This window comes from Mustela erminea, chromosome 5 (genome assembly GCF_009829155.1).
Source record: "Mustela erminea isolate mMusErm1 chromosome 5, mMusErm1.Pri, whole genome shotgun sequence".
NCBI lineage: Eukaryota > Metazoa > Chordata > Mammalia > Carnivora > Mustelidae > Mustela > Mustela erminea.
The window spans coordinates 1,223,862-1,284,809 of record NC_045618.1 but is presented as its reverse complement, the minus strand read 5'-3'; the positions used below and the strand labels follow the sequence as shown (position 1 = coordinate 1,284,809).

The following is a 60,948-nucleotide window of genomic DNA, read 5'->3' as shown; positions in this document are numbered from 1 at the left end:
CCGGGCGGCCTTTCATCTTCTGTTTCGCTGGCTATGCCTGAATGCTTGTTTTCCCACAGGAACGTCAGTAAACGGTAAAACTGATCACCACAAAACTCACTAAATTTTCTCAACTTCTAATTATTGTACAGTTCAGGCTCCTCATCTACTAAATGACGAACCCCCTCACCTTTCCATGGGATCACTGCTGCCAACACGCGAGGGGTCAATCTAGAGTGTACGAGCCTTTCCCCAACGGAGTCCCTGGGATTACAGTCTTCCTTCCTCCCAGTCTAGGTAAACACCTGCAGACGAGGAAACTCGGGGTCTCCATCTGCTCATTGCTCTGGAGGCCCCAGGGCCCGGCACCCAACCACGAGCACTCGCTGGACCTTGACCCTGTAACCCACTGGGCACTGACTCCGAGTCCCGAATTCTCCAGAGGTGAGCACAAAAGGCACCGGCCGCTTCAACGGTCTGTCCTGTTCAGAGGTCTGTCCTGTCGCTCAGTTACAAACCGGCTCCCTCTCACCCGCTGGGAAAGAAAAAGAGAGGAAAGTGTTTTTGCCAAAAAACCAAAACCCAACAACAATCATGTTCCCTTTAACCCGCAGGTCTGGGCACCCTGTGTACTTCTCTTCGCCGGCCCCTGCGCGCTGGTCAGGCCCCAAGGCTCACTCACAGCAACCTAGGCCAGCGCGGGTGCCGGCCGCGCCCCCTCCCCGAACCCAGGACGGGCCACAGGCAGTCGCTTGCTCTCTGCCCCCGCAGGACACAGTCCCCCTCCACCGACCCTCCCTCTTCCCTGGGGACGCACGGAGCCCAGACCCTCCCCGGGGCGGCCCTGAGGCCTCTCTCCCAGGGTCTCCCGCCCACTTCGGGCCCTCCCCCGGGGCCTCACTGCGCCCGGACCCTCCCCCTTCCCCGGGGCCGCCACTCCCCCAGACCCTCCCCCGGACCCACCCACTGGGGGGGTCCCCCGCCCACCTCGGAACCCCCCCCCCGCCCGGGGCCTCACTGCGCCCGGACCCTCCCCCTTCCCCGGGGCCACCCCTCCCCCGGACCCTCCCCCAGACCCTCCCCCCGGACCCACCCACTGGGGGGTCCCCCGCCCACCTCGGACCCCCCCACCCGGGGCCTCACTGGGCCCAGAACCTCTCCCTTTCCCGGGGCCGCCCCTTCCCCGGCCCCTCCCCCAGACCCTCCCCCGGACCCACCCACTGGGGGGTCCCCCGCCCACCTCGGACCCCCCCCCCGTCCCCCCCCGCCCGGGGCCTCACTGAGCCCGGACCCTCCCCCTTCCCCGGGGCCGCCCCTCCCCCGGACCCTCCCCCAGACCCTCCCCCGGACCCTCCCCCGGACCCGGCTGACCTCAGACCCTGCCCTGGCCGCGTGGAGTCCCCGGCGGGAGGCGTGCTGGGGGCGGGCGCCCGCGACCCGGAAGCGGGGACGAACACGGGGCGCCCGGGAGATGGCGGCGGCGGCGGCTGTGAGCAGCGCCAAGCGGAGCCTGCGGGCCGAGCTGAAGCAGCGTCTGCGGGCGATGAGCGCCGAGGAGCGGCTGCGCCAGTCCCGCCTCCTGGCCCAGGAGGTACGAGACCGCGAGGGCGACCGCCGCAGCGGACAGCCATGCTCGCCGGATCGCCGGGCGGCTCTGGGTCGACGGCCCGCGCAGGCGCAGCTGGCCGGCGCGCGCACGTCCCTCCGCAGGCTCGAGAGGACCCCTCGGGGGCGCGCACGTCCCTCCGCAGGCGCCGGGAGGACCCTCCGGGCGCGCGCACGTTTCTCCGCGGGCGGTTCGGGGGCGCGCACATCCTTCAGCCGGGGGGAGCGTGCGGCGAGGGGGTCCCGGGCTGAGGAGGGCTGAGGAGGGTGGAGGCGGATGACACCCGGCCGAGGTGAGAGCGGGGTGGGGGCAGGGAGCTCCGGCGCGCTGAGCGCGGGCCCTGAGCCCCGAGGGGCCCCCGAGTGCCGGGCAGCGCGGACGCGCGGCGCAGAGTCCAGTCGCCTCGGGGACGCGGGCGGAGAAGTGCGCGGACGGCCCGGGGGTGCCGTGCGCGCGCGTGCACCTGTGCGCTCGCGCGCCGCCGGGAGGGGAGCCCGCGGGGGGCGGGGCAGGGGCGGGGCAGGGGGCGGGGCCGCGCCCCCCCCCCCCCCCCCGGCGCGGACTTCCCCGCGGTCCCTACACGAGCTGCTGCCCGCGCCCTGCCTCGGCCTTCCCGCCCCGTCCCCGACCGGTTCCCGGGGGCGAGGTCCCCGCGGGTCCCCGCGCCGGCGCCCGCAGGGAGAAGGAACGCAGGGTCACCCGTGTGCTGCGCCCCGAGCGAGGGAGCACCCCAGGGAGACGCGCCGGGCACCGTAGCTGATGGGTTCTGTCGGTGAGGGCGGGGCGTGGGCGGCGCGGGGACCGTCTGGCCCAGGTGCAGGGGACGCGGCCTCCGCAGCGCCACGGTCCGCGTCTAACCTGGCTCCGACGCGTTTTATTTTATTTATTTACTTTTAAAGATTTTATTTATTTATTTGGCAGAGATCACAAGTAGGCAGAGAAGGGGGAGGCAGGCTCCCCTCTGAGCAGAGAGCCCAATGCGGGGCTTGATCCCAGGACCCTGAGATCATGACCTGAGCCGAAGGCAGCGGCTTAACCCACCGAGCCACCCAGGCATCCCCACATTTTTTTTTTAATTTTTTTAAGATTTTGTTTTTAATTAATCTCCACACCCAAAGTGGTACTTGAGTTCACACCCCGGAGATCAGGAGTCAGGTGCTTCAGGGACTGAGCCAGTCCGGCGCCCTGCACGCGCTTTCCAGGCAGCCTTTAGGAGAAGCCTATGCGAGCATTTCGGGAAACGGGAGTCTGCGCAGTTGAGAAGCCGTGCAGCCTGGCAACAGGTGGGATGGAGCTCAGAGGGTCCCGCAGAGGAGAGCAGTCCTGTGCTTGCAGAATGGGGGTTTGACCTCACTAGGCAGGAGGCGCACAAGGCCTGGAGCAGACGTGGGAAAGGCGCGGGGAAGACGAGGATGAGTTGTTTCTCTGTCTGCGGAAGATGAGAGTTTATAAGTTCCGTGCGGAAGTAGTAGCTGTGCAGATGCAGAACCAGTGACAGAACAGGGGACAAGTCAGAGCTGGCATCAGAGTAGAGAGAAACGTTGAAAAGCAGACCCAGGACCCCCCTACAGATACACATACCGAAGAAATGTTTCACAGCCCAGGGTTTCACAATTCTTACTATATACAGTAAACTTCAATATGTTCTGTTTTATTTAAAAAGCTGCTTGTAACCTACTGTTGATTTCATGACCAACCAGGGGGTCATGGCTGGAGACATCCAGGTGCTGGGATTAGAACACTATTTTGCTGTAGTGCACAGTCAACAAAGGTGTTAGGTGATGCCATTCTCTCAATAACGTATTTCACAATGCACATTTATTCTTCATGACGCAGCACCTTTTTTTTATAATTTAGAAATTTATCGGAAAAGCAATGTATGGTGAAGAAATTCAACTTTGTGTCATATCTTGACTCCCCAACTAAATAAGGACATTAGTGCCCTATACCTGTCTTCTGTTCCATCTGCCAGCTTCTGACCCTTATATCATCATTCTTAAATTGTCAAGTTTTATAATATTTCTATTGTTTTGTAATTAGAATTAGTCTATGGAGCATTTTCAGTGGCTGATTTCCAAATTTGGAGTTTCAGGGAATAGTATTTACAGTGTATTGATTACATAGATAGTATTCACTGTAGAACCAAGTTGTATGGTTATCAGAAAAGGATGTATGATTCTGTGTCACTAGCTGTGTGTGGCTAGGCAGAGAATGTTTCCAGTGTCACTCTGAGAACTCTGTCTTTCGTTACACTCTAAAATTGCTCAAAATCGTAACAGGCTTTAGTCTGCTCCTGTTTGGAGTCTACGTTTGTAATGCAGCTCTATGGTTTTCAAGGAGTTTCTGATCACTTTTATTTTTCCTTTTTGGCAAAACAAGAATATGCCTTTATTTTACCAGTAGATTCTTTTTCATTTTGTCTGTTTAAATAAATCAGTTTTCTTCCTGAGAGCACTCCAGGCCCCTGCTCCCTCTGCTGTGGCCCAGTGCACAGCCTAGACTTCCTCCCACCCTGCTTCTCTGTTGGGCTGCCCGAACCCAGTGTCTTCTTGGTTGGATTTCTTTCTCTCCATCTTACTAGAGTATATTATCAAGGAATTTTTTTTGTTCTTAGAAATATCTATGGGGGTAAGTTTTTTAAGACTTTATATATTAGAAAAAGTCTTTACCCTCATATTTCACTGCTGGTTTGAATTTCAAGTTTAAAAATATATTGCTTGTTCTCCTTAGCACCCATGACCTCCGTTCAATGTGAAGACTGGTATCTTTATCTGTTATATCTTCGATTACTTCTTTTCCTTTGTGCCTTTCTGCAATTCCTATGAATCAGCTAGTGAAAATCCTACAGGCTTTCTGTGTCTTTTAAGAGTCTTTCTTTCTTTCTTTCTTTTTTACTTTCCCCATTTCTTTGTCTTTTTCTCCTACTTTAAGGCTTTCTCCTGAACTTTAAAATGTTGGTATTCTTAATTTTAATTTTCAATGATCATTTCTCAATTTTCGGATTGCTTTCTTTCCATAGCATGTTGTTACCTTATAGATGCAACTGTCTTGAATTTGTCTGAGAAAACTAATTAGAATTTAAAAATTTCCCATTCTCTCAATTATCTCCGTTTCCCCCTTTTATTCCTTCTCTTTTGTGTTTTGACGTTCTAAAATGTTTGCTGAACCTTCCTTGTGGACTTGTGTTTATGAATGAAGGTATGACAGCTCCCGGGATCTCCTTTGTCTTTTGCAGTCACTCTGGGGGAAGGGGTTCTGCCAGCCCCACAGCCACATCGTCTGCCTATTGTGTCTACTGCTGCTGGTCTGGAAATACCGCCCCATCTCCTCTCTGTCTCACAGAAATTAGTCAAGTGTCTGTTCTCCTGTTCTCGGTGCCATAATGGTTTTCTCTTTTTGTGCTTCTTTATTGTCACATAAATGAGATGTCAGGAACAAGGAAGATAAATGCATATGCACAGTCTCGCACTGAATTTTAACTGATTTCTGTTTCTGCTTATTCAGCTCTTGGTGCTTCATATTCTCTTTAAAGAGAACAGACAGGACAGATACGTAACTTTCTCAGAAAGCACCTGGGTGCCAGGAGCCGCAGGTCTTCCCAGGGTCTGGGGGTCGCATTTCTTTTCATTTCGCCTTTTATCAGGCCTCGTAGCAGCGATGTGACTTCCCGGGAGGATGGAGCTCGCTTCCCCGGCCGCAGTCTGGTGCGCTCTGTCTGCTGAACGCTCGTGCTCCTTTCCTTTAGGACTGACCTGGCTCTCTGTGTTGGTCTTTCTGCCAGACCTGTTTTTCGGCCAGGGTTGCTGTATCTGTCTTCTTAGCTCAGAGGAAAAGGAAAGGAAGGGTTGCTGAGAGCCGACTCGTGAGTCTGGGGCAGTTCAGAGATTAACTGCTCTGAGGCCTGATGAAACTGAGCATGATGGCGTTTCCCCACTTGGGGGCCTTCTCGCAACCTGGTACTTGTCTCTAGAAGGACTGCACCTCTCCAAGAGCCCCTCCTCCCATCTCGGCAAACTCTTTAACATCTGGACAGGAGAGTTGTAGGAGGTGGGGACAGAGGTCGTCAGAGCTGAAGAAGGACAGGCTTGTCCCCTGCTCCTGGGAGCTTACCTCCTGGTCACAATACTGCCGTTGGGACTCGTGAGACAGTTAGTGATCAGCCAGATAATACATAATTAAGTGTTCCGCGCACTCTTAAGTGTTGTAAGTGTTCTGCCGAAGTCAGGGGAAGCGAGCGCCCGAGTTGGCTAAAACGGGCAGAATTTAAGGGGATGCGAGCCTGACGATCCAGGGAGTGAGGAAGCTCGTGGGAGCCGAGGTGCAGAGTGGAAGCCAGGCGGGGACGCTCAGGGCGGTGTACGGGGTGACCGGAGGTGGCTGGACTGAAGGTGGCTGGACGGCAGGCTTGGGATTCTGTAAGGTGACGGTGACTTTTTAACGAGTTGTCACTCCTGCTGGAGCAGGCGTGTGAGAAAGATGGCAAGGGGTCAGAGAGGTCATTGCTGGGCTCAGAACCAAGCCCTGGGCTTCAGGACGCAGGCCCGCCCGGCCCCCTCAGCTGCTCTGCTCTCCGTTGGTGACTTGTATTTCAAGAAGCTGGAGAAGGCGGAGGGAGAAGGGAGAAGGGGTAAAAACCGCAAAGGGGTAGCCACCGGTGTTCGGAAGTGTCACCTTGGGGAATCAATGTGACTGCCGTTTCCCATTTAGGTGATGGCCCACAGTCAGTATCAGAAGTCCAAGAGAATTTCCATCTTCCTGAGCATGCCGGACGAGATCGAGACAGAGGAGATCATCAAGGACATTTTCCGGCGAGGCAAAACCTGCTTCATCCCGCGGTACCGGTTCCAGAGCAATCACATGGATATGGTAAGGTTGGCCTCGCCCGAGGAAATCTCCGCGCTTCCCAAAACGTCCTGGAACATTCATCAGCCCAGAGAAGACGAGGTTCGGGAGGAAGCCTTGTCGACAGGTGAGTGCTTGCGGTATTGGAACCGGCATCCCAGGGTGCTGGCAGACGGTGACCCGATGGTGATGTGCGGGTCGTAGGGGCCGCTTTCCCTATGGGGACGGACGGTGTGGCACTTCCGTTTCGAGATGCCCTGATCATGCGGCTCAGGGCGAGATGCCCCCGGTAAGCTGAGAATAAGGCATCTGGGTACGGGTGTCTGTGTACCCACTCTGGCCCTTACCCGGGGTCAGACTGGACATTTCCCCCGGAGAATGTCATCACTTCCCATGACCTCCCTTATGTTCTGTATATTAATGAGCACATTAACATTAGTGCTAATGGGCTTTTCTGATGCAACTTCAGACCAACCAGTTGCCTTCTGGACGACATCTCCTCTTGGATGTCACCTGGCTTTAGGCTGCTCCAGGCTGACTCCTGTCCCCCTTGGCCCATCGCGTGTCCCTCTTAGTGCCTGGTGCCGTCAGCCCCGTGCCCGGCCGTGCCAGGAGTCTCAGGATCGTCCTTGACTCCCCCGTGCCGACCTCTCTCATGTCCCTCACGTGGTCTGTGGCCAAGTCCTCCTGGTGTCCCTACTAAGTGTTTGTTGAGGGTGTCCGCTCCTTGGAATGGCAGTCTGAGCTGCCGGTGCTGTGCACACAGCCTCCTCGTGGCTGCTCCTGTCTCTTCTCGTACCGCTCCTCCCTGTCGGTCCACTGTCCACACAGTATACGAGACGAGATTTCCGAGACACATATCTGATTGCTTCTCCGTCCTGTTTCAAGCATCTCAGTGACCTCCTGCTGTCCCGGGGCGGGGCGGGGGGGCGCGCGAACCCTCCTTATGAGGCTCTTCCCAACTTGGCGCTGCGCGTCCATCCGTTTTCACCTGTTTCCAGCCCCGCTCTGTGTAACCCAGGTTCTGGCCACTCTGAGTCTGTCTCCCAGCCCTGCCGGCTTTCCTTACCGCTGGACCTTTGCACATGCTCTCCCCTCGCCAGTAGCCACATGGGAGATTTAATGGCTAACCAGCAGTTGGAGAGCTGAAAGCAAAACAAGCCGGGAATACTAGCTTGTCGGATGCTGGCTCAGACCTTCTTGAAAGTGTGTGTTTGACTAAGACTTACACGGCTGCAAGGAACCACAGGGCAGCGCTGTGAGGTCGTCTCCCTAGTTCTGGTCCCTTCCGGCCAACACCGTGACCCACCAGAGCAACAGGTTGGGATGGGAGGGCACTGAGTCAGGGCTCATCGTGGTGGGGGTGTCATCTGCTTGGCGACCTTAGCTCCCCCTCTATCACCCAGCCCTGCCGTCTGCTTGGAACCCCGACATCGCGGGACGGCCGTGTGTCTGCGCGGGGAGAGCCCACAGACACTGAGGACAAGGAGACAATAAGGGGGTGGTAACGAGCCAGGCTCGGAGCTGAGGCTGGGACGTCGCTCAGACCGAGTGCAGCTGCTGCTGTGCACTCGCAGGCTGACGGGGGACCCCGGACGTCCAGCTCTGTCTACTCCATGGTGGCCGCCCCTCCCGTGCCCACACTGCCTCATGGAGGTGTCCCTGCTGAAACGCCCTTTGCCGGGTCTGCCCGGGGCCCAGCCCTTGGCCCACTCTGGAGCGCCCTCCCTAGGTTGAGTCCAGGCGTGTCGCCCTGAACCTGTACGCCGTTGTTCTGTTTCTGTTCAGGTTCGGCAGTGGGAAGAGTTAGGAGGAGACGTGATCTTCCCTCTCAATGTGGTTGCATTTCCCGTCACGATGAACTCAGTCCAAGTCAATGACTAAATCATTTACGTGTGGTTTTGAGCACATGACTTGGCACAGAAGAGCTATTTGGTAAATAGTCAACTTTTTTTTTTTTTTTTAATTTGAAAGAGAGAACACAAGTGCACAGCGTGGCGGTGGGGTGCAGGGGGAGGAGAGAGCGAGAGAGAATCTCGAACAGCTCCGCACTCAGCGCAGAGCCCGACACGGGACTCGATCCCAGGAGATCACGACCGGAGCCAAAGGCAGAGGTTCTCCTGACCGAGCCACCGGGGCGTCCCAGGTAGTAACTGCTCTTAATTGTGAGCGAGGAAGATGGACTTACTCGTCGTACTATCAGTTCATTGCTAGCCAAGGGCATTACATTTTGAGAACTTCCAAGGGACATTTCCGGAGGATCTTCATCGTGTTAGACACTGTTAGGTGTGGAAGGATGAGGTCCTGGGCTCCAGGGGGTCACCCTCTAACTGGGGAGACGTACGCGAACGGAGAAGTATCCCAGCCGGCAGTGTCTGTCGGATGCAGGTACCGCAGGAAACGGGAGAGCGCGCTGAGAATATGGAAGTTCAGGGCTTGGCCTGGAGCAGACAGACATCCCCCCGGGAGGCGGTTCGTTTCCTGCCTTCCTCCGCTGCGCTTATCCACGCTGTAGTTACGGGACCGGTTGCTTCCCCGTGTGTTCTTCTCGGCGGATGCTTGTGGTCTGGGTTGTAAAGGTAGAGGGGCTGCGATCTGGTTTTGTGCCCCTCCAGTCTGAGGGGTGAGGCTCTTTGCCGCTGTTGGTAGAAATGTTTGAGCAGGCGCGTGGGTTTCCTCGGCATCAGCAGCGTAGCATGAGGCAGCTTTGGGGCCGAGCTGCGAATCTCGCTTCACGGTGTCTGGGACGAGCTGACTAGTGCGCAGACCATCCGTCCTGGCGTGGCTTTCGTGGCCTTTTCCTTCTGGTTTGCCCGTGTTATCACGGCTTGGAAAGACTGAGCTGTTGTGTCTTTCGTTACCCACGTAAGTTCTTAAAAATGTCCCATTGGGTTTGCTGGCATCGTGTGTCCAGCAACACAAAGAGATCACCAGGTGGAAGGGAGGGGCTGCCTCCTTCCCGAACTTGCGCTCAGAGGGAGAGCTGCTCGGGCAATGAGGTGAGCCAGGAGTCTTTCCAGGGAAAGTGCATTATCTGATTCAACCTGACGTAATCGAAAATGGGATTTTTTTGGCTCAGAGACTGAAAAATCCCCAAAAGGGCTAGCTTTGATATGGCTCAGTCAGGGCTCTCAGGATCTACTCCAACTCGGCCTTCACCTGGGTTGGCTTCCGTTCCAGGTATCCGTGGTGTCCCATGGTGGCCCGTGGCGGCTTCCGGTTCCACAGCAGCCTTGCCATTCGTGTTCCTGGCAGAAGGGAGCAAGTCTACCAGTAAAATCCTGCTCTTCTCACTGACCTAAATTGGGTCAAGTGGCCATCCCCCAAATTGGTCCCTGCAGCCCTGCACGTGGACGAGGCCAGCTCCTGGGCCGCTCACTGGGAGCAGGAAGGAGGGTGCGTGTTCGCGCCTGCTGCGCTGCTCCAACCACTGGTCCTGGTGTCCGGTGGTGACTTCGCATGGGAGAAACAGGCTCTGCGTTGGAACGTGCGGAATGGACACTGGACAGTCCCAAGTCTGCACTCGCCTGTACTGTCGTGACCAGCTTCCGCTCATTTCGGACATTTCTGAAATTCTTTTTTTTTTTGTTTAAGATTTATTTATTGTTTTGGTGGGGGCAGTGAGGAGCAGAGGGAGAGAGAGAGTCTCAGGCAGACCCCCGCTGAGTGTGGAGCCCGATGTGGGGCTGGATCCCACCACCCTGAGATTGAGACCTGAGCTGAAACCGAGAGTCAGATGCTGAAGCCGCTGAGCCCCCCAGATGCCCCTTTCTGAAATTCTGTTGAATATTGCAAGCTGTCTGCTGTCACTTTGTCTGTGCTGCTGTTTTATTTCTCTTTCCGGAGGCTGTTTGGGGAGTCATACCTATGTGGGCACCGGAGATGTAACTTAAATGAACAATCATAAGGGAGACTTTCTCGTCCTCGACCTTTAGAGTAATCGAGCGGGACGTTCGTGACGAGTGTAACCAGTGCGGCGTCTCCTCGCTGTTTGCCGTCCGTGCTGCTGGGTGGGTGAGCCTCTGTTCACTGTAACTAATTCCCATTAAACGGACCTCATTCCTTCCTCTAATAGGATTGCACGCCCTTGGAAAGACTAGAATAAAGAGAGTGGGTGTGAATTTCATCGAGGTGTTGGACAGAGTCATGATATCCTTGAAGATAAGCCGAATAAAAGTAGATCGGATCATAACATTCATTCAGAAAGTATTTACCGAGTGCCCGGTGTGTGTGAGCCGTGGAGGGTCGGGGCGGGGAGCAGGCTGGACGGGTCCCATCGCCGCAGAGCGGACGAGCCGGTGGTCCTCGCTGAGACAGGTCTGTGCGAGCCTGTCCCAGGGCTCTGTGCTGCCCCGCTCAGCACTTCATTGCCACTTAGATGTCCCACTGTCCCCAAGGACGTCAGAGTTCATCCTTACCACGCTCCGTGTGTTTCCCCCGTTCCTGTGCACCGACGGTTTGGAACATAGGATCATCCTCGTCTCCTTTCCAACCATCCGGCTTTCCAGTATCGCCGGATCTTTCTTTACACGGTTTTTACCGCCTGTCTCTCATTCCAGCCTGGGGGCAATCTTGGCTACAGTCTTGATTCTTCAGATCTGTTCCATTGGAATAAACTTCGGACTGGCTTCCTGGACATACTGAACATCCTAACATACCTTCTGGGGCAGGTCCTTTCTGCTCTTGAAGACTTTTCCTGGGCCCTGGCTAGATCTGTATCCCCAGGCAGACCCTGGTTCTTGCTGGCTCATTCTTGCCAGAAGAAGGGACACCGGATAGCCCTAAAACGTCCAGGCCGCCCTCTGGGCCCTCCCTATGCTTCCTCCTCGACTCCTGCCTCAGCCAGACGCGTGTGCCGGACGACAGGTTCCCAGCCGTCAAGAAGGTAGATGGGAAGCAAATAAACCTCATTTGACCCCATTCTGCTGTGTGACAGGGGTGGTTGCGTACAGCCTCTGGGCCTCAGTCCCCTCCCCTGCGGACAGCCTTGGGGGAGCTCGCGGGGGGCTGTGTCTGCCACGCGCTCAGGGCACGGTCATTGCTCTGCTGTTGCTCAGGGTCCTGGCTGTGCAGCATCATGCGCACCGCCGTTGAGCTGTCTTCCCAGAGCATCCTGTGGGCGCCACTGTGAACTCTGCTCCCCCCGTTTCTCGGGGGCTGGGAGGTCTCACGTGTCCCTCGCAGGCAGCGTCTTGTGGTCTAGCACCTTTGAGTCAGGCTGACTGAGCGCTGGTCTAGGTCTTACCATTCAGGCAAGTTACTTACCGCCTCAAAGTACACGTGTTTCTCATGTGACAAGTGCGGATGAGCTTGGTCCCCACTGTCTGTGTTGAGAGGACAGACGGGCTTGGATCTGTGCGACGTCCCTTGAGTGGTCCCTCGTGGGCTCGGCACTCGGTAAGGTGGTTGCTACTCCTGAGCTCAGCTGCCTTTTCCAGACCTTCCTAACTTCCCCCCAAACCTCACTCCTTCCTTCTGTCATTCCCACTCACCTGCTTCCCATGGGCACCCCCCATTTTATTTCTCCTCGGGGCTGCATTTCCTTTATTACTGATAGACTTCATGGATCTGTGATTTATACAAAATACATGTATTCGGTCTTTGGCGCTGGCTTCTGGCACAGAGCTCCTAACACCCTTGTAATTTCCTTAGTGATAAAGGTGGTGCATCTGGGGGGCTCAGTTGGTTGAACATCTGCCTTCAGCTCAGGTCAGGATCCGAGGTCCTGGGATCGAGTCCTGTATCGAGCTCCTTGCTCAGCCGGTAGTCTGCTTCTGCCTCTCCTCCCTGCTCCTGCTTCCTCTCTAATAAGTAAATAAAAATCTTTGTTAAAACAATAGAAATCGGGGCGCCTGGGTGGCTCAGTGGGTTAAAGCCTCTGCCTTTGGCTCAGGTCATGATCCCAGGGTCCTGGAATCGAGCCCCGCATCGGGCTCTCTGCTCAGCGGGGAGCCTGCTTCCTTCTCTCTCTCTGCCTGCCTCTCTGCCTACTTGTGATCTCTGTCTGTCAAATAAATAAATAAAATCTTAAAAAAAACCAATAGAAATCGTTGTTTCATAAGATGCTGTGACATTTTTATTTGGTGTTTGTGAGTGAAGGGTTGACTGACACCAGTCCTGGGAGGGAATAACCTGGGACTTGCTCTTGTCCCAGCACTGGTTTGGGGACACTGCGAGTTCAAGTTAAGGTGCCGTGCGCTTCCCAGCTGTCTGCTGTGGCCGCCATGGCCGCGCTGGGCGTCTGCGTGCGGGCCTTGGGTCTGTGTGTCTCAGTTCGTGCGAAAGATGGGTGGGACGTGGGAGGTGTGGGGGTCAGCACACAGCTCTTGGTGCACTCCAGGTGCGCGATGGGGAGAAAGGAGCTGGGGACGGGGCCGCTCTGGAACGCCGTGTACCGGTGGTGATACCAGACCGAGAGGGGCTTGTGTCTCCCGGGTCAGAGCGCCGAGCAGAATCCCATCTACGGGCCCTCCCCAGCCGGGCCCATGGGGACTCCCACGCCGCCACGACAACTGGGCATTCTTCACTGAATTTCCTAAGCCAAGACATAAGCAGTCCTAACGTTTTCTGTGGTTGGATGCTTCGGGGGATTTATAGTGTCAGCTCGTGCTCTTACTGGAAATGATGTTTCCAGACCTTTGACGTGTCTCTTTTGCTTCACAAAAATCCCCTCCACTACTTTTACGTGAACTTTCAGAATAAATCAACACGACTAAAAATAAAGCACCCGTAACTTTGGAGCGTGTCCCCTGGGGCCGTGCGGGAGTTTCGGGGACCTCTGCGCGGTGGGGGGCTGTCCCTGGACGTAGGCACTATGGGAGGTGGGACAGGCCCTGTAGTCCTCACCACGTCTGCCTGCTTGTCAGACCGGAGGTCGAGTGACTGCCTGTGGACTCACGGGCGGTTAGGGATGCGGGTCCCCGTGTTCTCCTGCCTCCCCTCCAGCGGCCAAGGGGGGCCCATTTCCCTTCCCAGAGCCTCCCTCATGAAGACCGTGGTCTCCCTGGGCCGTGCTTCTCCGTCCCGACTGCCTTCGGCATGAGCGTGATTCCCGGGGCTGGTACCCTGCGCGATCGAGTTTGTGGGAACGTTGTCCTGGTTTCCCAGGGAAGAGTGAGCACGGAGTCCGCGTGTCTGAAAGCACACCGGTCCTGACGTCAAGATGCTCGTTTTCCCACTTTATATTCCAGTAGACGCTCAGGAGGGACAGCCCGGGCCTTTGCTGGAAGGACAAGCGCCCTCGGGACGGGCTTCCTGGGAGCAGCTTCGGAGCATGTGCTTGGTTCACGGAGTGTGATTTCCTTCTTGTTCCCTCCCAGCCCAGTAAGACGAAGAGATTCTTCCTTGGAGGTTAGGGCCTGTCACGCCAGCCAAGACGGGCAAACTGGCTCGGTGCCCTGGTCCCGGGTAACGATTCACCGAGGGTCCCGGTGCCGCCCACAGACACGTCATTCAAGGGACTGAGCCAGGTGACTTAACTCCCCATGTACAGAACCTCAAGTTTTAAACGCTTTTTCTTGTTCAATTTTTATTTATTTATTTTTACCTCTGATAGAAACATTAAAATGTCCATTAGGCTTATGTACATTTTTGTCTATATTCAATTCAGAGAAGAGGCAGAATTTTTAGGAGGAGTTTGAATTAGAACAAAGTAAATTGTGATTCTTAACAGTGAGAGCTGTGTGTGGACAAGCCCCACCACGGCTTCCCGTGGCCTCAGAGACAGTGCCTCGTCTTGCCCAGCAAGGGGTCCCTCATTCTCTGTCCGTCTGTCCCTCCGTCCCCACAGAGCCCTCTCCCAAGGATTAACGAACAGTCCTGGGCAGACCCCGGGACCCTGGAGTCCTCCATCTTGTTCCTCTGTTGTGTGGCAAGAGCCAGGAGCGTCTGTTCGAATGCCTTCAGCAGCGAAACACCGCTTTACAATTCTTCATTATGGCATTTTGAAAGGTCACAAGACTGGGATGTTCCTTTATGATGCATTATGACGTGTTCTTTCTAGAAAAACGGTTAGAGAATTTTCCGCGTGGAAACACAAAGGTCAGAGGCGACCTCGGGGGCGCTGAGCCGGTCGATGAGAGGAAGTCTCCCTTTGCCCGCGGAGCCCCGTTGGTGCTGGGCTGAGTTCTCCGCTCCAGGGTGTGGTGGGACCTGTCAGCCGGCCGGCCTGCCGACACTTGCTGTCCTCACCTCCGACTGCTGCCAGAGGGACCCGAAAACTCACCTGGCTTGGACTCCAGCCGTGCCTGGAACAGAAGTCCCGCCTCCGTAGCAATACCGAGCAGAGAGGTGTGAGCGTGTGGGTGTCTGTGTGTTTCCTCTTCCTGAGAAGGTCTCTGAGCCTTCCGCCTGAAATGCCCCTCGTCTTTGCCAGCGTGCTGGGATCGGAATCCACCCTTTTCAAGGCCCAGCTTAAATGTTAACCCCCCCAAATACAGCAACTCAGCTGCATGCTCCACCCCCTCCCCCCGCCGCCATTTGTGCTCTGCATATCGGGTGATGGCATCGTACGCCCTTACCGCGAGTGCAGCATAGTTTTGCTTTTGAAAATCCTGTGCTGGAAGCTGTCACCCCGGAAGTTCCCTCCCCCGTCTTTATGATGCTGATGATGATGGTAAGAACACGGAGGACTGGCTTCACTCTCCTGGCGATGGTCCCCGCATCCACGCTGTTTTCAGCCACGGGCGCGAACCCGCGATTGTCCCCGTCCACACACATTCTCTGTCGGGGCCGTGTGGTAAACACGAGAGGCTTGGCAGGAATCTTGCTGTGTGGGGCTCGTGGGCTCCTGCGGGAGGTGCTGGTCCCGCGATGAGGGGGGGGAGGGCAGGTGGGTGTGAGAGGGGGATGGGGTGCAGATGGACAAGCAGCGGCCTCGGCCACGCTCTGCCCGCACTGGCTGTGGCCTCGGGCTGCCTCCACAGCGGACACCCGCAGCCCCGACTCGTGTAGGACCATAGCCGTCCTGCATCTGGGCTTGACTTTCATCCTGCAGGTGCTGGCGGAGGGGGGGTCCCCGAAATACCGTAATCAGGGGAGTGACGGGGACAGTCTCTGTTTTGGAAAGACCGTGCTGCTAGCCCTAGGAGGGGGCGGGCTGGGGAGACAAAGCCCACCGAGACGCAGAGCGGCATCAGCAGGGAATGTGCTGGAATAGGAGGATAGTGGCTGCCACTCGACGGACGGAGAGGAGACGTGGGCCCTGACACAGGCAGGGTTTGTCTTGGTGACAGACCACATCAGGCCGCTGGAGCACAGCCCGGCTTTGGGGTGTGGTGCTGTTCAGCGAGCTGGGGTCGTGGGAGGGGTGGGGAGCCGGAGCGAACCCAGTCGAGGGGGCTCTGGGGCCCCCAGGGGTGGCTGTAGGTAGCTAGTGGGGTGCATAGATCTGGAGGTCAGGAAACGATGATGTGGATTCGGGAGTCGTGGGGTAGGACTCTGCACTGCTGGGGTGAACCCCGATTTTATAAGCAGGAGCCGAAGGGTGGACCATGAGACTGACAGACATGGGCCAGAGTGATGGTCATTCCCTCATCTACATGAGGTTTTTTTAGGTCCCGGGTTTTTGAAATTATTTCTTAGATCAGTATCGTTTGCAAAATGTAGGGAGAAAATGTAAGTATAAATTTGGAAAGGGTCAGCTAGAAGGAGAAAACAGCCTCTAAGTCCACAGAAATGGGCGTCCGCCTCTTCCTCGACTCCAGAGGCTGCGGGTCAGGTCATTCTCCGTCCGTCAGCTTTTGCCATTGAAAAAGCAGATGAAAGGGAGGCTGTGTCTTGCGGCGAGACGCTCTTTTCTTGGGGCTCGTACGATCCAGGGAAGCGGGAAATTAGAAATACGACCTCAGCCTGCGCTCGCCCAGCAGCCTGGGCCGTCTCGCCCTCCAAGGGCGATCATGAACTTCGCGTTTGTGGCTCCATGGTCCGCTAGCGCTAAGCCGTAAGGAAGAGCCACCCGCAGCAGGACTGGCCTCTCGGGCACCCTCTCTGGGCTTGGCAGTAAAGCGAAAAGTGCTGAAGGCAGGTGTGACCTACATACACTGTCTGTCCATCGGCGGGGAGGAGGCCTGGCCGTGTGGAAGCCACCACAGCCTCACAGTGAGGATACGGTTTGCAAGCGGGCAAGCGGGAAGGTCCGGGGCGTCAGGCTGCCGGCGGCTGGGCCCATCTATGCCGTGTGGCGTTTCTGTGAGTGCAGGACAGATGTGGATGATGAGCCCATGTGGCGGAGCAGCAGCTCCTTCGCTCTTCGTGGAAGCGATCACGCGCACAGGGCTGTGATTTTGGAGGTCGAGCAAGGGACACGATGACCAGTCAGAGTTGCCCCGTCCATTCTCCAGACCTGAGCGCGGCGAAAGCTGCAGGGTACCCCTCTGTCGTCTGCGTGCGCTCTTCTTAAGAAGTCGGTGCAGCGTGACGCTCTGCATCCCGCTCTGCGGTTTTTCACTTGTTAAGAAAACTTAGAACGACTTGCACGGCCACACGCGGCCATCAATTCCGTGTTGTCAGGGGTCGCGAAGCGTCGACGTGCTCCGTCCGCAGCAGTCCTGTGCTGATGGACATCAGGCCGCTGCCGTTTTCTAAGTTATAAGCAGCGGCCTGGAGAGCACCGTGACGCGTGTCACGCAAGTCGCTCCATCGGGCCCGCTTAGCTGTGCTGTGGGGACGGGGGCAGAAGTCCTGTGGGTGAGTCCCTTGTGCTTCCCGGGAGAGGACGTGCGGCTTCACACCCATGTCTGGCGGCTTCGCACACCCACCTCTGCTGGCTTTGCACACCCACGTCAAAGTAGCACACCCACGTCCGAGCAGCTTTGCACACCCACCTCTGCCGGCTTCGCACATCCACCTCTGGCGGCTTTGCACACCCACGTCTGAGCGGCTTCACACACCCACATCCGTCAGCTTTGCACACCCACGTCTGGCGGCTTCGCACACCCACATCTGCTGCTTCGCACACCCACATCTGGCTGCTTTGCACACCCACCTCCAGCACAGAACAGGGCCGTTTCCTTTCCCGGGATGGATGGACGAACACGGCAACGATGAACGTCCACGAGCTCGTGAGCCCTTACCGTATGCCGGTCGAGGGCGATGCCCTGTAAGGAAAGGCCACACGAGTTCTGGGGTCCAGGGCCCTCGGGGCGCAGACTGCGGAGGACGGAGCCCGCTGTGTGGAGGGCGGGGGCGCAGTGGGTTTGGTCCCTGGCTCCATCATGGACTGGCCGAGGGGACTCGGGAGACCTCGTCATCCCTCTGAGTCTCGGCCCCTCATTTGGGGATGCAGACGGCGAGGCCTGTGTCGCTGAGGCGTCGCTGAGGCGTCGCGAGGGCTGCACGAAAAACTCTGGGTGAGGCTTCTACCCTGCTCGTGACGTAGCAGGTGCTGTCGGTGGTGGTGATGCCCATCGCTTGTGGGGCGTTGGCCGCAGGCCTGGCGACGGGGGCGCCACGGGGGTGTGCCCGGACCGCCCGGGGGTCCGGGGTGGAGGCGCTCTCGGTCTGAGGAGTCTGGGAGGACGTGGCTGAGCCAGGCCTTCGGCATGAGGTGGGGTTGGTTCCCCGGGGGGCGCTGCTGGGAGGAGACAGGGTGCCACGGCGGTAACCCGGCCGCACGTTGAAGAAGGTGGGCGGCAGGCTCCGGAGAAACCTGCCTGGGTATCTGCCCACCCGTGCTGCGTGGATTCTCAGCCCTAGAAGTAACGGTGTGGACTCACCAGTGCTTCTGGTTTTGTTTCGTAGAATTAACCAAGAGGAATTCCCCAATCGCGTCCTACTCTCCTCCCTTCTCTGAAGAGCTGCAGTGGGTAACATGTTCGTTATGGCAAATGTCAAAATCTGTTCTAAACTTTGTGTTTTTTAACCTAATTTGTCTTTTGTAAAGTGCTATTCTTTGCCCCATTTATGTTGGGGAGTAAATATTTTTTGTGTGTTCATCATTTCCTTTCCAGTTGGTAACAATTCTTTATTAAATTTAGCCACGAGTCGGCCATGTATATGCTGTAAATGTTTTTATCGTTTTCTTCTTAACTTTGTGTGTGTTTCTTTTTTGAGGGGTACGGATGGATTAAAACCTTATTAGTGAGATCAGTCTTTTCCTTTACAATTTCTGCATTTGGCTTCATTTTTAGGGAGTCTTTCTACATTCTAGAGAATATAAAAATTTTTATTTTATCCTAGTACTTTATTTTTGAATGTTAAAATATTAATTTGGGGGGTACCTGGGTGGCTCAGTGGGTTAAGCCTCTGCCTTCAGCTCAGGTCATGATCCCGGGGTCTTGGGATCGAGCCCCGCATCGGGCTCTCTGCTCAGTAGGGAGCCTGTTTCCCTTCCTCTCTCTACCTGCCTCTCTGCCTGCTTGTGATCTCTGTCTGTCAAATAAATAAATAAAATCTTAAAAAAAATTATTAATTCTTTTTGAACATGTGTTCATGTATAGGAGAGGAACCTAATTTTTTACTTAAAAAAAAAAAGTCAGATGTCCCAACAACATTTCATAAATAATGTGCCCTCTCCCCACTCCTTTGAAATGCCACCGTTTTCAGGGACTACATTCTTGTGTGTTTGGGTCTGTTCCTGGATGTGTTGGTCTCTTCCATGGGTGTGTCCCAAACCTGACGTGCTATCGGTGTGGCCAGGTGTGACCCCTCAGCGCACAGTGATGCTGCTAGAGGGAGTCCAGCCCCCACAATTCTTAGTTTAAAAAATGTAGCAGACTATTGTGAACCCTTCATTTTTGAGATTAACTTTAAAATTATCTTGTCCGTTTCTTCACCACATCCTCTAGAGATCTTGGTTGGAATTGTGTTAAAGTTCGAGGTTAGTTTGTGGGAAATACATTTTTTTACATCATTTAAGTGTCTGCAGGAGTGCGGTCTCCCCCGTTGTCCCAGGCCTGTTCTGAGTTCCTCTGTAGACGTGTTTGGTTTGAGTCATACTGTTTCTGCTTGTTGCTTGTGAAGTGCATTCCTGGTCAATTAGTATTTTTTGTTATTGTGAGTAGAATATTTTTCCACTGTGTTGTCAAGTTCTTGTGCAGGAAAGCTGAGGAGCGTGGGCTCACATTTCCAGATGGGACCAAAAGTCTTGGAAGCAACGTTAAAGTTATTTTCTTCAACGTTTTCTTAAGTCCTAGAAAATCGAATATTAGAAATCTTTATTTTTTAAAAAATGTCATTTATTTGAGAAAGAGAGAGAGAAAGAGCACAAGCAGGGGGAGTGGCAGAGGGAGAAGCAGACTCTGCTGAGCAGGGAGCCTGATGCAGGACTTAGTCCCAGGACCCTGGATCATGACCTGAGCTGAAGGCAGACGCTTAATGACTGAGCCCCCCAGGCACCCAGAAAATGTAATACAATGAGAAGCTTACATCGCTGCTGTCATGTGTTCAAAGTGAGGTGTCCCAGGCTGGGTCCTTAAGGGCTGTTGGACTTATGGGTGCTGAGGGTTCCCCAGTTTTCTGCAGATGTCAGTGTGGGTCCGAGGTGGTTTTATCTGCGGTATCCCACATCTTACCCCTTTATTCACTTAACTAGCACACCGGGGGCTGTTGGGCAGGAGGGGGTTTTGGAGATCCTCTGACTCAGTCCTTCCGTCCTGCAGCCGGAGGCACAGACCTAGACAGGAAACGACCCATCCAAGGTCACACAGGCATGTGGGCGAGGCCAAACCCCAGATGTTCTTGTAAAACCCAGATGACGGTAAAAGTCAGCAACCAAAGTCACAGAGAAGAGAAATGTGTAGCCCCACCTAGAAGTCACATTGTGGGGGATGGAAACGCTGTTTGGTTTTTCCGGGTAGCTCTCTAGAGACTCTTAATGACGTCAGCTCTTGGGTTATAATAATTGGGTGAAACAAACCAAAAACAGCTAACTTTTGTTGCCTGAATGTAGCATTACTGGGTGCGAGGATGACCCTTGTTCCAGTGTCCCTTCTTCGTCGCGCTGTGGATGGAAAACTAGCAGGTGTGTGTGGGCAGTGGCATAACTACGCCCTCTCCGCACGGCCTGGCTTTTGAGGTCGGGGGGATGTCCTAGAAACCACTTGGTTCCACATGCTGGGGGAGTCCGTGATCTTTTCCAGCAAAGACTCCAAGCAGGGGAAAGAAGGTTTTTTGTTCTTTGTCGTGAGAGATCAGGGCAGGAAGTGAGAGGTGCACTCACCGGCAACGTTAGACAAAGTGAGAAAGCGGGTGATGCCGAGTTTCGGGAAGTTTCTAACCTCCCTTTACTCCGCCGGCCGCCTTGTCCATGTCTGCTGCGGTGGGGGGAGGGGGGTCATCTGTAGGGCAGAGGCAGGACTCCGGCCTGTGGTGAGCCCCAGCACTCCCTGGGCTCGGGGGCCGTGAGAGCCCCGTGCATTGGGTGCAGCTGAAGGAAGTCATGGTGGGCTGAGCCGTGAAGGAAAGTTAGGAGTCACCTGAGCACAGACACTTGGCAGGCGGGACACGCGTGTGGCAGGCTGGAGAGTGTGTGGGTCCGGGAGAGTAGTGAATACATTATGATCACTCCCCCTTAGCCGAGGGGCTGTGTTCCTGCCCCCCAGCGGACGCCTGAAACCAGGGAGGTCCGGGACCCGAAGTTCTCAGTGTTTTTTCCAGACTGTGCGTACTTACGGTGAAATCAAGTTAGTAAACAAGACCCCGTAGGAGGTGAACGACAGACACTCATGATGCAACGGCACAGTTAGAACCATACTGTGAGGAAGGTGGCCGGGCGCAGTCGCGCTCGCGCTCAGAACACCTGTTGTCCCTCACTGGCCGCTGCTGTGAGCTCATCCAGGCCCGCGGGAGGAGCTGAGTGAGGGGAGGGCGCGGGCACGGTGCACATGGTCCGCGACCCACCGACTGACGGGCCGGCCGGGGCTGCGTTGCAGGGAGAGTCACCTGCTCACAGCCCGCGGTCGGCCACATGGAGACCCCAGCCAAGGGGGATGCTCTGTTGTGCTTCGAGCTTGAGGTCTGTTGGAGGAAGGTGAGATCCAAGGTAGTCGGGAGCTGGTTTGGTTCGAGATTCTTGGAATTGGAGGTCACAGCAGGAGATGCTTTTTCTGAACATTTTGGAAACTTGTTATTTTGAAATAATAAATTACAGAAACAGCTGCGGGGAGGGGGTGCTGGGTTCTGTTCCCCCAGCCTGCCCCCGTGGTGGCATCTCCCAGATCTGTGGTGGAGTGGTGACCACGGGACACGGGTCCCACTGCAGCTGACTCCGTGTCACCTGTATACATGCGCACGCCACAGTGTGCGGGACACGTACACGCACTTCTGTGTGGTTCTGTCACACGTGCAGGCTTGTGCAGGCACTACCCGAATGCGGGCGTGTCCCTCCTTGTAAAGGTTTCAGGGAGCTGGAGGGGAATCCAGTTCTCCTGTTGGCTAAGGAGTCCAGGGATGGGTTTGTAGCCTGGAGGCCTGGCCGCGGAGGCCGCCCCCAGGAGCCCCGCTGAGATGGTGCTGTTGGCACATGGGAGGAGCTGGCGGGTTTGTGACAAATCTTAACAAGGAATGAAATCGCTTAACTAGGAACATTTTTTATTTTTTTTAAAGCAGACTCCACACCCAGCACAGAGCCGGATGCAGGGCTCGATCTGGTGACCCTGAGATCAGGACTCGGACGCTCAGCCCACGGAGCCGCCCAGTGCTCCTTCACTAGGGGTATTCCATGTAGAATTTGTTTAGGACGGCAGCAAAGTCAGGTTCTTTCCTGAGGTCTCGAGGATGCTGTCCTCTCCCTCTGTGACTCCCCCACGCGCCCCGCGAGTTCGGATTCTGCCGCAGTCCGTTTGGGCTCTGGGGCTGCTGGTCTTCCTCTTGGAAGCTGAGCCCGGGTGTCAGCAGCTCAGCCCGCAGAATGACGTGGGTTTGTCACCGGAGGTGTGTCTCGCTGCGGTCTAATGTGTGCTTCCAGATGTCTCGCTGGTGGGCCCTTCCAGAGAGAGCCGGTCACCGGCCCTGAACACACTCCCTGCTGCTCCGACTCCGGGTCCCTGCTCTTTGCGTGCGTTCCTGGACCTCCGTCCCCGGCTCCCCATCCTGGCGTGCCGGGCTCCTCCTCGGCCTTCCATGGCTGGTCGGACCGACGCCCCTCCACGCGCCGGTTTGCCGGGGTGAACTCCTTTCTCCGCAGATGCTGGCCTTCCTCCCGCCCCTGTGCTTCCTCCCTCGTCACTTAGGTCACCCCAGCGTGGGGGTGTGAGACGTGCGCACTCGTCCGCGTGCACACTGTGTGTCGGTGTGTTGGATCCTGGAGTCCAGAGAGTTACTGTGTCCATCCGGTGAGCCACGTTCCCGTCCAGCCACTGTAGCAGCTGTTGGGGAACGTGAAGGGCTCCGAAGGCAGGTTACTCCCCGACCAGAAGGCTTCCAGAAGCAGGTCGCAGGGGTGGCTGGAGTGTGAACGGCACTTGGGACCCGCCGGAAGACGGCGTCTGTGAACACTGGTGACTGTTGTTTCCAAGCCCCTGGTTACGTTATGTCGGGCCTGCAGTCGCGGGATCGGTCGGCCGCGATCCACGGCTCATGGCAGCCAGGCCACGAGTCCTCCCGGGGTCGTGAAGGGATACTGTGTCCTGGGTGGTTTATTTTAGCAAAATGTACAGAGCCAGAGAGTTTGCAGGACTTCGAAGTGCTCATTCACGTGCTGGCGAGAGACTTGGCGGAAATCAGGAGAAGTTTCCATCTTGCTAATAAGTTTGTGAGGCAGAGGGACGATGCTGTCATTATTCAGGCTGATCACTTCGAGGGCTGATCTCCAGAAAAGTGAGAATAGCACAGGCAGCTCCGGAAACCCATGTGGGTTTGCCTGTCGGGAGGGACCGTTCTTCATGGCTCTCCCGTGCACCAGGCTCCTCCTGTCCCCAGAGCCCGGCTTCGCAGGGCCCATGCCTGGGACAAACTACCTGCCCCACATGCTTGAATTTTCCTGAGCAGCCAAGCTCTTACATCTGCTTCTGACTGTGGTGAAAGTGTACGCAGCTTGCCATGCCAACCACCTCTCCGTGTGGAGCTCGGGAACATACCACGTGTGCACAGCCTTGCGGAACAGACCTCGGCTACCTTCCCTCTTGCCCGTCGGAGCCTCTGCCCGAGCTCCACAGCCCCGGGCCCTGGCAGACAGCCTCCTGCTCCCCGTCTCGGTGAATCAGCTGTTTCCAAGATGCCGTTTCTCTGCTGTCATATGGCATTTGCTTTTCCTTTGCTGGCTTCCTTTATTTCTTGATTGTGTCACACGGATGGATGAGGAATTGTCCTTGAAGTCCTCCAAACCGCTAAGATTTGCTCATAAACCGAGCTGAGAAATGGAATTGTTCCGTCCACTGGTGTTGCAGGTGGGCAAGGGGCCGCGCATGGCTGGAGGCTGCCGGAAGTTAGCGGGGATCGCAGGATGTCCCGCAGCGTCTTCTCAGTGGGAGAGGCCTTCCGAGGGGCTCTGTGGTGACCAGCAGCAGGGACAGTGTCACAGGCTCGGAGCCAGAATGAATGTGACCCTGAGAGCCATTTGGATGAGGCCGCTGCCGCAGTTCCATCTCCCACACAGCCTTCTGCACGTCTGGGGTTCAGTTTAATTCTCTTTCTCCAGTAGGACTGATTGTGGTCTGCATCTGCTGGGTGGGGAGGAGCTGCGCTGTGCTGTTACTGTTGCAACTTTGTAGCGGCCCCAGGGTTACTGTTTCTCCTTTGTAGCTGCCTGGGGCTACTGTTTCTCCTTTGTAGGGGTTCACCGTTGCTCTTTCTCCTTTCTAACAGTAGCCCTTATGGGTTCTTCTTTGTAAGGGTACATTGTTGCCCTTTCTCCTTCGTAGGGGTACATTGTTACCATTTTTCCTTTGTAACCTACAGGGGATGTTCTAAAGCTGGGCAGGCATGGCAAATGGTTTCTGTAAAGGGCGCAGTGGTTAATATTTAGGGCTCCGAGCGCCCTCCGTTATCTGCTGTAACCATGCAGCTTGCTGTTTCTGTGTGGATGCGGAGCTTGGCTGTGTTCCATTGAAACTTGATTTACAGGGCACCTGGGGGGCTCAGTCGCTAAGGCCTCTGCCTTCTGCTCAGGTCACGATCTCAGGGTCCTAGGATCGAGCCTGTATCAGGCTCCCTGCTCAGTGGGAGTCTGTTTCTCCCTGTTAGTCTCTCTCACTTTCTCTCTCAAATAAATAAAATAAAATAAAATAAAATAAAATAAAATAAAATAAAATAAAATAAAAAAGAAAGAATGAAACTTAGTTTACAAAAGCAGGCGATGGGCCAGATCTGACCCCCGCTGTGGTTGGCTGAGCCCCGTCCTCTGGTGGGGGGACCTCACTGCCACCTCTCGGGTCCTTAGTGCCTCACTTGCTGTTGGTCCTATTGATGATTTGAGAAATGCAAATGAAAGGATCATTTCCTAAGGACTTTTAGTCATTTCTTAAGTTTTGGGCTTATTTTTTGTACGTCATGCTAGCCAGCTTTACGATACAGTAAAGGATATACCTAAAAAAGCAAACGTGTTTGAAGCGCATTTTCAGAGGGAGACGCAGAGGTTTTCTAAGGGCTCTGAAAGGATTTCTTGTTCTAAAGGAAGAGAGCTTTCTTCTGATGATAAAGATGAGACTTACTCAAGCAGTGCCGAGGAATGTAAAGAAATAATAAACACATCCAGTTCCCCAAACCCGGAAGTAAGCACGGACCACAGGCGCATATAAATTGTTTGTTGGGTCCCATTGCAAATCCCCTCCCGCCCAAGCAGCTGTCTGTCTCTGTCACTTGCTTGGTGCCGGGGAAGTCCCCCTGCGTGGACCACATCAGAGGCACCTGGTCCTGGCTTCTGGGTCTTCAGCCTGTGGGAGGCCCTGACAGAAACCAGAGGCCGTGGGAGGGAGAGCTGGGTGTTTGCTCCCTCCTGCCCCTGCCCTCGGTGCTTCCCCTGCCCAGACCCCCATCCCGGCCAGCAGCCCCTCTGGCTACAGCTCTCAGTACCCAGAGCCTTGCCCTCCCGCTCCCACCTCTCCACCTGCGGGCCTGGGGGTGGCCAAGGCTCCCTGTGGGGGAACGTGCCGCTCTCTGAGGCCTCTCAGCCCCGCCTGCCCTCCGACCACTCCCTCCCACACTCCCTGCTGGAATTTCCCCAGTTCGACTGTGCTGTCTGCCTCTCACCATGACCTTAACCTGGCTGAGACATGGTTGTGTCCGCTGGACTGACTCCCCTCCCCCAACCAGGGCTGGTAAGGAGCACATCCCTTGTCTGCTTTATCCTTCCAGGCAGGGAACAAAGACCTTCCGCACCTTGCAAGCCCTGGGAAATCAGCGCCCACACTCCGGCCCTCGCATTTTCCACCTGTATGGCCTTGGGCAGATGCGTGCTCTCTTGGAGCCTTGGTTTTCCTATCCGAAGAGCCGGGATAGTAATTCCCGCCCTCCCGGGGCTGTTGGGGAGACACTGCGAGGTCATCTGGCCAGTCATGTTCTGGCACAGCATCTGGCACTTACGTGGTTTTTAAATGGGGTTGTCAAAGAGTGACTCTAATTTCCTGGATTTGTAAGCAGATTCTCCTCTAGGGGCCTGGGCAAAGAGAGGGCCCCGGTGGAATGGGGAACATGCTTCCTGGGACACCTGTTTCGGGGACGGCATGTTTGTGAGTCGCCCTGGCTCCCTGCTCTGTGCTGGCTGACCTGGGGCATCTCTGGCCTGCACGGTTCTCACTGTGGCAGCAGGTGGCTCTAGAGAGTCACCCCTCCTCCCCTGGCCCAGCATTCCTGTTACACGTGTTTGCATTCCTGGAGAAGTGACTTTCGGAGTCACTGTGAAGAGAACGGGTTACTCGTGCCCAGAGTTTACCAACCGTGTGTTTGCTGAGTACCTGCTAGCTCCTTCCCGTGCCGCCTCTGCTTGTTTGGACACCCCCGCCTCAGGTGGTGGTATGGTTTCTATCTTAGGGAGAGGACACCGAGTTTTAGGGGGAGACAGGCAACTTGAGCAATATTTTCTTTGGCAAGTCACTGGTAGGTCAGTGTCCCCACGCGGTGTTTTCTCTGGAAGGACGCTCGCCTGCCGCGTCAGATGGCCTCCGAGGCCCTCGTCCTGGAAATGTTTGAGGGTCGATACTTCCAAAGGGTTTTTTAAAAAATATCTGGGGGGAGGGTTTTTGGGTGGCTCAGTTGGTTAAGCATCTCACTCTTGATTTCAGCTCAGGTTGTGATCTTGGAGTCCTGGGATCGAGCCCCAGGCCGGGCTCTGCACTCAGTGGGGAGCCTGTGTGAGATTCTCTCTCTCCCTTTCCCGTTGTCCCTTTCCTCACTCATGCTCTCTGTCGCTCGCTCTCTCAAATAAATAAGTCTTTTAAAAATTTTTGGTTACCTACGAATGTGGTAAAAAATCCAAACAGCAGAAGGACGGACTGAGATGAGGGAGGTCCTCCTCCCCCCCAGTTTGCTTCTCCAGAGCCGGTCCCTATCGCCGGTTTTCTTTGGACCCTTCCCGAGCTGTCCTGAAGAGGCTCAGCCGTATTCTAGGGGCTGATCGGCCTTCATAGTTCACCTTAGCTCAGCTTCTGTGCTATTGTCCCTGAGGTTTTCTAGGCTCCCTGGGTTGGCTGGGAGGGGGTGCCGTCGGTGACACTCTCAGCAGCTCCGTCACCAAATACCACCCACGCTGCTTCTGTCTTGGCTTTTGGCCCTTCTAGAAGAGTCTGATTCCCGTCATCTTCACTTTGTTCATTTGGACACGTAGTCCGTGTTCACGGGGTTGAATGAAAGCCTGGAACTCATCAACACTTAGGTTTAACTCAAAGGCATGCAGAGACTGTCTTATATCCTAAAGACCTCGTTAGCGGATGAGCGGTGGCCTGCCTGGGGGCACAGAGGGAATGGCTCCCATGGCCGGTGTGGGCTCCCGTGCTCCCGTGACAAGGACAGTCTCTGTATTTTGACATAAGCGTTAGGCCCTGTGTTCAAAGAGTGGATTTTAGATTAACAACACAGAAATGATCAATCACAGACGATTGTCTTTCAAAGATGATTTTTGGGGTGCTTGGGGAGGGCTCAGTCGGTTGAGCATCTGAGTCCTGATTTTGGCTCAGGTCACGATCTCAGAAGCATGAGAGTGGGTCCCGTGTTGGGCTCTGCACTCAGCAGGAAGTCAGCTTCGGGTTTCTCTCTCTGCCCCTCCCTCTGCTTGTGACTCTCTCTGAATAAATAAAATCTTTTTTAAAAAAAAGATTTTATTTATTTATTCAACAGAAAGGAGGAGAGAGAGCATAAGCAGGGGGAGCGGTAGAGGGAGAAGCAGGCTCCCCACGGAGCAGAGAGCCCCACACGGGACTCGATCCCATGACCCTGAGACCATGACCTGAGCCAAAGGCAGACACTTAACCTCCTGAGCCACCCAGGTGCTCTAATAAAAAAAAAGATGGCTTTTACTACAGTATATTTGATTCTGCATGGAGGGTCCCAAAGGGCCAGAATGGCCTGTGACGTAGCAGGGCGGGTGAACGGCGCTGCGTTTACAGCGTACAGCCGGCTCTCTGCCCGAGGTGGTCTCCTCGGCGTCCCTGTAGGGCAGCCCGCGTCTGACTGCGGGACCCTGTGCACCAGGACAGGGGACCCAGGGGAGGGCTCCTGTGTCCCTCTGTTTTTTCAGAGGCACCCCAATGAGCTCAAAGCATCTGGTATCGATTTCTGAGAGTTCTGCGGCAAGAGCCCTCCTGAACTTCTGGTTCTGGATTTTATTTCAGGATTTTGGCTCCTTGTCTGTCATGAGCTACGGGCCAGGGACTCTGCTCACAGCCACCGGTTAAGTTGACATGTGGCTTGAATAGCTGAGAAACTCTTTACGTCCTCATGTGCTGTCCACCTCGGGTTTCTGGTCGATGCAGTTTGACGGACGTCTCCCGGCTACTACGAGCTGGCGCTGGGACTCAGGCCCCACAGCCCCCCAGAAGCCTGCACACCGGCCCTCCTGGTGCTTCCTCCATCCCTGTGCCTGGCCCTGCTGGTGCCCTTGGCTGCAGGAGCGGTGCCCCCCAGGTGGCAGCCCTCAGTTGTTTCTCTTTGGAGCAAAGCGCCCGTAAGGCAGTGTTTAGGTTCTCTGAGCACCGAGCTCGGGTCTCTGTTCGTGAACTGGGCGCGTGAGCCCCGGCCTCCTCCCTCACCCTGCGGATGTACTGAGCAGCCGATCTAGTCACCCCCTCTCCCTGGTGTGTGGCATGGCATTTGCCCCATCGTGGGTGAGGAAGACACGGAGCCCCTGCTCCCTCTCTTCCCTTCTAGAAGCTGGACTGTGGGGAAGAGTCCGTATATGGGAGGCGCAAACAGAGACAACTTGGATCTAGTCAGACGTCACTCTGTCCGCACTCTGGCTTCTCTCCTAGGAAATAGAACCGGACCTGGCATCGTTCTGGGAAAAGGAGACAACTGTCCTCAGAAGGCAAGGAAGGGACTCCTCCCCCTCCTCGCCGTGTCGGATAAGGGCAGGCCACACTGCAGTTCATGGGCAGGGGGCGCTGTGTGGACGTTTAACTGAGGTTTGTGCACATTGGGACTGTCGCGACCGGACAGGTCACCACAGCGATTAGAGGACCTTGCCCGCGTGGAGAACAGCATAGCAGGAGCCGAGACTGGCCCGCAGGAGCTCATGGGGCCGGGCTGTGGGGCGGTGGGCCCTTCTCTTGTAACAGGAATGCCCGTGTTTCAGGACAGACCGTGCTGGAGCCGTGATGGGGCTGAGGTGTGTGGGTCCCGCCCCCGACCCAGTCAGAGAACTTGGATGTTGTCTTTGAGAGACTCTGATTAACTCAAGGCTTTGAGCAAGGGGAGTCAGGACAAAGGCTGAGTTTGGGGGGGATTGAGACAGGCAGGGCCTGGAGGCGGGTGCCTGCTGGGCTTGCAGGAGGACCGCGCGCTTGGGCAGACTGGTGCAGGCGGGCACCCTGCCGGTGGTGCGGTGGCACCTGGAGGGGGCGGCCCGCAGATTCGGGCCCAGCCCTGCGCTAGTGAGAAGAGGGGCAGGAAACAGCGCTGCGTGGCTCCCAGGCTCTGAGGTTCCTCATTTCCAGCCTTCTCTGCAGGATTAGGGCAAGGACAGGCCACCCAGGGCAGGAGTCAGAGGTCAGGGCGCCCAAAGAGGGTCCGCGGCCAGCTGCCGCCTCCACGGCCAGGGAGAACAAGGACGCCGTGCGCCGGTGGACTGTCCTCAGCACCGAGCGCGGTGCTTCCGGGCCCCGTCTAGGCACCGAGGAAACCCTCTGTCTTCGTTGTCTTTCTGGGCCTAGTTCTTTCTGTTTCGGTGCATGAAGGTCTGCAGCTCCGTGTCTGTCCGTGTGTCCCTGTGTCTGTCCTCGTGTCCCCGCTGGATGCACCCTCGCCCCTGTGCTTTCATCGTGGCCGAATCTAATGCGTATTTTCCTGTCCTGACCGTACTCGTCCTGACTGCCAGCGTTCCGGTCCCTTCTCCCTGAAACTCCTCCCTTATGTTCTAGGGCGGGGTCAGCAGCCAGCAGCCCACGGGCCACAGCGGACCTGCCACTGGCCTCGATTAAGCCTTCCTGGAGCACAGCCACATGCGTTAGTGCACGGACTGTCCGTGGTTGCTTTTGGACCACGGGCTGAGTTAAGTCGTTGTAAGGACCCTGTGGCCGCGAGCCTGGATTGTTTATTCTCTGACTGTACGGGGAATGTTCTGCACAGAGCCCTCCCCGGTCTCCTTCCATGCCCGGAGCTGAGAGCGCGGGTGCCATCCCCTTCCAAGGGGAGGTGGGAAGGCTCCGGCTGGAGCATCCCCCGGAAGACTGCAGACCCCCACCCCTTCCCCGGCTACCGGGCTCGAGCAACAATGTCTGACATTTCTTAATGAGAAAAGGAGCACTCTTGGCAACAGCCTCTCATCAGACGCAGCTTGGCCTGGCCCTGGGCGGAGGCATTTACAGGCATCACCTAGTCTCACGGTCTTGGCCAGCCTTCTGCGGCGGGCACTGTTTCCAGCTGCTTCTCCCCGCTCGGGACTGAAGCAGGAAAGCCTCACAGAGGCAGAGCTATGGAGAAGGAACCTCAGAGTCGCCGCCGTGGACTGCCTCCAGGGGGCACTGGCGGTCTAGAGCCCGCCCAGATGGAGGCGAGCCCTGGTCTGAGCAGACGCAGGTTGTGGGTCTGAAGCTCAGCCTTGGCCCTGGAGCGCAGAACCACCTTCATGACTGTGTGGGGCAGTCTCGGGCCATATGGGGCGCACCTTCTGAGCGGCAGGTGCAGTCCGGTGCGGCGGGGCTGTCTGTGAGGCACGCACGACTGAGCAGAATCAGGTGGGGTCTCCGTGCGCGTGGAGTCCTACGTCACTGCCCTCTCGCATGGAGCCCGCGGTGAAAATGGAGCCACCAGAGGCGCTTGGAGGACTTGTGCACAGACCAAGCGTTTTTCCTGCTGTCCCTGCCGGGTTTTGACCTTGCAGGGCATTCAGGAGGGTCTGGGGTCCCCCACTAGTGGGGACGGCCCAGGGTCGGACCGGTGGGTCCAAGGGGAGCTCGTTAGACCTGTGCGTGACCTTCAGGCCTCGTCAGGGTCTTGCCTCTGGGGAGGGAAAGCGTCCAGGACCGTGCTGTGACAGCGTGACGCAGCCCAGGGTGTGCGTGGGGGCGGTGGGGGCACGCATGGGACGATGGGGAGGACACAGGAAGAACTTGTAGCAACAGCAGACAGATGAAGTCAAGCAAGGAGTCTCCGTGTTTCAGGAAGACACTTGGATTCGTCACGTAGACGCAGGCCAGGGCGGGCTTCTGAGGAGGTGGAGCCGGGACCGCAGGTGACCCCACGGTTGAAGGGAGTCGTGCTACCCATCCTGTTGGCCGCGGATCCAGCAGCAACACCCCACACAGATTGTCGGACTCCTGCCCGAGAAGGGCCCCCTTGCGGCCTCTTGTCACCTGAGAGTCCCGGAGCCGTTCTCCGGGCTTACTCATCGTAGAGCTCGCTTCTAGCGACCGTGCGAGGTAACACTCGCCGTCTTCCCGGCCCTTTGCCTCCTCCGTCCAGACCCAGGGGAGCGCCGTGAGGGCTATAGTGCACGTGGGGGCTGTGACACTGGGGGGAGCGAGACCACCTGGACTGCAAGGGACTTGAGAGAGGTAGTTTCTTGCCTCGCTGCCTCCTGTCTTCCTTCTCTCCTTCTAGTGGCCTGGAGGTGCGCGCTCTGGAATTCTGGCTTCCCTTCCTCACGTGTTGACTGGGCGGCAATCTTGATTTCCTCCTGGCTTTCCTTTTGGTATCTTTGCATTTAAAAAATGTGGTAAGTAACACATAACGTGAGAGCCATTCTCTCTCTCTCTCTCTCTTTTTTTATTTGACAGAGATCACAAGTAGGCAGAGAGGCAGGCAGAGAGAGAGGAGGAAGCAGGCTCCCCGCTGAGCAGAGAGCCCGATGCGGGACTCGATCCCAGGACCCTGGGATCATGACCTGAGCCGAAGGCAGAGGCTTTAACCCACTGAGCCACCCAGGTGCCCTGAGAGCCACTCTCAACAGAATTTTCAGAGTGTCGTCCACGTTGGCTCTGGGCACAGTGTGGGACGGCAGGCATCAGCCATGTCTTCTCGTCCTGCCTGGTGAGGCCGGCACCCAGGGCAGCCCCGTGTCTTCTCCTCCCCGGCTCCCGTGACCCCACAGCACGTCCGAATTCGGCCACCCCAGATGCTGCCTGCGCGGGACTCCTGCGGTACTTGTCCTTCTGCACCTCGTTTATTTCATTAACCTGGTGCCTTCCACGTCCGTAGCAGGTGCGGGCTCCTTTCTTCCATGGCTGGGTAGCACCCCGTGCGTGAGCCTCCCTGTGCTTGTCCCCGCAGCTGTCAGCGGACGTTTGGGTGTTTCTGCCTCTGGACTGTTGTGAGGGAGGCTGCTTTGAGCAGGGGTCCCAAAGCCCTCTTCAAGACCCGCGTTCCACGGGCGCTCTGTGGCTAGTACACCTAGTTGTTCCACTTCTGATTTTGTAGGGAAGGTTTGCACCATCGTCCATAGGTGCTGCACCTTCTTATGCTCCCGGAAACGATGCACAGAGTTCCCGTCTCCCCAGGGCCTCAGCAACATTCATTATATGCGGCATTTTAAACTGCCATCCCAGCAGGCGTGAGGTGACGTGTCGTTGAGGTATTGATCTGCATTTCCCCGGTGACGAGTGATGTCGAACATCTCCTTCTGTGCCTCTTAGCTCCAAAACTGAATCAGAGAGACACAGGAAGTCTCAACAGCGTAGTTACTAGTAATGAAATTGAGTTGGTAAACAAGAAGCTGCCCCCTGGGGCCCCTGGGTGGCCCTGTTGGTTGAGTGTCCAACTCCTGATTTCAGCTCAGTCATGGTCAGGTTGTGAGTTCAGGCCCGGTGTTGGGCTCCACTCTAGGCATGGAACCTACTTCAGAAACAAAAATGAAACAAACAAACAAAAAAACAAAACAGAAAAAACAAAAAACTCCCAATAAACAAGAGTCCAGGGACAGATGAGTTACAAGAAAGTCTATGCAACATTTAAGGACGAGTTACTACTTACTGTCCTTGAATGTTCCAAAAAAAGAGGAAGGAATGCTTCCAGATTCATTCTGAGAGGCCAGCATTACCCTCCTACCAAACCCAGATAAAGACGCTATAGACACAGAAGAGATCCCTGATGAACAGGAACCAAAGTCCTCAACAAAAACTGGTGAACCACATTCAGCGACACAGTAACAGCATCACTCCTGGAGATCAAGTGGGATTTATCCCGGGGCGTATGGAGGACGGCTCTGTACTCCCCAGTCAGCGCACATGGCCCTCACGTGAGCAAAATGAAGAATACAAATCGTGGCCACCCTGATAGCTGCAGAAAAAGCCTCTGACAAAATCCAACACGTATTCCCGATGACCGCTCTAAACAAAGTGGATCTGCGTGCACAAACCTCCACACGGTGAAGGCCGTGGAGGAGAAGCCTGCGGCCAGCATCCGTCCGTGGGAAAGAACGGCGAGCTTGTCCCCCAAGATCAGGGACAAGATGAGGATGTCCCTCTCACCAGCGTTATTCAACGTAGTACTGAGTGTTTTAACCACAGCAGTTCGACAAGAAAAAGAAAGAAATCCACACGGGTGTGGAAGAAGTAAAGCCTCCACTGTCTGCAGACAACATGGTACCATATATAAAAATCCGAGAGACTCCAGCTGAAAATTGCTAGGATTGATAAACGGTTACAGTAAGGTCCCGGATACAAAATTAATGTACGGAGATCACGTGTCTTTCGGCCCTTTCTGGTCTTCTCTGGAGAACTGTCTGCTCAGGTCCTCTGTCTGTGGTGGGGTTGGGTTGTTTGTTGTTTTTCTGCCAACCTGAGGGGGTCGCTTTGCCTCTACCTCCTGAACCTTCATACCCCAACCTGGCAGACTCCTCTCTCGTGACCCCTGCTCCTCAACGGGGTCCTTCTGCCCTATCTGTGTCCCCCACCCCCCGCCCCTGTTACTCTGCTCCTGCGACCTTCCCTTACTTTCTGAAACATACCTGAACCCAGTTCTGGCACCTCCTTAAACACCCAGGTCCCACCAAGGTTCCCACATGTCCTTTCCCGACCAGCCGGCACACGGCCTGTCCCTGTCCCTGTTGCTTTCAGGCAGTTGGCAGAGCTTCTGCGGGGATGGGGGTCACACACTCGCTCGTTTTATCCTGGCTGAGCTCCATCTCCGGCAGGAGCCTGGGAAACGATGTGTGTGCGCACGCGTGTGTGTGTGTGCGCACGTGCGTGTGCGCACGTGTGTTTGCGTGCATGTGTGCGTGTGTAGATGACGGAGCCGAGCTTTCCGCCCCAGCGTGCTCTGGCAACACGGGAGGACCCGGAGCGAGCCCGGTCTCCGTGCATGCACCCCCGTTCATCCCATGGGAGGAGGAGGAGCCGGCCGGGGTCAGGGAAGAAAGGGAAAGTCGGGGACCAGGGCCCGCGAGCAGGTTTGGCCAGGAAAGACAAGCCGGTTTACACGGAAGGTCACGACAGCGGTCGGAGGCGGGCTCTGCGGGCTTCTGGCAGGCACCGCTTGGCAGGTGTGCGCTGGGCTCACCCCGCACGTCTGCGCATAGTCAGAGCAGCTGCGGCCCTCGGGGGGCCAGCCTGGCCGGCAGTCTGAGCACCTCTCCCTGAACACCCTGTTCCCGAGGAGTCACGGCTTCCAAGCTGGGACGTTCTTGGCAGCGGGCTGCCTGGGGAGTGTGTCCGTGCCAAGCTCGAGGTCGCCCAGAGGCTCCCACACAGCCATCAGGCAGCCAGCAGGGGAGGCCGCTGGGCCCAGCCCCGAGTCGGGCTTGTGCGGTGGCTCTTGATTTGTCCCACGTACTTGCTGCCGGACACTAGCAGGGCCCCCAGTGGGACTGACCAAATCCGAGCAGCTCTCACGTCGCGGTCTGTCCTGCCTCCTTCACGGACCTCCCCACACCCCTCACAGTCGCCGGCGTTTTGTTGCCTCCGAGACCCTGCCTTGCACCCCGAGCCCCGGCAACCTGCTTTGTCTCGATCATGTGTGTCCACTCCTGGTCCCCGTGTTCCCTGGCAGGATTCCAGCCAGAGGACAGTTGAGGCCCCCTTTTGTACCTTTAAAATGTCCCTGTCTGGGCTGAAGCCTGCTCTCCTGTGAGTCCGGGGAAGCTGACAGCCAGGCAGGCCTTGGCGCCCCCCACCGCTGTCCTCATCTGCCTGATTGCTGACGTGGAGGACAGCTCCGTCCCTTGCAGCTTCTCTCGGACCCTCTCTCGCCCCTCCAGTTGTCACGGTGCTGGGACACTGGCTCCCCAACCTGGTCGGTGTGTGGGATCGCAGAGATGCTTTAAAAAAGAAAGAAAAAATGTTCTTAGTCGCTATCCAAGGAAACTCTCTGTGGGTGTGGATGGGGTCTGGGAATCTGGCGTTTTTTTACATATGGTTGACCTTTGAACTACTCGGGGGTTGGGGGTGCCACCCTCCCCATGTGGCCGCAGATCCACGTGGGACTCTCTTCTCCTCCAGAGCGTACCTGCTAGTAGCGGCCTGTCGCCCGGAGGACTTGCCGTTGACACACACAGTTGGCGATCACGTCTTTCGCGCGCTCTCTGTGGTGCGCTGTGTCCCGCAATGCACTAAGCCAGAGGAAGGCAAACATTGTCAAGAAAATTGTAAGAACAAGGAAGTGCATTTACAGCACTATCCCCTATTGTAAAACACATCCACGTGGCCGTGGGCTTCCACGGTGCAGACCCACGTCGTCCGAGGTGTACACAGGGGAAAGCCTGGAGACATGGGGATGGGCTCCCGGAGCCGCTGAGTGTCCGTCCTGGATTCTCTGACCTGTGCTCACCGGATTTTCTAGAGCGGTCGTGTGTTTCTTCATCAGTTGAGGAGAGGGTAGATGTCATTCCACAGCGGAACGCAGACCCTGAGGGGTCCGTCTCTTCCAGAAACCGTTCACCCTCTCACCTGTGCTCCTCTCTCCCGCAGGGGGCCTCGATCTCATCTTCGTGCCGGGTCTCGGCTTCGACGAGCACGGGAACCGCCTGGGGAGAGGCAGGGGCTACTATGACGCGTACCTGAAGCGCTGTCTGCGGGAGCAGGACGTGGGGCCCTACACCATGGCCTTGGCCTTCCGGGAGCAGATCTGCCTGCAGGTCCCCGTGGACGAGAATGACATGAAGGTGGACGAAGTCCTGTACGAGAGCCGTCCCCCTAAACCCTGACGCCCGCGGCCCCGGCTGTGTCCCAGACCACCTGCTTTCCAGTGTCGCTGATGCTAAACCACCTTCCCAAACCGGGCAGGACGTGAATAAAAACGCAGGCGATGACAGCGTGATCTGCAGCCTGTCTTGCTGGTTGGCGACGTGTCAGGAAGTCTCTGCAGCGTTTGGGGAGGCGCTGTGGTCCCAACCGAGGGTGAGGGCCGGGGATCTCGCCCCATGGGGACACGGTCTCAGCGCGTCCTGTCCTGGGCCTGCTCAGTCTTGGACAGGCTGGGCAGGCTCAGCGACTGTTCACTGACCTGTCCGTGTGTGCACAGTTTTCCCGGAATATTCTAGCACTTCGTCGTGACTTCATTTGCTCCCCCTGTGAGTCCATGTCTGTGTAGCTCTTGACAGTCTAGACCAAGACCTTTTCGGATTTAAATGCTTTACTTCCATCTCCGTGTCTCTGTGTGTCGGTCACTTAGGATTTAAGGTCTAATGTCCTATGGGTTAGAAATTCCTTGTTTGCTTGTGATGTCTGCTTTGGAAATGAACCGCGCCATGGGCTGCGGGCTGGCAGATGGCCTCCCAGCGTGGGAGCCGGGATTCTGTGCAGGAGGTTTGCTCGTGCCCGGAAACCGGGCATCTTCTAGACGCTGCTCTCACCCCTGCGCCCCGCCTGTGCCGGGGCCTGTGGCGTTCACCTCTGGAGTGCCGCTGCCGCCCGTCCCAACCCCTCTCCCGTCCCCTCACTCCCGGGGTCCAGGCTTGCAGCCTTTGCAGGATCCTGATCCACTTTTGGCCTCTTTTGCCCACAGTCTGGCACTGTCCTCTGTTTCCCAAACTCCAGTCCAAGTGACCTTACAAAGCGTGAATCTGGGAGTCTGGCCATTCAGGGCCTACAGGTAATGGGGAGCGGCCGGCTGCCTTCTCCTGCAGGAGGCCCCCTCCGCGGATGCGTGTGTCTGTGCCCCTCCCTGAGCGGTGCGGGTGTCGCTTGCCTTTCGCACCCGGTCGCACGCTTGCCCCGTGGGCCGCGATGCCCTGTCTCTGTTCGCTCACCTGGACGCTCCCATATATGCTTCACGACTCAGCTCGGGCGTCTCGTCTTGTGTGGCGTCTTCCTCCGTGGCCCCGGGCAGAGTTAGTGTCCCTCCACCCGTGTGAACAGCCCCGGTCGTGTCCTCCTTGTCACACTGTCCTGCGCATCGACTGTTCGCTGTCACGTCTGCCTCTTCCCCAGACCGTGAGCTCCGAAGAGGAGGGACGGTGCTGGCCGTTTCCCATACGTGGTGGACGCCTGTGCGTGCAGTTGGTGTTGGAGAGCGTGGGAATGAGGGAATGCATTTAAACCACGGGTCCGGGGTGCCTGGGTGGCTCAGTGGGTTAAGCTGCTGCCTTCGGCTCAGGTCATGATCTCAGGGTCCTGGGATCGAGTCCCGCATCGGGCTCTCTGCTCAGCAGGGAGCCTGCTTCCTCTTCTCTCTCTGCCTGCCTCTCTGCCTGCTTGTGATCTCTGTCAAATAAATAAATAAAATCTTTAAAAAATTAAAAAATAAAAAAATAAACCACGGGTCCGTGTTCTTTGGATAATAGCATTCGATTTGGTGATTTATGCGTGAAACTAAAAAAATGTTTTAAAATTGTGAGATTCACGAGATTCCGGAAGGCCAGAGGGCTGTGGGTCTCCTGCCCAGAAGCGGTGACCCTGGTGGCCAGGACTGGGTGGTAGTCCTCATGCAGAGCCTATCGGGAAGGGGAAAACCCCCGCGTCACGGGTAATGCCCATCGGGGCATAAGCAGAGGCTGAGCACAAGAACTTGAGCCCAGGGGATGAGCCGGCGTGATCCGGCCGTGGGTGAGGGGGATGGTCCAGGCAGAGGCGAATGGCCATCGGGGCTGCGGCAGAGCTCCAGCGTCCATCCGCAATGCTGCCCTGCCTACACCCGGGTGTGACTTACCAAGAAGGTAAACTGGAGAGGGGAGCCGCCGGCGTGCATGACTAGGAATGTCCAGTCACCCGGTCCCACTAATCTGGGAGTGATGCGTGCGTCTAGGTGGAGACAGCTCCCTGCAGAAGTCCGGGTCCTGGGCCCCATTCTCCTCCTCTCTCGTTCAGAGATCGTTGAAATCCAGCTGGTCACACAGTATTTTCATCGTGTGTTTTTGCACTTACATCCTGCATGAGCCCTTGAGCTCCTCACGGGCAAGGTCACGGGGGTCTGGGGCTCACCCCAGTCCCCGGCACAAAATAATAATCCGTAGATTCTCGAGAAACGAGGGTACAGCCTGCGGCGGCCTGGGCCGTGATGTGCCCTGGCTGCTTTGCACGTTGGCCGCCACCTGCTGCCGGGATTCTGTCCTTCAGCCTCATCTCCCAGTTGGATTCTTCTAGAACGGTTTCTGTTACGCCGGCTACGTGGCCCTTCTGGACCGGTCCGTGTGTGTCCCATGGTCTGTGCTGCTCGGCCCCATTCACCTCTCATGGTCATCGTCCCTCCCGACCTGCTGTCCCTTGTAGGGCTGCTCTCTCCTGCCTGCGCGCCCCTCCCCAAATGCAGGTTTATATGCTTAAAAAGGAACCACAGACTGCTTTCCAGATAATATCAGCCACAACAGGAAGCAGGCACAAATAAAAGAGATGAGACCACAGAAGCCACCGATCATCTGTATTCTGTGATGCACTGAATTTCCAAAAGGGAAAGCCGTGATGGAAAATTTTTTGAAATTTACTGTTTTTGAAAACCTTATTTTAATCTCCCTGGAATGACTGAAACGCCTGGTTCTAATTTCATTTCTCTCAGTGTTGGGTTTGAAGGGCTTTATAGCTGAAAACAAAACCTTCCAGAGATGCACGGACCCGTCCAGAAGCCCTGTGGCACTTGCTGAAACTGGCGCTGCTGTCCACCAAGTTTGCGGAGGTCTTTTTTTCTTTTTAAGTTGAGGTTGGGCTTGTGAACACCTGTGGTCTTGATGTAGCTCGTTGCTGCGTGTTACTCAGAAGATGCGGCATCTTCCCTTGGTCAGCACGCGGCTTTGAAACTAAATGAAACTTGAAAGACTCTGAATCGAGTCAGAGCAGCCTTGCTCCCTGGTGCTTTGGTTGTGCAGATGTGGACGTGTTTACAGGTGCCACGCGTGGTCTGTGGCAGCACGATCAATGGAATGGTGAGGATTTTCCAAATCAACATTTCCAGCATGTGCTGTGTGTCACAGACGTTCCCTTCTGTCTCTTCAGTGGAACGTGACTTCTCCCCACAAGAGCAGCTGTATGTTCTGTGGCACTGTATGCTTAGGGAATGGGCCACTGGTGGCCATTTGTACCACAGAAAAGTCAGAAAATGTGGAGCACTCACCTTTGTGTAAAGTTCACACAGGGGTGCCTGAGGGGCTCAGTCAGCAAAGACTCGGCCTTCGGCTCACATCATAATCCTGGGGTCCCAGGATCAAGCCCCACGTCAGGCTTCCTGCTCAGCGGGGAGCTGCTTCTCCTTCTCTCTTCGCCCCTGCCTCTACTTTTGCTCTCTGGCTCTTTCTCTCTGTCAAACAAATACATAAAAATTAAAAAAAAAAAAAGTACATGCAAATTTATCTTGAAGCTTCACAGCTCTTTTTAAAAGTGTTTTATCCTGGGATTGTCAGAGAAATGTAGGTGAACCAAAATATTTCTCCTGGGTCTCTCCTAGCCTAAAATATCGTCAGTGTTGTCTGCTGTGCCGTAGAATCCTCCGTGGCACAGAATCACAGTGCCGTCAGTCACGTGGTGTGCTTCTTGTCCCTGAATGATGGGGTGATGCCGCGGCTGAGCCTCCGTGGGGGTCCACCCCGCTCCCCGGCACAGGCAGATGCCAGCCAGAGGCGTCCCGTCCTGGCTCTGCTTATGTCGTTTGTCCTAAAACACGGTCTTGGGGAACACGTCAGCTGATTCTGAGGCTCCTGTCCTCATGACTTCGATGTCTTTAACATCTCAGCTTTTCATTCGCTCTTCTCACGATGAGACCATAAGCTAGGACATGCTGGAAGCTTCTGTCCTTTTATCCAGCCTCTCCCACCCTGGACAATTTATTCCAGAACTTACGTCTTTGGATGGTCTGCCGTGTTTCCCCCTGTCCTCTAGTAGAAGATGTTACTTTTCGGGGTTTGTCCCCCTCGACTGTTTCATGAGTTTCCCCCGTAGTTCCATGGCGGGAGGAACGAGTCTTTCGTGGGTGGCGTGCTGCTGTCCGTGCGTTCTTCTTTAAAGGCTTACAAACATTTCTGATTCCTTTCAGTGAACACTGTTGAAGATGGGTTAGAGTTAGTATTTTCTGAGATAGTGGCTCTTACTAAAAGCATCGTGGGGGTCCGTCTTCATCTTCTGGGTCTGTAACCTCCGGCGACCATGGTCATATAGGAAGGAGCTCGTTGTTAGCTGTGATGAGCACAGATTCCTGCTGGAGGGTCCTGGTGAAAATTTCAGCTTTGGGGGCTCCCTTCTTGGCAGATGTTACTGCTTTTCCTTGTCGTAGGGAGGACGAGTAGCTTTCGTCAGGAGCGGAGACACCAGCTGCTGCTGCTCACTCCCGCTTGCCTCCGGAGAACTGTCTCTGTTCGGCTGTTTCTCTACCGGAGTCTCTTAGAGCCACTCACGCATTTTAAGAGGGTTGGCTCAGTGAGAGCCACATGGGTAGGTCCTCGTACCTGGGGCAGCAGAAGATGCCTTGCTAGGCGGACAGCGAGCCACCTTCCCCCACCCATGTCCCACGTCCCCCTCCTGTTCCCCCAGCACAGCTTGCAGACCAACCTGACTTGGGACTTCTGACAGCAGGTGCGACAAGTTCCGATGTTGGAACTTGTAGCAAAAGTCCTTGTCTTGAAAAGATAAAAAAGTAAGTACAAAGAGAGATTCTAGTTTCTTCTTCCCAAACCCCAGTGGACCGCCAGCCAGCTCCTGGGGTGTGTCCCTCATGTGGAGACACCACTGCTGTGAGGCCCGTGCACATGGCCGGGTGGGTTTGGGGGCTGGTCTCACGGCTCAGTCCACAAAGGGGGCTTGTGACTTGATGGCCCCTGCTATCCCCTGGCCCCTCCTGACCTAGGGCCCGTATCTTGTCTCCTGATGGTGTCAGCCCTTCTGTGACCCTGGCATCTCTGGCCCCTGTGTCCCAGCCCCCCGTCTCCATCTTTGTCCGGGTGCTCTGCCGGGGGCTCTTCTCTTGCTCACAGTGTTTGAATAGAAGGAGCGACGTCGGTCAGGTCTCTATAAACGGAGCATGTCCCAGAACCCTGTCACCTGGGCAGCAGCAGACCCCTCTCTTGGCTCTTCCCCGGCACATGCCTCCGCTGACCAGGACCTGCCTTCTGGGGGCAGCGGGGATTTCTAGGACGAGACAAAAGACTAGAAACACCGTCTCAGTCCCCACTTCTCTTTTCATTTTATTCTCTTTCCACTGCCATAGCAGCTGTTTTCCATCGTAAGATTTATTATTTGTGGTTAATGTTAGTATTTGTGGTTGATTCGGACAACAGACCGTGTGAAAACCAACCGACAAGGTGTCTGCAGGAAAACCCATCCTGTTTCATGGTTTGGGCTATAATGTATCTTGTGAATATCTTCTTTATACTTTTGATCTTAAACATGGTACATTTATAAAGTATGCTTTTGAAGCAAACATCGTTTCAATGGTGAATCAGACCCCAAAGAGTTTGCTTGACTGTAAATGGTGAGCATTTATTTGGTTTATCACGGAGAAATAATCTCTTTGGGACTCAAATGCAAAAGGGTTTATTTCCTCCCAAGCTTAGCAACAACGAGTACTGTGTTACTCTGGAGATCTGGGTTGGGAGACTCCAGGAGTACAGAGAGTAGAAGAGATACACTGTAGAAGACACACATTGTAGAAGAGATACACTGTAGAAGAGATACATTGTAGGAGAGATACACTGTAGGAGAGATACACTGTAGGAGAGATACACTGTAGGAGAGATACACTGTAGGAGAGATACATCGTTGGAAGTCCTGAATTTTTACTGTTATTCAGATCCAGCAGTATGGTAAGATAGCAAGGGTTACTCCCTGAAGTGATGCCGAGCACAAGAACCGGCGGACGGTGGAGATCAGTGTGCTCAGCTCCTCCCCGTCCGCCATGTCATCCCACGTGATTGTCATAAAACATGACCTGTGTCATTGCCTGCTTCACGACGCCAGATGGTTTTCTGTGGCTCAGTGAGGGAGGTGTGAGCCTTTGGCATGCACACAGAAGCCTTTCCGATTCAGCCTGGGTGTTTCTTCCTCTCTCCCGTCACAGACACACATGCGTGCCTCTTTTCCTCTCAGACCCATAGTGCTCGTTAGGCCAGGCCCCAGCGCTAAGGGCAGGAGCTGGGTCACACAGCCGGGAATTGGAGTCGGTGTGTCACAGGAGGGGCGAGTGAGCGGCGGGTGGTTGGGCAGTGGCCATGTCCGGCACCGGCATGTTCCGGAAAGTTTGTCAACAGACAGATCACTCCAGGGGTCTGAGTACAGGCTCTCATTTGGCAGGTGTCAGGTGCACCCAAAACTCTGCATTTCTGACCTTTTCCGGCCATGCCGTGGCTGCTGCTGGGCTGCGCCTGCTGAGTGCAGGGTCTGAGCTGTGCTGTCCCCGTGGTAGCCCCAGTCACAGATGGCTTCTAAAATTTAAAAAAAAAATAAAGGAAATTTGAAATTCGCTTCCTTAGACATCCTAGCGACAGTCCGTGTGCCTGCCATCCCGAGTCGTGCAGGGTAAACACTCCTGCCGCTGCGGAAAGTTCGTGGGAGCGCGAGGTCTGCCTGCTCCGTCACCTGCTAGAGCAGGGCCCTCCTCAGTCAGAGCTCTGGGGGCAGGGCGCTGGGATTAGCGTGTAAGACGAGTTCTGCAAGAGGTTCTTAGACAGGCTGAGAGTCCAGGGGTCTAATATCTGGGGCCCAGAGATAAAGAGAACGTGGGACTAGGCAGCTGTCACAGCCGACAGGCGGCCCAGCTGAGATGGGAGCGTCCTCCAGGCCAGCCACGGCTGTCGGCTGTCGGCGCGGTTGTCTGAAAGCAGGAGTCGCCTGCTGGAGCCGACCTGGAGCCGACCGCGGACACCAGAGCTACCTGCGGTCGCTGGAGCCAGCAGTGCCGTCAGGTGTGCTGCGGGGCCGGAGTGTGGTGCGCTCTGGTCCCCTCTGCCTTCTGGTCTACCAGGCGCCTGCATCTGCCCAGGACTGGAGGCTGCAGTCGGCTTCAGGGACGACTCTCAGGCCGGCAAGTGCACTCGGGACTTCTTCAAGGCTGTCTTCTCCTCCTCTTGCCCCCGCACCCCCACCCCTGGCACCGTCTCCCTCCCCTGCTCCCCTTCTTCCTCCTGCTGCTCCTTCCCCTCCTCCCCTTCTTCCCCTCCTCCCCCTCCCCATCCTCCCCCTCCCCATTCTCTTCCCCTTCCCTCCTCCTCCTTGCAAAACCCTGTCACTCAAGCGCATGTGCAAACCTGGATGTATGGGGACATTCACACACCAGGGGGCAGCTGGTGACCAGTATGGGGGGGGGGGCAGGGGATAACATCTCTCTGCTCCCAACCTCGGAGCAGACAGTTACGAGGCACATTCTGCATTGCTCCTCGCGGGGTGGCCAGGCAGGCAGGACCAGACCTCTGCCCGTGGTCATGATCAGCTTGACACCTCCCCCTGGGGTGAGCTGCCCCCCTTCTTCCCTGTTCTTGGGCCTCCCTCCAGTGTCCTGGCACGTTCCAGGTGCACTCCTTGTCCCAGGCCCTGTGTTTCCAGGACCCAGGCTAAAACAGACAGTCCTGTCCCTTCTCTTAGAGTGTGTGGCTGTCTGTCACCCAGCGTCCCTGCTGTGGAACCTGCAGGAACTCCAGCTGGAAGAAGTCCCGCCTGACGCCCTCTCCCGTGGTCACTGCACATGGAAAGCAGACAGGTATGGACCGGCTGCTAAAGCTGAGCCCCGCAGCGCAGCAGCCGCACCAGGGCCCGGAGGACGGGGGTCGCGCTCCCCTGGTTTCCGGATGGCGGTGATATGTGGCGGATGGGTGAACTTTGTTCTACGTGCTGTTGGAGAGGTTCTCCAGGAGCAGAAAGTGAATTAGACGCTGTTGTCTGAGACCACTTCATGTCTGAACAGGACAGCTGGGGGTTTGCTTCAGGCCAACACTGAACTTGAGAAATGAGCTCTATTGGAAGCGGCCGGGTGCTGACACGCACTGCCCGTCCCCTCGCGGGGCTTCGGTAGCTGCTGGCTCAGAGCTGAGACCCTCCCCTGGAACTGTCCTTGGCTGAACAGTGCTCTCTTTCCCAAGGTTACAGCCCTTGCTTGGGGGTGTGCCTGGTTCACCCCCTTGCTTTGGGTCTGATCCCCCCTCCCCCACCAGAAAACAGTGCTCCTACCACATTCTGGGCTCCTGTCCCAGCCCCGGGGGCCTGCAGGTGCCTTTTGGGTCACCGTATCCGGCTTTTCTTGGAGGAAGAGCTTGCGTGTGCCAGCTGCGGCTAAGCATAGGGTGCCATGGCTCGGAGCTCTGAGGGGAGGCAGGGGACCTACAACCTGGCTGTCTTCCCCGAGGCTCAGCAGGTGCATCACCGACCAGGAGCTCCGCCAGATTGGGTGGGAGGGCCCTGCCCCTGGGAGCTGCGGATGCGGCAGGCTTTCAGGGAGCGCCTTCCATGTCTCCGCACCACCAACCAGGGCTCTCTTCTTCCTCTGAGTTCAGGCAGAGCTGAGAGCCGGGCAGGGACTCAGAGGGAGGCCGGGGGCAGTGGCCGCCATGGAAGTCATGTGTGGGAGGGATGGATGGGAGGGTGTGCCCCACACTAGGTCCCCGCGTTGGACACCCTCACCCGCCTGCCGCCATGAGCACTACTGGCCAGACACCCACAGCCCCCCGACCCCCCACCCCCGGTGGTAGCCAGAGCCGACCCTGGGGCAGGGAGCACTCTTTTCTGTGAGGAAGTCACATCCAGAAGGCAGGAACTGGTAAAGGCTGAACCCAAAGCACTCTGTCCCTTGTGTGAAACTCAGGTGGCCGGCGGGAGCAGGGGAGACGGCGGTGGTCCTCCTCCCAGAGCCCATGACGCCCGACAGCTGCTTCCCACATAGTTCCATGTAGCGTTAGGTGTGGCATTCTGTGTCACAGCGCTCTCAGGTGCCACATGCCTGTTCCATAGTCGGGGAAACCGAGGCCAGGGCCATATTCCAAGTACCCGGTGGCTGCGGACTGGAAGCGAGCCCATGTCCCTCTCTGCCCGCACCCCACCCCCAGACCCCTTCCTGCACCCCCCACCCTCCCGGCGAGTTCTTCTGGGGTCTGGAGCCTGGGCTCCGTGGGGGCCTGGTTGCTTGAGCTTGGCACTGTGCCCAGGCCCACAGTTGGGCAAAAGGGGCGGTCAGTCACCGGACTAAGGTGGAAATGCTGGGGAGAGAGCCCCCTTCCTCAGGCCCTGGCCAGAGAGGCTGGAGAGGGGTCACGGGCCTCTGCAGTGCGTGACGGCAGCTCCTTCCACGCAGGGCCGAGCGGGCTGGCTGGGGTTTACTCTCTGGCTCGGGAGTGCCCATCCTCCCTGCGGCGCCCCCCGGGTCTGAAGAGTGGCTTCCCAGACTGCCTGAGCCCACCACCTGCTCACGGGGTGCCCTGGAGCTGTGGCTTGAGGGGTGAGGGCGAGCTGCTCCGTGACCCTCTGCAGCGGGATCACCTCTGTGGCGGGTGGAAATGCTGATTCGCAGGCCTTGCCCCGAGTTGACCAAATCAGTCTCTCCCAGTGGAGGGGTCCTAGAACCCACATTTATAAAAAGTACCACCACCCACCCGTGTCTTGGCCCAATTATCAGGGATGTTGAGGTCACTGGTCGTTAATAAATAATACAAGCAAATAACAAATTAATAAAATTTAAGTTTTAACCTTTTTTAAAAAAATAGAACTTTTGTTTGTTTTTGGTTCTTAGCAGTTTTGCTCGATGTGCCCAGATGCAGTTTTCCTCGTATGTGTCCTGTTTGGGATTCGTAGCCCTTCCCGCATGCATGGTTTGATGTCTTCGGGTCAGTTCGGGGAATTCTGACATTACCTCTGTACAGATTCCTGCGTCCTGTTTGCTCTTTCCTCTCCAGCCCCCACCACGCCCCGTCCTGTCCTGTGCACCCCCCTCCCTCCAGGATTTCCCGTCTGTTTCTTCTTCTCTCTGCTTTTCCAACCCGGTATTCGCTTCCCGCCTGTCTTCGAAGTCACTGACCCTTTCTCCAGCTGTGCCTGATTTGCAACCAAACGTACCCACAGAGTTCTTGGTCCTGGTGATTGGATCCTGCACTTCTAGACTTCGTGTTTGATCTTTTATTTTATTTTTTCAAAATTTTATTTATTTACTTGTCAAAGGGAAAGAGAGAGAGAGAGAGCCTACAAGTAGCAGGAGCAGCAGGCAGAGGGAGAAGCAGACTCCCCATGGAGTAGGGAGCCTGATGCGGGGCTCGATCCCAGGACCCTGAGGTCATGACCTGTGCCGAACGCACTCAGCCGACTGAGCCCCCAGGCGTCCTTGTGTTGGAACTTTTTAAAATTTTCTTTGCTAACATTCTCCATCTGGTCCTTTGTTTTCTCGGACATCTTTGTCACGGCTATTTTGAAAGCGTCTGTCTGGTAATTCCCAAATTGAGTCTCTCTGGGTCTCTTTCTACGTCTGTTTCTTCTGTTGGTTCTGAGCCTTCTGCTTCTCCCGTAGTGTGATTTGCTCCCGGACGTCGGGTACGATGTGTGAAAACCGTGAAGTGACTCGAGGGTCTGGGTGACTCCATCTGCTTCCTGAGAGGGGGTGCTTGTACTTTCGGAAGTGAGGGAGGGGCCGACGTCCTAACCGAGCCTGGGATTGAGCAGACTGGAAGCCAGGCCTCGGTCCTCGTGCGAGCCGGTCTGTTTCTGCTGGGCTTCGATCCCATCTGAAAGCTTGGGGTGCGTGCCAGCCTCCCTGATCACCCTGAGCCCCAGTCTTGCCCTCCCAGGGGTCAGACTCTAAGGGCTATGCTTGGCCTCACAGCCCCTTGGCTGCTGGTTCTGTTTCGTCCTTCTCTCGACGTCGGCACTGACCAGCTCCTACAAAGCACAGCTTCTCAGCTTTTAGATTTTAACCAGGAATCAGTAGATGCTCAAGGTGGAGGGCTGTGCTGAGTATCGGGTCCCCTTTGTGATTTCGTTCTGAGATCTCTGAGCCGCCAGAATACCTCCCATGTTTTATTGCTCTAGGATATTATTATTTTTATTTTTTAAAAAGATTTTTATTTATTTATTTGACAGAGAGATCACAAGCAGGCAGAGAGGATCCTGCTTTTCCCTCTCCCTCTGCTGCTCCCCCTGCTTGTGCTCTCTCTCAAATAAATAAATAAAGTCTTTAAAAAGATAAAATAAATCTCCCTTTAATTTTAAATTAACAAAATTTTAATGTGAGAAGTGCTGGACAAAAATCAGCTCTTTGCTTGATCGTAAGAAACACCTGAGGCCCTTGTTTTAAAATGCTGCTTTCCGGGTCCTGCTGCAGGCATGCCGAGTCGGAGACGCGCCTGTGGTCCCAAGCACCTCGAACAGAGCATTCTTGGAAAAAGCTGAGCAGGGGGCTCTTGAGAGCCCTGAGCGGGAATGTCGTGCTCTGGTTGCCCGCGTGTATTCCTGTCACCCCCAGGAGCCCATGCACACAGCGACCCCTCCGTGTTGGGGGGAGGGAGCTCCATGGTGCTGCTGGGCAGAGAGGGAGGGCGTGGCTTCTTCCCCCGACCCCAAAGCTAGTCTGCCTCCCGCACCAACAGGAGTGGGCGCTTCCTTTGCTGAATTATTCCCAATTTCATCTGTGACATTTTAATCAGAAATGAAAAATGATTGGCCTTTCACTAGCATTTCGGTCCGAGAGGAGATGACGCACGCCTCGGAGCTACAGGGATTCAGTGGCTTTGGTGCGAAAGGCAGAGTGTGAGAGAGGAGCAGGGGCCCAGATGCCGGGCGTCAGGGCGTGTCCAGGGTGCGCGGTGGGCCAGGAATTGTAGGGGTCCCTCTCCACCTCCCGTCCTGCCGTCACTGGTGTCAGCTCCGTTGTCCTGCTTGACAGTCTGCAGACGACCGTCCTCGGACTGGGGTGTGGCTCTGAGCGTCTCCGCAGACGCCCTTTATAGCCCGTGGACTCCCCACCATCCTGCGGAGACGTCTCTTTCCTGAGACCTCCTCACCTTTGCTCTCCCTGCCCTTTCCCCTTCCCTCCCCCTCCCTTCCTCCCCTCTTCCTGTTCTGAAATTGGAAGGGGGGGAGCCCTCTGGTACCCTCTCCCCCTCCCTCCCCGCCACATTGTTGCTCAGCCAGGAGGGCGGGGCTGTCACAGGCCCTCCCTTGGTCCACCCAGCAGGACTCCGGGCCCTCCTTGTCCCGCTCCAGGGGCCCAGCAAGTGCTCCCCAGATTGGGAAGAAAACTGTGAGCTCTGCCCGGTGGAAACAGACACACAAAGGTAATTCGTAAAAGAAGAGACAAACGTTCAATTGCATGAACCACCAAAAGCACGGATGAGACCGTGTGAGAAGTACAAGCTAACGGGCGCAGCGGTGTGGGGAGACGGACTCTCATGTATTGCTCCGCGGGTGTGAGCTCTTCAGTCTTTCTGGGAGGCATTTTGGCAAAATGTAGCAAAAGTCTTATAATTTGCCATGATTTTTGACCCTGTGTTGTCACTTTCCCTGAAATCATATAAGCTGTTTGCAAAGCATCACGTACAAGGGCGTTCAGCCTGGAGCTGCTTTCGCAGGGGTGAGTGGTGTGAGCTCGTGGAATTCAGCCCTGTGGCCGTGGCGGGCTGCTCATTTGTGCCAGTGGACGCCAGGAGGCTAAAAGTATTGTTGACAAGTATTGAAAGACGAGGAATGTTCAAGTTCTGAAGTTAAGAAGAAAAAACTGTTTACCAAGCGGTATGTCACAATATAATTACATTTTGTGGGAAAAGATCCTGGCGGTTGTGTTTTGTAGAAACCACCAACGGAAGAAGGTGAATGATACCGTTGGCACGGCTTCATCGTGCGCAAAGAGCCGAGAGACGGGATTTTCGAAGCGAGACGAAGCGCGGGCGGTCTGGTCGCTGGCGTGCAGGCGCGGCCCATGTCCCCAACCCGAGCTCGGTGAGCAGCAGGGTCCCCACCTCCGAGCAGGTGGATCTGCCCCGGGCAGGTGTGGTCAGGTGCGCTCGGGGCCTTGCTGGGGACGGACCCTCCTCAGTCCGTTGTTGTCTCTTGTCCTCACAACCGCACTGCAGCCCTTTTCAAAGGAGACCAGCCTTCCAGAGGCCGTCGGCAGCTATGTCGTCAGCCTGTGTTCGGGAACCCGTCCCGGTTACCCCGTCATTAGCTCACGTCCAGGAACCCGTCCTGGTTCCTCCATCATCAGCGCGTATCCGGGAACCCCTCCAGGTTTCCCTGCTGAGCTGCAGAGAAGCTTCCCATGGACCACAGAGGGCAGGGGCTGGAGGGACCTGGCGTGGACAGCTGCGGTAAGCTGGCTGGGATCTGGACACAGAGCATCCACCTGTGGGACCGGGTCATTACCAGGTGAGGGTCAGAGGTCAGTTGTGGTCCTGAGCAGGGCGGAGCATGGACAGCTGCTGGAGAAGCCAGCAACGTGCCATGACTGAGCTGCTTGCGTTCAGGGGCCCCCCAGGCCACTGCAGGTCCCACACGGAGTCCTGGTGGCCAGATACTGGGGCTTGGAGGGGCCTGGCAGGCATGAGCAGGGAGCCCAGAAACAGGACATGGGGGACTTGTGGGCCGGCTGCGAGGCTGTGTTGGTGCAGAGGAGCAGCGGAGAGTGGGGACCGGACGGGCCCGCGTGCAGACGGCGTGCAAGCCTGAACTCACTCAAGTAAAAATCAGTCACTTCCTCTCCCTGCTCGAAGCCTGAACTTTATCAGTGATGTCCACTCAAGGCCATTGCTGTGTGCAGGCTCTGGTTCTCACACAGGATTCCCTCGATCCAGCAAACAAATGCCCACAGAGCCTTCCCTCCTGGGGCCTTCCTGGTGCCGCGTGCCCTGAGCCAAGCCCCTTGTCCTGGCAGAGGCCTGATGCCGACTCCTTTGTCACCGTCCTTTTAATTACTGCACGTACCCTTTACGATTCAATTATGGGCGAGAAGAGAGTTCATCAGACTCCTTGTTTTATGTGAAATTCCTTCATTTCCAAAAGATCAGAGGAACATTAAAGAACAGATGAAACTGTCGGCTGCAAATTATACGGCTCGATTTATCACGGATCTTCCGTACACAGCAGCGCCGGCTCCCGGAGTCTCCCCAGCACCGCGGGCCTGCGTGTACCACGGACTGTAGATCTTTTCATTCCGGCCCCGGACGAGACAACGCGACCTCCCCGGGGGGAGCCATCCTGTCACCGGGCGCACGGGCTCTGGGCTCCATGGCGCCCGCCAGGCTGGTACAGCAGATGGATGAGAGCTCACTGTTTCATGAAATTGCTTTCGAATATTTGCAGAATGACCTTTTCGCACTCCGTCTCACCAAAACGCATTAACCCCTTCTACACGGGATGGGAAAAGGCTATGCCGAGGTGCTCCCCCCGAGGCCTGCTTGCTCAGGAAGACAGCGCCCTGTGAGGCTGCCCACATGGGGATCTGTGTCTGTCCTAGGCCTAGTTCTAGGAGTGTGGGTATTGGTCCCGTGTGGGCACGTGAAGTCCACAGGGTGGCCATGGGGGAGGACAGGACAGCCCACAACCCCCATACGAGCTGGAGTCGTGAGGATGGGCCAGGGGCTGGGTCTGTTCTTGGCCTCCGACCTACAGTGCAGGCGCTCTGCAGAGCCAGGCCCTCTGTCAGGGGCTGACCCTACACGCCCGGGCCAGGAGTGGGGAAAGCTGAAGAAGGACTTGGGGACAACAGGGTGGCTGGGGCCCACTGCCACGTCACACCAACCAGCTGGGCCTGCAGGTCAGCGACTGTGCACCTGAGCAGATCGGCTGCTGTTTCCTCCGGCTCCCCAGACCCCGCAACTGACCCCACCCGCCTGACCCAGCCTCTGGGAAATGTCCTCACCGCGGTCCACTCTGTCAACTCGACACCCACACGCATCTCGTTAGAACACACTTAGTCTCCACGTACAGGTGAAAAAAGCTCATGTTTCACATAACGCAAGACAGCCAAACCCTTGTGCCACCAGACAGATGCCGGTCCCACCCCCAGAGGAGGACATGACGTCGCTCTTTGTCTTGGGGGTAATGTTTAGTCGTCTCTTGGCTGATTAAAACCTTCCCTCTGACACACATACGACATGTGTACACACAGATGTAAGGTTCACTGTGTGAGTGGATCGTACGTAGACGACGGAGGGTTGATGGAGCGAGAAAATCAAATATATTTGGTTTGTCTATACAAACATTTATATCAAAATGGGAAAGAACAGCCATATGTACTGTGGCCTCATTTCTACAAGTGGCCACTGGTCGTGGCCCGTCTTTGTCATTACCTTCCACTAAATCCACTACTGGCTCCACATTCCCTTTGCCTTGGGCGGGCTCCCCGGGCAGTGGGCCAAGGCCAGGATTTGGCGCACCTGTTTTGTAAAGGGTCAGATAGCAAACATTCAGGCTTTGAGGGCCATACACTGCAGAAGCAGCCAAAGACGACACTCACCAATGGCTACTGCCATGTTCCAATAAAACTTTATTGGCAGAAATAGGTGGGGGGCCAGAGTTGGCCTGTGGGCTGTAGTTGGCTGACCACTGGCTGTGCCCGTTAGAATTGGGTTGGTCTTGTTTTCCAGTTGACTTTGGTCACAGGACCTGGGAGACCCAAGAGGCACCCCAGAGAACATCCTGCAGTGGACCGTACTCCTCCTCCCTTCGTGGCACAGAACCAACCCGTTTTAACCTTAACAGTTGGTACCAGTCATCCCAGCCAGCACAGGAAGCCCCGGGCCGCTGATTCGGTGGCAAGAGGAGCCCAGTGTGGCTGATGACGGAGTCACCCTCTAAGTCAGCCAAGTCACGGTTGTGCCCTCTGGTGGAAGCATTCTTCCCTTTGGAACGAGTGCCACTAAACCGCAGATCCTAGTGCGCGACTACGGTCAACGGGTGAGCCACTCTCTCCGGGGAAATCACAGCCCCAGAGGGAGCTGCCGGCCCCTGGCCGGATCGGGAGAGCTCGGCGTACCCACGTCTTCATTCGGTCAGCAAGCGTTTATTGAGCACCTGCTGTGTGCCAGACAGCCAGAGACCATCGTGTCCTCTAGGAGCTCCCAGTCTGGTCATGGAGGCACGTCAAACAAGTCCACAGACACAGAATTGCAAATGGATGTTGTGACAGAACAGCAGAGGGGCTCCCTCGGTCGGGGGTCAGGGGACGCCTGTCTGAGGAGGCGGCTTTCCGGGAGGCACCCGAAGGATAAGGAGGGTGCACTGGTGCTCAGCACAGCCCCTGCAGGGGAGTGCCGCAGCAAGGGCCCTGGTGTGCTCAGTGGGGTAGCTGGAGGGCTGTGCCCCATGGGGAATGGGGCGTGGGAGGGGAGGGTGGAGAGTGAGTCGGGAACGGAATGTGCAAGGCTGTGTGCCGAGCGGCTTGGACATGGTTGCAGGTGCATTCCACAGCCGTGGATCAGTGGGAGGCAGGGAGGCGGCCTGCCCTGGCGGGAAGGCTCCGCGAATTTAACAAATTGTAGTAAGATACATTTCACATAAAATGTATTTTCTTCACCGTGCCTGAGTGAGTGTGCCGTCCGGGGGCGGGAAGCCCCCACCATCCCGTCTCCAGAACGTCCTCATGGTCCCGCACCGGAACTCGGTCCCCATCCAGCACAAGTCCCTCCTGCTCGGCGCCCAGCCCTGGCCCCCACCGTCTCCTCCGTTCCCCGTGACTGCCGTCCCTCCCGCACTGTGAGGTCTCCGGGGTTCTCCCGTGTGGGGCAGGTGCAGCCTGGCCTTCCTCTTCGGGGCTGAGCAGTCCTGCACCGTGCAGGGCCACCTTCTCCTGTGCGTGGACCCCCGGGTCCGTCCACGTTTCGACTCCTGTGAGCGCTGTTGCCCTGAACGTGGGTGGACACGGATCTGTCGGAAACCCTGTCTTCCCTCTTCGGGGCGCGTGCCCAGGAGCAGAGCCGCTGGGTGGTGCGCGGATTCTATACTTAGTTTCTGAAGGGCCGCCCTGCTGTTTCCCACAGCGGCTGCACCAGTTAACGCTCCCACCAACGGTTTCTTCACGCCCTTGCCAAGGTGGGTTGTTCCTGGTTTGCCTAAATAAATAAATAAATAAAGAACTGCCGTCCTCATGGGTGTGAAGTGCTCCTCTCGGTGGCTTTGATTTACGTGGGATGAGCCCTCACGTGTGGACCCTGAGGCGTCAGCGTCTTCGGAGTCCTTGCAGGGGTGCGGTCAGGCGCGGCAGGTAGTGGGGGCTGCAGTGCGGAGAGAAGGGGTCGAGTCCTGGCACCCGGGATCATATGGCCTGGCCTGGGGGAGGTCCCAGGAGGAAGGAGACCGGGGTGGGTCTCATGGAAATCCACCAAACACAAGGGGGCGAGGAGGGGGAGGAAACAGTGGACCCTGGGGTGGAAGCAAAGAGCAGAGGAGGCAAGGCAGGGGACAGGGGGCCACGGGCAGGGGAGAGGGGGCCACGGGCAGGGGACAGGGTGCCACGGGCAGGGGAGAGGGGGCCACGGGCAGGGGACAGGGTGCCACGGGCAGGGGACAGGGGGCCACGGGCAGGGAACAGGGGGCCATGGGCTGGAGAGGGAGGTGGTGCCGTGTCAGACTGGCTGTGAGGCCAGTGACCTCAGGTGGCTGGGGCATCAGGGAACGTGCCACTGCGGGGAGCTTGAGGAGCCTGGGCTCCAGCAGGGGCATCGTGGGGCTCGAACCCCCGTGGCAGAGGGTCACTGTGGCCCTGGAGGTAGTGGACCTCAGAGACCGTGTTACTCGATTCTGCATTCCCAGCCTGCGGGTCAGCAAAGCCCGTTCAGGAGTGTGGAGGATGGCCTCGGACGATGGCCGTGTCTCCTCCAGGCACAGAGTCGGCAAAATCCCGGGTCCGGCTGGGGAGAGCTCCTGCAGTTGTGATGGTCTAGTTGGCTCTGTGTGTTCCTCTTATCTAGAAATGTGTGTCATTTTGGGGCTTACACTGGCTGCACAACAGAAAAGTGAGCTAACAGCGGCTTCAACGCATAGGAATTACTTTCTCATACATCACAAGACTCCCAGAGAAGTCTGTTCAGGACCCGTGCAGCTGGGTCTAGGGTTTGGGTTTGTTTTTTAGCGCTCTGCTGTGCCATTCTTCACATGCGGGTTTTATCCTCATAGTTACAGAGTGGCTGCTCTTCCTCCAGCCATCACTTTGACATTCCAGGCAAGAGGAAAGGCAAGGCATGAGCCTATGCCAGCCGAGTTGGCTTCGTCTTCCCCGAGGTCTCACACAGTAGACTCCTGTTCGTGTCTCGCTGGCCAGACACGTTCATCTGGTCACGTCTAGCTGTGGTAGAGTTGGGAGGTATTTTAAGTTGTACACCTTGCCACGTTGCACAAAATCAGCCTTCCATTAGTGAAATAGAACACTGAGGGAAGGAGAGAACGAGTGTTGGCATGGTCCCCACAGCCGGGAAGAGAGAGGTGGTGGGTGGGGCTAGCGGAGGGGAAGGACACCCAGTGGTGCTTGTTACAAAGCCGAAATGTCACGTCAGGATTTTTTAAACGGGGCTTGAGCTGTTTTCACCTCTTTCTTGGCTCAGCAAATACTCCAATGTCTCGTTCTTTACAAGTGCTCAACTCATGAGACCGTAGCATTTCCCTTTATTCACAAACTAGTCTTTCTGGCTGCTTAGAGAAAAAAAAAAAAAAAAAAAAAAGGATAATTTTAAAATACATAATTACCCAAAGACAACATTAATTCTACTTTTGTGTCCCGGCAGGGAGCTCCATCCTGTAGAATTCATGAATGCCTGACCCAGAGAATTGTAATGAGAAGAAAAAAAAAAAAGTCACAGGAGACCAACACTTTGAATTATTGATTAGAAGGGGTTTTGCTAGGCTCTTTTGGTTTAATTACCCAGAAGACGCAAAGCAGAGAGAGAAAGACTTAGATTTGAAGGAGCTGGGGGACTGGAGGCTGCCGCATGGCCCCTGATTTCTGGAAAGCAGTAGCTGCGGGCTCAGGGGCCAGGACTCCAAGAACGGTGGAGGGAGAGGGAGCGGCGGAGCGAGTGATGAGGACCCCGTTGTGACCCGGAGAGCGCCAGGTACTGGTAAGTGGGCGGGCTGGGTGCCCGGCCGGGGGGTGGGTGGGGAGCTTTCCCTCTGTGCACAAAGGCTCCTGAACCCTGATGCCCTGAGGATTTGCAGGGCTTCCCCAGGGAGATCTCAGAGCAGCCTCTTGGGACTAAGGTCCTATTTGGGTGCAAAGGGATGGAGATTTTACCACCAAGAGAGTGGACGAAGGCTGCCCTATGCTCCGGGCAGCGGGGTGGGGGGGGGATGTCTATTAAATGAGAGCCCGCCCTGGGAAGGTGCCCCGGTAGGTGCAGGTGCTGGGCCTGGCATCCACCCAGGTGCTCTTTGCTGTGTCGTGCTGAGGGCGCACTAGCCCTAGGGAGCCCGTGCAGCCTCCTGTTGGGGTGGGGGTGCCCTCTGACCCCCCACCCTGCCAACTGCTTTCTGCCTTGAGCTCTGTGACCTCTCAGCCCCCCAAAATATCAGCTCCTTCCCACCGGAACACAGCCTCTCCCACCCCTTTCTCTTCTGGGACGTGCCCCTCTGGGCCAAGCCCGTTGTCCCTCCTCCACTGTGAGAGCCACGATGTCATTTCTTCCCGAAGGACGCTGCACACCCTCTCCTGCTCCAGGTCTAGGCCTCTGTTACGCCGTCTCCAGCTTCTCATCCTGTCTCTTCAGTTTTCACAATGTCATGTGATGCGCACCCGGGGGCTCAGTTGGCAAAGCGTCTGCCTTCTGCTCAGGTCGTGGTCTCAGGGTCCTGGGATCGAGCCCCGCATCAGGCTCTCTGCTCTCTGGGGAGCCACTTCTCCCTCTGCTGCTTCCCCTGCTTGTTCTCTCTCTCTCTCTCTATGTCAAATCGTCACCTGTGTCCTGAATGCGGAGGGACCGCGGCCCTGCCTGCGAGTGCTGGTCCACCAGGCCATGCCCTCCATCCCCGCAGGACGGCAGCATTTCCCAGGCACTGGGCAGACAGCCGGTGACGGACCGCGGGAAAACCGGTACCCTGGTATTTCAGAGCCGGCTGCTGGGGAGGGTTCTGGAAGGCTTCCTGGTAATGGGGCCTGGCGTGGTGCTGCCCGAGCTGGCCAAGATGAGAATCTCGTTCCTTCCAGGAGCCGACACGTGGCCTGGGACTCTGGGGGCCAGCAGGCCTTCTGCAGGCTCACATCTCAGTTCTCCTGCCTCCCCTCGCCAGTGAGGTGAGCACGGCGGGGTTCCGGACCAGCCTCGGCCGGAGCGTCTCTGTGAGGACCAGATCAGGGGACCCGGCTGCAAACATGGAGCCCACGACGAGTGACAGGAGCTTGAGCCGTGAGCTACTCGCCCGCTGGCCGGGAGGCTCATCCACGGACGTGTGCAGACGCGGGCTCACGCTGACACACGCGCACACATGCGCACATCTACTGAAACACCCGACAGAAAACTGGTTTTAGGTGGTTATCCGATGGCCCGTGTCCGGTCTAGTGGAGCAAGGGACCGTGACTAGAGGGTGGCGAGCCCAGCAAACAGCCCACCTGGCAGGGGCCCAGCCATGCCCTTGGGTGGCTTCCTGCTACCTCCCAGGTGTCTTTGCACTCCAGCCCAGCTTATGTGGTCAGAGTGGCCCCAGCGGGATGAGGACCATCCCTCCTGACGCTTGAGCCACCACGTGAGCTGTGCCGGCCACCACGATGCTGCTGCGGGCTGTAGCAGGAGGAGCCGCGGAGCTGAGCTGCTGTCAGGCCGCCTCCTTGCACGAACAAAGGACGGCTACCTAGTCTGGCTCCTCGGCCCAGGACACTATATCCATGCCAGCCACAGCCCACCGTCGCCCACCCTGAGAGGCCTGGCTCCCATGGCGTCCGCCCGGAAAGGCCTTTCGGATCCCCTGCACCTCCTTGGACGTTTCCATTTGGACCTCGCTCGTGGAACTCGTCATTTCTGTGCAGAGCTCCTCCGGGGACCGCTGCCCCAGCTGTCCCATCCCCACGTACTTGCTCTCCTAAACCCCAGTCTCATCAGGCCGCTCCCAGGCTGCAAAGCTGTCATCGGCCTCCGTGGCGCTCAGATAAGGTCTGTAGCCTTGCTCAGGCTGCGGGGCTCGACCTCCCACGTCTCCAGTTTCATTTCGGGCCATGCTTCCTTTCCCTGGCTGCAGACACGTTTGCCAACGCACAGTGTTGGGTTCTTCACTGCCACAGGGCCTTTGCACATGCCGGCATATACCTGGAGTTTCCCTCTCCTACTTAGCCTTCAGGTCGGAGCTTGGATGCCACTTACCTGGAAGAATCTTTGCTGGCGTGTGCTTGCCGTCCCCCTGCTCGCCCCAGACGGCCCCCGCAGGTAACTGCGCACCTGTCCTTGCGACAGTGTGAGTGGGGCGTCCCCATGAGGCCTCCCAGAGGGCAAAGCCCAGTCTGTCTCGTTTGTTACTGCGTCCACAGAGCTCAACACAGGGTCTGCCCGGAGCAGGTGCTCAGAGGCGGTGATTTGGGGGCGCCCCCTTTCTGGGTCACGTTTGCCCTGGAACAGCCCTCGCTGCCCTTCCTGTTCTGGAGTCTAGGCCCGGCCAGAACGCAGGTGTTTGTTTTTGCCGTACCCCAGGACCAGACACAGCCTCGGGCCTTGTGCTCCGGAGCGGAGTGGGGGGCGTAGTCCCAACGGCAGGGTCTGCAGCCGTCAGCTCCCCCAGCTCCCCACCCACGAGCGCCACCCCCTTCCCCCAGCACGGTGGGCTCACACCCGGGGAGAGTGTCCCACTCCGTGCCCAGGGTGGCTCCATGGATGAAACTCTGGGCGTCCCGTGGAATACTGATGCGGCAGCAAGCCCTCCTGCCGTGGGAGACACCCCCTGCGGTGCTCACTGCCCAACGCCGCTGTGGTTCTGAGCCCGTGCACATGGCCAGTGACCGGTCTCCGTGGAGGCCACGGTCCAGACGGGTAGCGCGGGAGTGACTACAACCGAGTAATCATGGAGAATTGAACTTCAAATTGTGCGACGTGCAGGAAGAATGAACACGGGGACCGATCTGCCCGGAACATCTTAATTTCTGGGATCATTATAGTCTGATGAGTTTCTCTCTCAAAAGGACTTGCTGCCAGTTGGAGGGTGAATCGCTCTGATTATGCGCCGAGCGGTAGGAGGGGCGCGGCGCGCTGGAATTAGCCGACGGGAGCCGCCGTCTGAATGCAGTATTAGCAGATTCTGTGATGTTCTATTTCTAGGTAATTAGGACTTCCTGGGCTACTTAAGAAACTTAATTTCCCATCAAGAAATACTGTAGCCGGAGCCTTTTCACGATACATCAGAGCAAGGCGAAGGGAGAGGTTTTCGGAATGAGGGGTTAGCTGCCGGAGAAGTGGGGGGTGTTCTCCGTTCTTCTGGGGAGGGCTGCTCCACGCTGCTGGAGGTTGGGCGTGTCCTCTGCTCTAGGAGAGGGGAGGGTTTTTAAATCCTCTTCATGGAGGTCATTTACATACAGTACTTCCATCTGAAAGTACAGCTCGATCAGCTTCAAGAAGGACACACGATAACGGGACCACGGCCGCAGTCCCGAGAGAGGACACTTCTGTCCCCCCGGAAGTTCCTGTGTGCCCCTGGGCGGCCGGTCCCAGCCCCACGTGGGTCCCTGGCATCTCCGTGTCCAGTCGTTTTGCTTTAGTTTTGCTTTGCATCCCGTGTCTCCTACACGGGTTCTGCACCCTGTGTGCGCTTGTGTCTGCTGCTTGCCCTCAGCAAGACACTTTCGTGCTGTCGGCCTTGTTGGCTGCAGGCCTCCGTGGCGGTTTCCACCAGGTGGTAGATATCTGGGTTGTTTCTAGCCCTGAATAAAGGACAGACCTTTTTGTGCACTTGGGTTTTCCCATCTCATGGTAAACCCCCAGGAGTGAGAGTTTTGGGTCACAGAGCGAGTGTGTGTCTGATTTCCTAAGAAACAGCCAAACTCCCCGCAGGGTATGCCGAGGGCAGAGAGGGTGTGAGCCTGCCGGTCCCACGTGCTTACCCGTGTACTGCCAAGGCTTTGCTCTCAGCCGGCCGGCGAGCGCCGTTTAGTCGTCACTCCCCTGATGATCGACACTGTTGGCCACGTCTCCTGTACTGATTCCCGCTTACTCATCTTTGGCGAGCGAACTGTTCAAATTGTTTGTCCTTCCAAGAAAACTGAGGTTGTCGCCTCATCGTTTGGATGGCGGCGTTCTTTATGTGTTTTGGGTTTAAGTCCCTTGTCAGATGTGGGTTTTGTAAAGGGTCTCTCCTAGCCTGCCCTCCCCTGGTGTTTCCTGAACAGTGTCTTGTTCTTGGAGTGTTTCCATTGTTTATACTATTTTTGAAAGTTAAAAAAAAATTTTTTTTAAAGATTTTATTTATTTGATGGAGAGAGACACAGCGAGAGAGGGAACACAAGCACGGGGAGAGAGAGAAGGAGAAGCAGGCTTCCCACTGAGCAGAGAGCCCGATGCAGGGCTCAACCCCAGGACCCTGGGATTATGACCTGAGCCAAAGGCAGACGCTTAACCCGCTGAGCCACCCGGGCACCCCTGAATCTTAAAAGAATTTTAGCATGATCTCAGACTTACAGAAAAGTTGTGGGAATAGGACAAAGAATCCCAAGATGAGCTTCATCCAGATTCCCCAAGTGTTACCGTTTTATCGTGTTTGCTTGCCTTTGCCTTCCTGCGCCTCGGCGTCCGTGTGTCCCCGCGCGTCCGTCGCCGCCTCGGCGTCCGTGTGTCCCCGCGCGTCCGTCGCCGCCTCTGCGTCCGTGTGTCCCCGCGCGTCCGTCGCCGCCTTGGCGTCCGTGTGTCCCTGCGCGTCCGTCGCCGCCTCTGCGTTCATGTGTCTCTGCGTGTCTGTCGCCGTCTCTGCGTCCGTGTGTCCCCGCGCGTCCGTCGCTGCCTCTGCGTCCGTGTGTCTCCGCGCGTCCGTCGCTGTCTCGCCCTCTGGTCTGCCGACCCTGTGCTCCTCCGCACATTCACAACATCCCTCTCTCCTCCCCGTCCTCTCTGGACGTGGTGGAAAACTCGGGCTACGTACCCCCCAGCGGGAACCAGCGGCCTGCGGTCCAGTCTCCGGTGCCCGGGACAGCCTCGTTGGTCAGCTTGGCATGGGTCCCGTCCCAGTCCATCCACAGTGGCCCTGTGGTGAGGGGCCCTTGGGGAATGGATCATGGATGTACGTTCTGAGAATTGGATGACAGCGAAGGGGAAGCGCTGGGAGGCGTCTCTTCTATAAAACATTACGTCATTTGGAAAAATTACAAGGACCTGTAACTTCCCAGATGAATGGTGTTTTCATACAGTCCCCCTGGGTACCAGGCACCTTTTCCAGAACCCTCCCCCGATTTCGCTGCTCCCCCGTCCTTACCTTTGAGGACTGGCTTTGGGGGCAGTTGCCTGACACTAGAAAGTGGTGGTCATACCTCCCTCGTGACCAAAACATGGTACTTTTTCACTTTTGATTGCTTGTGACGCAAACATGCTGGACCCGAGCCCAGCGGGGCCACGGGCCTAACGCCGCCCCTCCCCGTCTCCCGGCCGGCGACCTCCACTCGGGCCCAGGGGCTCCACGCTGTCATTCCCTCAGGGACGGGGAACCCGGAGGCTCACGGGTGCTATCCGCTGGCTCTCTAGGTCCCTTTTCTCCCACTCACCCCGTCTCCTGTGGTCAGGCTCCCCCACACGGCTG

The 60,948-nt window shown here is 56.5% G+C and overlaps 1 protein-coding gene across 3 annotated transcripts; it reads left to right on the top strand.

The window, feature by feature from the left end:
• The first annotated feature begins 1,319 nt into the window (after positions 1-1,319).
• On the top strand, positions 1,320-36,526 carry LOC116590299 (5-formyltetrahydrofolate cyclo-ligase-like). Of its 3 annotated transcripts, none has more exons than XM_032341914.1 (3): positions 1,320-1,570; positions 6,293-6,554; positions 18,167-18,498. In XM_032341914.1, the coding sequence occupies exons 1-3, from the start codon at positions 1,451-1,453 to the stop codon at positions 18,304-18,306; spliced, it is 522 nt and encodes a 173-aa protein (XP_032197805.1). In that variant the 5' UTR covers positions 1,320-1,450; the 3' UTR covers positions 18,307-18,498. The 3 variants fall into 3 exon arrangements, with proteins under 3 accessions (XP_032197805.1, XP_032197806.1, XP_032197804.1); XM_032341915.1 differs by lacking the exon at positions 18,167-18,498 and adding an exon at positions 9,608-10,052 and having other exon boundaries at positions 1,321-1,570; XM_032341913.1 differs by lacking the exon at positions 18,167-18,498 and adding an exon at positions 35,854-36,526 and having other exon boundaries at positions 1,329-1,570.
• Positions 36,527-60,948: the final 24,422 nt, after the last annotated feature.

Bases quoted from the DNA above. Each gene is read 5' to 3' on its own strand.
- LOC116590299 (XM_032341913.1), top strand. From the start codon at position 1,451: ATGGCGGCGGCGGCGGCTGTGAGCAGCGCCAAGCGGAGCCTGCGGGCC. The intron at 1,571-6,292 runs GTACGAGACCGC...TTTCCCATTTAG, and splicing joins CCCGCCTCCTGGCCCAGGAG to GTGATGGCCCACAGTCAGTA. The intron at 6,555-35,853 runs GTGAGTGCTTGC...TCTCTCCCGCAG, and splicing joins GGAGGAAGCCTTGTCGACAG to GGGGCCTCGATCTCATCTTC.